Source organism: Solanum dulcamara, chromosome 4 (genome assembly GCF_947179165.1).
Source record: "Solanum dulcamara chromosome 4, daSolDulc1.2, whole genome shotgun sequence".
NCBI classification, from domain to species: Eukaryota; Viridiplantae; Streptophyta; class Magnoliopsida; order Solanales; family Solanaceae; genus Solanum; species Solanum dulcamara.
This window is the reverse complement of record NC_077240.1, coordinates 27,212,486-27,284,574: the sequence shown is the minus strand read 5'-3', so window position 1 is coordinate 27,284,574 and position 72,089 is coordinate 27,212,486. Positions and strand designations below refer to the sequence as shown.

Genomic DNA, 72,089 nt, shown 5'->3' with positions numbered 1-72,089 from the left:
AATGAAATCGTGTCTACTGGGTAAAAACCCAGGTTTCGTATTGATAACCGTTCTGGTACCATATATTACTGGTACTTACAGGGTCAATCAGTACCAATTGAACTGTAGTTCGGACCAGAATCGGAACCAGTTCGGACCGAAGAAAATCCGATCCGCTGCTTGCCTTAGTCCATATCATACTATGTCTGTAACCAAAAATAACCAATTGAGCTTTGTACCGATTAAAAGTCCCATTAGAATGAAGTTTAATTGAATAGACCTATTTACATCCGATTGGGCAGACACGTGAAGGACATGAAATAATTTCCTATGTGTTATTTTCTTTAAGAGCCAAAAATTCTTGCTCCATTACTTTCTACCAACATTCATGCTTGAAAGCTTGTGAATAACAAGTAGGAACAGAAATGTTGGATTAAGAAGAGGAAAAGTCATACCAATTGAGATTACGAGATATTCTGGTAGATCGCCGAGTAGGCTTAAGAGGATCAGATCGTGAAAAAATCTCAAATTCCAGTTGTGGTGCGTTTCAAGTGGCGGATCAGTTTCAAAATGGGGTAAAGTTGGTCGACGTCATTCATACACAAATTTAGGTTTGAATCGTTTAAAAAATATGATAAATCCTTTAAAGCCGGAAGAAAAGGAAAAATAGAAGATGACTCAACATGAATAGAAAAGAAATACCAACTGTCAAAGAAAACAACATTTCTAGAAACACAAAATTTGTTAGAACATGAATCATAGCAAATAATTTTTTTCTTTGAAGTACTATAACCCATAAAAGAATAATTAACTAATTGTACAAAAAGTTTATTGCGCTGAGAAGGAGGCAGATGCACAAAACAAACAAAACCAAATGTATGAAAATTATTATAGTTAGGATTTTAGTTATAAAGACAAAAATATAGAAACTCAAGATTTAGGTTTTTAGATGATAGTCTATTAATTAAATAGACAATAGTAGACAAGGCTTCCACCCAATATTTAGATGGGATAGATGACTCAATCAATAAAGTATGGGTGACATCTAGAAGATGGTGATTTTTATGCTTAACAACTCTATTTTATTGTGGTGTGTATGAGAAAGAGCGTTGTGAGATAATTTCTTTATCTTGCAATAAATTTTTGGATTCATAAGACATATTCTCCACTAGGATCAGATCTTAATAATTTGATACACGTAAAAAATTGAGTCTCAATATAAATTAAAAATGTCTTGAACATGAAAAATACCTCAGATTTGGATCAAGAGAAATACACCTATGTAAACTGGTTATAATCCTCTATGAATGTCACAAAGTATTTGAAATGAGTAAGAAAAAATTAGTGAAATGCCCCAAACATCACTATGACATCAAAACACCTTGTAGCATGACTACCAAAATTAGGAAAAGGAAGAGTTCTACTTCTGCCTAGTTTACAAGTAGAACAATCAATGTAAGCAATTGAAAATTGATTTTTATTTTTTAATAAATCGGAGTTTGATAAATGAGACAACACAATAAAATTTGGATGTACTAGACGCTTATGCCAAGCCTCACTCTTACTAGACGTAGAGGTACGAGCAAACGATAGAACAGGAGGAATGTAAAATGCATATGAAACAATCGTCCAACTTTAGGCCCCTTCACGCTTATCGTCCCCGATACCTGATCCTGCACAAGACAACCATGATGAAAAAAATTCATATTACAATTGTTATCTACCTATTGTTCAACTGAAATAAGACTAATTGAGAGCTTTGGTGAAAGAAAAACATTCTTGAAAGTTGGAGTAATGTCCTCAACCTTGGTAATGGATAAATTACTACCATTGGTAATCTGTATTTGTGATGGACCTTGATAATTACGAATATTTTTTAGTATGCTTGTTGAGTTGGTCATACAATTGGAAGCACCTGTAATCCAAAAATTAGATGTAATATCATTATCTTGTAATTCCAATGCTGAAAAGTCTGACACGATCATTTATTGTATCATTTCAGGAGTAAGAACTTTTTCGAAAGATGAGTTATCAATTGTGGAACCATTTATTCCAGCTTGAAAATCATTGACTCTACGATTTTGAGAATGCGTGGGACACTCTTTGATAATGTGTCCTTGCTATTTACAATAATTACAAAACTTTTCCATAATTTCTAGCAATATGACCATATTCCTTGCAATTGTAGCATTGAGTTCCTGTCATATCCTTGTCTTTTTCTTTACCTTGAGCAGCAAATGCAACACTGACATCATTTTCTCTTTTGAAAGCATTTTATGTGAAAAGACATTGCTCTTCACGAAGTAATTCCCTAAAAAACATCCAAAGAGGGAGATGGATCACCGTTCATCAAGTTATAAAGAATACGCTCAAAGTCAGAGTGTAATTTCATCAAATATTGGTCTCGCTTTCTTTGCTCATGAACTGCCTCAATCACAGAGAGAGATTCGACTGATATTTTTTCATAGACAATATCTATAAATTCAGCTCATAAGTTCTAAAATCCAGAATAATAATTCTGAATGGAGAGACCTTATTGAGAATAATTAGCAATTTCACACTCTAACTGAAAGCGTCCTTCTCTATTATCTTATTTGTAAACCTCTTGTAAATAATTCCACATGGCCTTAGTTGTCTTGTATGGCCTGAGATTAAGAGTAACAAGAGGGTCAACTGACCCTACAATCCATGTCATCACCTGAGCATCTTTAATCTTCCATTCACCTAGCTTTGTAGAATTAGTAGGAGCAGGATCGCTTCCATTTATATGTCGCTATAGTAAAAATAATTGAAATTGAAAGTCCCAAAAAGAATAATTTTTTCTAGTGAAACGAACACTGTATGATTCAAAGTGATGTGAATTCATGCTTTTGAACATATATGAAAAATACAAGGACTCAAGAAAACAACTAGAATGACCAAGAACAAAAGTCCTAGGTGTCAAGACTTATTGTTGACGACCACTAAAAAAATCAAGATTTTCATTTTTTTAAGGAACCACAAATGGACTTTATAAAACAAGACAACCAAGAGAAGGCTCTAATACCATGTCATTTTTTCTCCTTTTTTGGTTGAATGCCTCTCTAAGTGAGAGTCTTTCCATTAAATAGAAAATATAAAGATTACACATCCCTAAAGATCCGTCATTCCTATCCCTAAAAATCAGCTATTCAGTCAGTCTCTCTCTCTCTCTCTCTATATATATATATATATATATATATATATATATATATATATATATATATATATATATTACTTTTTATTATTATTCTAAACAATTCTCTATAATTATATTTATCTACGGCACTATATAATTGCGTAAATATACAATATCATTCACTATTAGCTCATGATTTATTAGTTGTCCTTTATGCTAACATGAAATAATTTTTTAAATTATTTTCTCAAATAGCGGTAACGACAACTAGTCCTAGTACATTATTATTGGTGGTGGTTAACTGGATTTACCTTTTGAACTGAAATATAAAAAAGCCCTTCCACCATTCTTGTTTATAAGGATATTTTAAAAGGGTTATAATCATTTACAAACCCCAATTTTAATTTAAAAATCAAATTGTCCTTCAACTTTTAGAAATACTTATTCTCCCCTTTTTAATAGACTTTTTAAATAACTATTCTATCCTTAAATCATATAACAAATCTATTATAAAAAATATTAATTCATCCAAAAAAATGAGAAATATTGATTGAGCATATAAGCTAAGGTCATTTTATATTAAAACAAATGAACATAATAAAAAGATAATTTTATTAATTTTAATGGAATATATAATGTAATAACCTCATAAACACATTCGGATGCAAGTAATACAAAAATAATTAATAAAAATAAATATTTATTTCATATCAAATTTTTAAAAGATTATCTATTTATATTGCAAATAAATTTTAAACTATAATTTAGAGATTATTTCATTGATGACAATCAATCAAGCTAATTACCAGATCAACCATTGCAATAGAGGCTAATCAAGTTGCTATGGTCTAGCTAAAATGGAGTAGGTCTAGATTACCTAAGGCTTTTCACCGATTTCAGAAGTTTGCCTATGAAAATTAAAGGTGACTATCACTTGGATGGTTGTCAGCTTCCTAGCATCAGATTGAAATATGACAAAGCTAATTCCTTTGTCATTAATTTTTGTATTGGCTTTATAGTTGTAAGGGATAATATATTTTATGTAGTTTAATATTTCTTAAATTGTCCAAAGGTCAGGTTTAGCCCCCCTCTCGTTTGTTTATTCTTAACCGAATATATATACCCAAGAACATAGACCCTTTTTGGAAAAAAATCATTTATCTATATAAATAATAGAACATAAGCGATAGGCATAAAACATAAGTGTGCTTTTTAACATAGATTCATCTGACATCTATATCGTCCTTCAACTTTTGATGTACAAATATAATGACTTGAAATGTCATTGCTAGAAAAGGCACCGCGTGCAGAGTCTCAAATTTTTTTGAATTACGTTCTCAATTTAAGTTGGGATGGCCTAATAAAAATTCCAGAAATTGAACCTTGTCCAGACCGATGTCACCCCACCATAGTGGAAATATTTCTGCTATGACAGCACCATTATAGAGATAGGCCAACCATAATAGTGGGGTCAGCAAGACAGAAACCAAAAAATGCGAATTCTTTAAATTTTCTGCTCCTCTTTAGTGGTAAAATATATGGGGTCTGCTCCTAAAACCCTCAAAAAGTTGCTCTAATCTTGGAAATAAAGGGAGGAGAGATTCTCGTGCAAGAAGGTCAAAACCATGGATTTCAGGCCAACGTCTGTTATGATTCGTCCCCATGAAGTCAAAAACTCGTGAAACCTGAATTCTACAATAGTTACTTGGCATAAAGGTATAATAAACTTAAATGAGTAGTTTTACCCACATCTAATTCATAATATTTTTATAAATTGGCTGAAGGCTTCATGCCTAGGCCTTCAGGCACAAAATTGAAATGGTTACGAGTGTTATTTAATGTTGGTGAACTTATTGGGTAGATAAGGTTGTTAATATAATGGGTGACAACCTGTGGGTAATTGAATGAAGGAAAGTGAATTATCTGAAACATGTGTTATTTTATGAGAATAGGGAAAGGTAATTCCTAGGAATGAATATATGCATATGGTAGGGATCAAATATGGGGTTATTAACTTATTTGTAATCATGTGGGATATGCTTGATGTGTTTATTAAGTCAAGAATTATGAGTGAGAGTCTAATTGTTGTGATGACTTGTGATAAACATGATTGTGATTGTGTATACCACACTTGGTACATAATAACTTTGATTGGCAGAAATACTACGCCTCAAACATGATATCCCTTGGTTAACTCGGGTACCATGCCTGCTACATATTATTGATTGATTTGGGTGCCACATGTGGTATGAAATATCATCAGTTGACTCGGGTGCCACACCTAGTATAAGCTATCATTATGTATGGGTTCTTTAAGTGAATGAGGTTGTTCTTATGTAATACTGGTCCATGAGTGGCTAGATTGTGTGTTTAAGCATTGTGATGGTTCTTATGGGATCAGAATTGTAGGTTAAACATAATAAACTACATCTTAAGAAATCTTTAGTGGTCTGGATTACTTGAATGCTGAATAGAATTGAATATGGGGGAGCGTGTTGGCCTATTAATGTTCATGTGGTAGTTAGGTCAGGTTGATGAATGGAGTTCTTATTCTTCGCTGGTTACTTAAACTATGTATGTCTATAAAAGTGGTGTGGAATTTATCTGATGAATATGGCTTGGGAAGTTTAGGTTGTCTTTGTGTGTATAAAATGTTAGGCCTGAGGAGCCTTTGTGTGTATAAAGTGTTAGTCTTGAGAAGGCTTGTTGTAATATAAAAGGATTGTCTTGAAAAAGCTTTGGCATGATAAGAGAATGGAAAGATAAATGGTAGAGTTGGCAGTGGAAGAAGGTAGGAAGCTGGGATAAAAGTATACAAAATATGGCTCGGGCATCTTGGATAGTAGGGATATGGTAAGCTGGTTTGGAATTGGAAGATTTCGTATTGCATGTTTCCTTCGGACTATTTATATGATATTATGTGGTAGATTCGAATTGCAGATGATGCCTACCAGTATGTGTATTTTGTACTGATACTACTTTTACTATACCACTTGGCATAGTCTAATTGCAGAGTTAGTGATGTTTCTTATGTAAAAATGACGATCTCCAACAACTTTTACTTTTATCTGCCTATTGTGAAATTTATGTCTACTTTGTTTATATTTTTTTTTACTCTTAGAAGATCTTATACCTCTATAGACTTGTTCCTTGGGAGGCTATCTTGATATTTTAAAAGGATTTTAATTATAATTTTCGAGGTTAAAATAAGGTTAAAGCTGGAACCTCTTTCTTTATTGGTTGTAAAGGTGAATCATGATGTTTTTAATTATTCTACATGATTTGTTTTAAATTGGGTGGTAAGGGTTCTCCGATATAGGTATTAGAGTAGGTTCCCGCATGGCTTGGTGGATTGAATCGTGATAATTTAGTATCAGAGCCTAGGTTATCGGTCTTCTAATATAAAAAAATATAAAATAGAATTATGCAGATTAGTGTGTTAACATCCACAACTAATCTTCGCGAATCTGAGAAGTATTCTAGTAAGTCGTTCCACTTCTGTCACTCCTTTCACGTAGTCTGTCATTTGTAATATAGGGTGAGTCCAAATGGTATCTCAAAAAAGTAAAATGAATGTCGTTGTCACTTCTGAAAGGCCACAAACAAAGAAAATTTGAGTTGAGAAGGTTTCAATTGGTATCTGGCCTAAGAGGATGTGTAAGGGCATGAATGATCGGCTAATGATCATCCACGAGGCAAAACAAGTTATTAAATTTTGATTTGCTTGTGTGATGTAGCTTGAAATTGTTATTATGCGCATGGTGTTGCCTAAATCACTGTCCGTGTCTAAAGTATATTAGTCTAAATAACATGATGTGATTATGTGCAATGGTCTAGGGATAAACCACTATGTGATCTAATGAACAATTTTTTTATGTGTTACAATGATAAGTTTTATGTTGAGAGGATGCAACTTTTGATTTGTATGATTTCTGGGTTCAATTTTGGGATGTGCTTTATTTAATTTGGTTTTGGGATTATGTTCGGATATTTGTGCTATTATAAAGTTAAAATTAATAATAGGGATTGGAGAAAGAGAGAACTTTGTAGTAAAATCTAATTTCCAAGACTAGCCTTGTCAGGGACACCATAGCGGGACTAGCCCTCTACAATGCTTTTGCTATGATGGAGATTTTTCTGCTATAGCGACATGATGACCGCAATAATGGGCAGGACGGATAGAATCCATGTCCTATTTTCCCTTGTTTTGTTGTTCATGTTTAGGATATCTAAAATTGCTATTCCCAGTTCATACCAAGGTGGGAACAACATGAATGTATCAAAACAACCATAACATTTATATATTAGGATTAAAAGTAGATAAATCAAGCATCTACGTGCTAACAAAAATAAAAGAAAGATGAAAAGATTTCTTCATGTCCAAACGGAGCAAAACCAAAGCAAGTAACAACTTTATCCATCACCTTATTTACTTTATAGTTCGTATATCCATGAAGACGTCCACCTTAGAATACAGATGGTGGGGTTGAGGAAATCCTAAAGAAGAGTATGAAAGATTGCGTAAAATTTTCTTACCCACTTGACCTGGAGCTGATTGTAGAAAGCACCAAAGTCCCCAACCAAACTCCTGGAGCCGATTATAGAAAGCATTGGTTTTCTCTACTACTCTCCTCATTTTAAAGGCCCTCTTAAGACAAAAATCCATCCTCCGAATATCACAAAAAATCTCCTTACTAGCATTGTTGGGAAATCTTTTGGAAGGTTAGTTTAGTGTGGCGTTAACAACTATTTTGATAGTAGAACCTACTGCACGCTAGCTACTATCAAGGAGTAGAGTCCTCGACCTCGACCTCGCTCATGAATGGGAAATTCCGCAGGTCCTCTGGCTCCAACTAGGGAAGTGCATGCTCTAGGGAGACGTAGTTGAACATGATCTTAATGGTCTTCTACATGCGAGCGAGCAAGTGATCCTAGAAATGCCCTCTCTTCCTCTCGACATTAAGCTCCCCACGGAGCACTATTATGTCCTGGGCAGAAGTAGGCAGGGCTGAGGTCTTAGTAGGAGAAGTTTCCATGTACCTCCCAATTGCAGTCAAATCTTCCTCCAAACGCCTGCTAGATATTGGGGGCTGGAGCTGGGTTGGAGGGGTAGGAATATCCTTATCATCATCAAAATCTATTACAGCCTGGCTGCTCTCCGCCTCGCCTACCTTTCTTTTCTTCTATACTCTGAATGGCCTCTTCCTCACCAATAGGGTTTTGAAAGGATCATCATTCTCCACCTCAAAATTTGTGTCATAGCCAGGTACGCCCACCCGTCTGCAAAGTGAAGACACCAGGCTAAGAAAGTAAGGATATTTCTTGCTACCTCTATAGAAGTCTTTTCACTTAGCCACAATCTGCGGCCTCATGTTTATCTAGATCTTTTGAATAGTGCAGGCCACCACCAGTTCTCAAGGATAATCACACAAGTAAGATTTCCTAATGTACGATCCTTTAGCCTATCAGTGTTAGCCACTTTTGGGCTTCATGCCAGAAGAAGTGTCTAGTGATGCCTTCTGTAGTAGGATAGTAGACCTCGCCACTGTACTCCTCGCCAACCATTGAGTCTTTCAGCCACATCATGTTCATCTCCCTCATCTTGGCATCATAGGTCATATTTGAGACTTTCGGTACTTTCATCACCTTATTTACTTTATAGTTCGTATATCCATGAAGACGTCCACCTTAGAATACAGATGGTGGGGTTGAGAAAATCCTAAAGAAGAGTATGAAAGATTGCGTAAAATTTTCTTATCCACTTGACCTGGAGCCGATTGTAGAAAGCACCAAAGTCCCCAACCAAACTCCTGGAGCCAATTATAGAAAGCATTGGTTTTCTCTGCTACTCTCCTCATTTTAAAGGCCCTCCTAAGACAAAAATCCATCCTCCGGATATCACAAAAAATCTCCTTACTAGCATTGTTGGGAAATCTTTTTGAAGGGTAGTTTAGTGTGGCGTTAACAACCATTTTGATAGTAGAACCTACCGTCATAATTAGAGTAGGTTAGAAATCATCACATGTAAAGAAACCAATTCTAAGAAAATAGTTTATCCTTTGGACCGACTAGGGGGCTACTGCCTGCAGGCTCCCGCTATAGTGACGTGCACTCTGCTATCGCAAGGCCGCCATAGCAGGAATTGTTTTGCTACAACATCTTTTGCTATAGCGGAGCAAGGCCAATTGAGCATCCTTCATCATTTCGGAACTCCAAAAGGTGGTTCTATTACATCTCTTGATCCAACACTTCATTTTAGTGAAATTAATTATAGATTAGTGTTTCTAAAGTGTCCTACTATCGTAATATGAAATAATCCAAGCATTAAAACTTCATTTTGTTATCCGAATCTAAGTTCTCAACCAAGAACAACTATTTATCTTTCTCATACCATTTTGTACCCTTTTTGGCTATGAAGGTCGTAATCCTTATATTTAGAACATTGTAGTGACGTTGTAAATGTAAGGAAAGTATCCATGCTATAAATTTTCAGAAAAATCAAGTCAAAAATTTCCAAAATTCAATCCTCCCCCCAAATGCCTGAGCTACTCAACCAATTCCTAGTATGTGATAATCATTATGCATAGAATGAAGTAACAAAAGTAGGGAATATGATAGTTACCTTAGTTTGGACGTATGAAAAGATTGATCAGAGAGAAAATATGAGTTTTGGAGAGTGGAAAAAAAGAGAAAGGGAAGAGACCCAATTCTCTTTCACTATAATTCTGCTCCAGTCACCCGACTAACCGTATTTTACCCACAATACCAATGTTCAGGCCCATGGATGGAGGAAAAAGTTTGTTATTTTGCTAATCGTCCTGACCTTGCCTACCAGCAAGACCCAAATATTCTTAAGCACTTGGAAGGTGGAAATTTTATAAGTACGTATGGCGATGACCCTCTTCTCACTCTTTCAAGTAGGGAGGCAGTATCTCATTATCAGTTTTGCACAAGTTTTTGACTAGCTCTGTCTTCCTCTCATTTTATTCATTTAAAGATGAACAATAGGTAAATTAGTATCTATTGTAATAATTTAAACCGTCGTTACTAGAAAAGTCAACTCGTGCGGAGTCTAATTTTTTTTTGAATTATGTTGGAAAATCAAATTTGGATGACTTGATGAAAATTTCAGAAATTGAACCTTGTCCGGGCTTACGTTGTCCCACCAAAATGGGAATATTTCTGCTATGGTGGTATCACTATAGCGATAGGCCAACCTCTATAGCGTGCTTAGCGAGGTACACACCTAGAAACACGAATTCTTTTAATTTCCTTCTCCTCTTCAGTGATAAAATAGACGGGTCTGCTTCTAAAATCCTCAAGAAGCTTCTCTAAGCTTGTGAATAAAGAAGAGGAGGGATTCTGATGCAAGAAGGTCAAATTCACAATTTTCAGGTCTACGTCCGTCAAGATTCGCCTCCATGGAGTCAGAAAATCAGGAAACTAAAATTTTGCAACAGGTGTTTGACGTCCTGGTAGGCTAGACTTAACTAAGTTGTTTTACTCGAATCTAATTCATAATAATTTTTTAAATTGACAAGAGACTTCATGCCTAGGCCTTCAAGTGCAAAATCAGAATGGTTGTGAATGTTATTTAATGTTGGTTGGGTTGAGAACTTATCGGGTAGATAAGGTTGTTAATATAGCAGTTGCTAGGTGTAGATTCCATGAGGGACAACCTGTGGGTAATTAAATTAAGAAAAGAAAATTGTCTGAAAAATATTTTAATTTATGAAAATAGGGGAGGTAATTCTTGGAAACAAACATATGCATACATTGGGGGTCTAATATGGGATTATTGACATAAATGTGCAACTATGTATTTTATTTGTGATCACATGGGACATGCTTCATGTGTTTGTTAAGTCAAGAATTGCGACTGAGAGTCTAATTGTTATTGATAACTTGTGATATATGTGTTTGTGTTTGTGATTGTGTATATTATTTATAATTGCTGGTTAGATTGAATACCAAGCTTAGTACGGGATAACCTCGGTTGGCACGGATACCACGCTTGGTACATGATATATCTTGATTGACTCATATACAATGCCTGATACATATTATTGATTGATCGGATATCAGGCCTGGTACAAAATACCATCGATTGGCTCGAGTACCTAGTACTGGTTATCATTATGTATGGGTTCCTTCAGTGAATCATAGTATTCTTGTGAGATGTTTGTTCATGAGTAGATGGATTATGTGTTTAAATATTGGGTTGGTTCTTGTAGGGATAAAAAAATTACACGTTAAATACTATAGACTGTCTTAAATAACCTTGTCTGGTTTGAGTTACTTGAAGGGTGAGCGGGACTCAAATATGGGGGAGCGTGTTGGCTTTTTCATGTTCATGTGGTGGTTAGGTCAGGTTGATGATCGAAGTTCTTTTTTTAGCTGGTTACTTGGATTGTGTATGTTTGTTAAAGTGGTCTGTGATTTAACTGACAAATGTGGCTTGGGAAGCTTAGGTTGCCTTAGTGTGTATAAAGTGTTAGGCTTCGGGCGCCTTAGTGCGTATAAAATGTTAGCCTTGAAAAGTCTTGATTTCATATAAAAGGGTAGGCTTGAAAGAGCTTTGGTATGGTAAGAGAATGTAATGATAAATGGTAGAGTTGGTTGTGGAAGAAGGTATGAAGCTGGGATCAAAGTGTATAAGTTATGGCTAGTGTCACTGGGATTGTAGAGGCATGGTGAGCTGGGTTAGAAATGGAAGATTTTCGTATTGCATGTTTTTTCTGACCATTTACATGATATTATGTAGTGGATAAGGATTGTTGATAATACCTATGAGTATGTGTCATTTGTACTGATACTACTCTTACTATGCCAATTGACATAGTCTGGTTGCATGGTTAGTAATATTTCTTAAGTGAAAATGACGATGATCTCCAACAGATTTTACTTTTATCTAGCTATGGTGAAAGTTGTGTCTACTTTATTTATATTTATTTCTTATTATTAAAAGCTCTTGTACACATTTAGACTAGTTATGGCTAGTGTCACCGAGATAGTAGAGGCATGGTGAGTTAGGTTAGAAATGGAAGATTTTCGTATTGCATGTTTTTCTGATTATTTACATGATATTATGTAGTGGATAAGGATTGTTGATAATACATATGAGTATGTGTCATTTGTATTGATACTACTCTTACTATGCCAATTGGCATAGTCTGATTGCATGGTCAGTGATGTTTCTTAAGTAAAAATGACGATGATCTACAACAAATTTTACTTTTATCTAGCTATGGTGAAAGTTGTGTCTACTTTATTTATATTTATTTCTTATTCTTAAAAGCTCTTGTACACATTTAGACTAGTTCGTTGATAGGGTTATATTGATATTTTAAAAGGATTTTATTTGTATTTTTCGAGGTTGAAACAAGGTTAAATCTGGAAACTCCTTCTTTATTGGTTGTAAAGGTGGATCATGATGTTTTTACTTAGTCTGTATGATCCATTTTAAAATGGGTGGTAAGGCTTCTACTATTTATGTGTTAGAGTAGGTGCTCGCACGACTTAGTGGATTGGGTCGGACAAAAAAATAAATGCTTAAACTTGTATAAATTAAGTTGAACAAGTTGGCATACATGTATACATGAAAATTCGCATGAGATAGACTCAAACCGACTTGTATTATGTCATGTATAGGATGTATGTATCTACTTGTTTGACTTTATAAAAATTTAAGTGTCTACTTGTGCAAACTCAAAGTTGAAGGGCATAAATGTTAACTGAGCCCAAATTAAAAAAAATACGTTAATATATTATACCTAGAAAGGAAAAAGGCATAAATTCCCTCTGAAGTTGTACCAAAAAGTCAATTACACACTTAAACATAATGGTGACCTATTACACACCTAAACTATCTAAAAGTGAATTTATTACCGAACTAAAACTGACGTGGCAAAAAAAATAAAATATAAAAAAAGAGCGTGTCAGATTAAAATTAAAGTAAATTTTTTTTTAAAAAAAATAAAATCACCCCACCCTACATACCCTCTTCTTCACACCCACCTACCTCTTCTTCTTCACACCTACCTCCATTTACTCCCCATTTTGAATTTTGATTTTTTTTTCTTTCGAAACCCATTAAGAAGAAGTTCTTCACACCCACCTCCATTTACTCCCCATTTTGAATCTTGAATTTTTTCTTTCAAAACCCATTAAGAAGAAGAAGAATTCTAGCTAAAAACCTATAAGTCAAACTTCTTTTTTATTCCACTTTAGATATGAAATAGAAATTATCTTTCACTCAAATTGTTCAAATTCAAGCAAATTAAATTTATAGGCAAGAACATTTAATATATTTTGACTAGAAAAAATAGAGCGTGCTTGGGTATGGCTGAGAAGATGAAGGAGGGTGAATTTGATTTTGATAGAGAAGACGATTGGGGTGGGGGTTGGGGGGGGGGGGGGGCGGATGGGTGGTTAATAATAAATTATGAGTTAATTAGTATAAAATATAGTTAATAAAAGAAAAGTTAATTAATAAAGAAAAGAAAAAAAAACATATAAAAAAATTATAATTTCTAACATGGCACTGATGTGGCAGCAAGTGTAATTCACCACATACTGTGATAGTGGTGTTATACGTTTCAAGAGGGTAATAAATTATCTTTTAGATAGTTTAGGTGTGTAATATGTCATCATGATAGTTTAAGTATGTAAATGACTTTTCGATACAACTTAAGGGGGGAACTTATGCATTTTTCCTACATAAAAATTAAACTTAAATATGCATGCATATTATACATACATAAATATTTAATGTACATAATATTAAAATAACAATCATAAAAAATATTAGATTTTGCAACAAACTTCTAAAAGGATTAATCTACCTATAATGTTAATAAACTTAAATAAAAATATATAAATACATAGATTAAAAAATAATATATTATGTATAATATAAAATATGTAACATAAATGAAGGATTAAAAATGACAACAGTAAAATAGACTTTACATCGAATAAAAAGGGAAAGAATGATTATTTTTCAAACTAGATGGAGAGTTTAATTTTTAAATCAATATTGGAAGTTGTAAATGATTTTTACCCTGTTAAAAAATGACATAACTCCCACATGGTGGCTAATGAGATGTGTGGACTCCTTATAAGGCTTAGACAATTCTCCTCCCTTTGAGCTAGCTTTTTGGGGTGTGAGTTAGGCCTAAGACCTAACTTTTCAATGTGTTATAGCAGGACTCATCTCATCAATATTTGGACCCCTAAAATTAAAATTGTCCATGCACCAGATGCTAAGCAGTGGGCGTGAGGTGGGATATTAAAGAATGACAAAATTAAAATTTTACATTAATGATTAATGAGATGAGTGAATTTTTATAAGGCTTGAACAATCATCTTCTCTTTGAGCTAACTTTTAAGACGTGAGTTAGACCCAAGACCTAATTAAGTATAAGCTTTGAAGCCGTAATAACACAAATGCGATGAATAGATAATTAATATTCAACGTATTAAATTAATGTTTGAAAGTTGAGATAAGATGTAATCATCACGAATCTCAAACACGCGTTTAAATTTGTTTGCTAGTCAACTTGGCCATGTGCAGATATAAGATAACTCCATGCTGACTAGATTTAATTCAAAGTCAAAGTTGTGATGATACTTTCCTGTCCATTTTATCGTGTTCTGCTCGCAGATAACATTGATTTTCTAGCCTGGTTTCTATTTTGAATTGATTATTTTTAATAAACACGGTATCTAAAATGAATCGGAGAGAGTAAGATAGAGCTTCACTAATGTCAACGGAAATAAGCAAATGAAAAGAATTCAAACACATTGTCCATATAGCCTCTAGTTGTCTATGCTTCTCTTACTATAAATTTACAACTCTCTACGTAGAATTTCTCATTGGTCTAATTATACCATTTGCTTTCTTTCTTTTTCTAGTATGGTGACATTCAAACTTTCTTTGTCTATTCTCTTATTTCTTCTATTCAATATTTTTCTATGCTCAGCTGAAGTACTATACATTCCAGTCACTAAAGACGCATCAACCCTACAATACATTATTGAAGTAAGTCAAAGAACTCCTTTAATCCCCATAAAACTCTTAATCAATCTTGGTGGTAGAAGCTTATTATTGGATTGTGACAAAGGTTACAAAAGTTCAACATATAAACCAGCTGTATGTAATTCCACACAATGCACCCTTGCCAAGTCTCATGCCTGTGGAGATTGCATATTCAAACCTCAACTGCAGCCTGGATGCAACAACAATACTTGTTACATTTGGGGTGAAAATCCACTGATCAATTCATTTCATGACCGCGCAGAAATTGCTGAGGATGTATTGGCCATTGGTTCTACTCCTGGTGTTCGTGTCACTTGGCCTCGATTCATTTTCAGCTGCCTTCTTGATCCCAGTATGATGAGACTCCTCGCGAATGGAGTCACAGGTATTGGATTATACTGTGTGAACACCTCATTTTAAAATTTAAAATTGTCACATATATATTTTTAATTAATTGTTAAATTAAATTTATATGTATGTACTTCAAAATTTTTTTTAGTTAGATTGCACATTATTGTCAAATCTGTCTTTGTATCTTGCTTTTCAAATATTCCATATAAAAATATGTGGAAGAACTTGTAGAGTTAATTTCATCAAGGTTTATGACTCATCATAGGTTTATGACTCTTCTTGATCCGCCAATTAATGAACAAATTTGTATGTATGTATGAATGTGCGTCATTTCATGTGTGGGTCCGACTAAAAAAGATTTAAGTTTTTCTTTTTGGGTTTCCCACAAGTTCAATATTAGTGTCACCACTACATCACAATTCATGTTGGTCATTTAAGTTGTTTTTAATTTAAAGCTATTTAGAAAAGTCATGTATCCACTTGATACTTCACACATGACTTAATATCCCCTTATTTATATTTTATATGGTATTAATACTCCCTTGAAAATGCAATTTTGTGACACGCGGTATTATTATTTCTTACCAGGAATTGCAGGTTTTGGACGGGAAAGTCCAGTTTCCATTCCCAATCAACTTGCTTTAGACCCTAGATTCACCAGGAAGTTTGGTATATGTTTGAGCTCATCTACAGGATCTCGTGGGGTTATATTCATCGGTTCTGGCCCATATTATGTTTACAATCCTAAGAAGATCGATATCTCCAAGGATATTATCTACACCAAACTAATTGCAAATAAACAGGGTGGATTTGTAACATCTGAAGAGTACTATATCCAAGTTTCATCCATTCGAATTGAAGGGAAAGAAGTTCCACTAAATAAAACACTGTTATCTATTAATAAGAAAAATGGAGTTGGTGGGACGAGAATAAGCACAGCAACACCTTTCACAATTTTGCACACTAGCATATACGATGCTTTTAAAATTGCTTTCATCAAGGCGCTTCCGAAGAATGTGACACTTGTAGAGCCTCCTCCTACGAGTCAATTTGGACTTTGCTTTAGTTCTAAACACATTAAAAGCACCAACGTTGGACCATATGTTCCTGTAATTGATATTGTCTTGCACAAGCCGAGTGCATTTTGGAGGATTTATGGGTCAAATTCAGTAGTACAAGTTAGTAAGGACGTTATGTGTTTAGCATTTGTGGGACAAGATCAAACATGGGAGCCATCGATTGTGATAGGAGGGCATCAATTGGAAGAGAACCTCTTGATATTTGACCTTCTAGGAAGGAACATAGGTTTTAGCTCATCACTCAAGCTTCAACAAGCATCATGCTCTAAGTACGATAATACCATTCTAGGCTAAGTACCGTTCTTGTCTTGTCCCCTCTAATTTATGTAACTTCCTATTTCAATAATAAAGTTATGACTTGTATCGTTTTTTGTATTTTTTTGTACGTCTTCAAGATCATCAAAAAGGTTCAATGTACTTGTTTCAATAAGAAGTAATATTATCAAATTAATTTAATATTCACAAGATGTCAACGGAAGTAATATTGTCAGGTCGATCTAGTATTCACAACATATTGATATTCAGTCAAAAGGCATATATTAGTTATTATTTATCTCATATTTTATTATTTTTATCATTTTTGGAGTATTAATCATATTACTTCGTGTTTAATATCGTATTTTTCTTGTGAAGGATAAAATGGTGTTAAGAGGAAGAATATGGGATAAAAATTGAATGAAAAGTGTGCAAATTGGAAAGTTAAAAAAAAAAGAACAAAGTTTGAGATGTTGAATTAAATTTTAAAGGAATAAACTTCCTGTTGGCCTAATGATTGGTGTGAAAATACAGAGCCAATGGATCAATTTTTTTAAGTATTATTTTAAGAATAAGAGCTTTTTATAGGTGTACAACTAAATCTATCTGAGTGTCAAGATCCAACCCATCGAACCGTGCGGGCACCCACTCTATGACCTAAGTAGGAGAACCCTTAATCCCTTAAATGAAAAGCATTGCAGAATTTATAACAAACTTATGTATTTAAAGCCAGAAATTTCTATTACAACAACAATAGGTCACTTCTAATAGTTTTAATACAAAACTCAGACTAAAAACTCCCAAGGATATTAGTCTAAAACAGGTACAAGAGCTTCTAAGAGAATAATATATAAATAAAATAAATGACACAACTCCCACCAATAAGGAAGGATTAAGGATAGATGCTGTTGGAGAATCGTCTTCATCTTCACCTAAAAGACATCACTGACTCTGGAACCAGACTATTCCAAATGGTATAGCTAGAGTAGTATTCGTACAAGCAATACGTACTGGTAGGCATCACTGATCAATCTGATACCCACTGCATAATATATGAACAGGAAAATAAGAGAGATCATAATAACTAAACTTTATAAGCATGTCTACCCAAACCTGCTAGTAAACTCCTTACTCTCACTCTTATAGTCTTCACCATTCTACTAACCATGGTTCACTACCAACTCTGATTTACGAATTTGAGACCCGTGTATTATGGCCCTACCATACCACTACTTATTTCACCCTAACAATTACCAGACAACAACCTTAGCCACTCAATGGCTCCACACAACTATCACTAGTTTTGTTCCAATTGTCTTACAACAACAGGTCCTAGCCATCCCATAACCACACATCTCATAACTAATCCAAACTCTAGGTAACCACTACTACTACCACTATTTCCAATTGCAACTCCTATGAGAACGACTCCCTGCCAACAGGCAACCTCCACCCCTAAACGTGAACACATAGAATATCACATATATCACATCGAGGCCTAACAAGGTCCACCATCTTACCCCCGAATAGGTTTATACAGACTCACAGTTCTGTAGTAATAACATACCACAATCAACAGAGTTCTCTTATAAGTCTTACTTCATAACTCATTAACAGCTACCCTCACAATTACATAGTTTATGGATATCATCGGATTCTCTCATGAGATCATCTCCACATACACTTGGCCCTCTCAAGGGACCCTACTCAGTCATATATGTGTCAGAACGTGACACCCGACTCAAGATTTGTGTCAAAACATGACATCCGATCTAAAAATATGTCGGAATATGACATCCAATCCAAGAATGTGTTGGAATGTGACACCCGATCTAATTATATATCAAAACATGACACCCGATCTAATTATGCAAATCAACCACAAATTATCAACAATAGTCCACATTATATCACAAAGATCAGATTCATCACAAAACAGGCTAGTAAGTGATTATCTCACCTATTCAACAATATACTTCCCTATCAATTCACACACGTGCATACAATGAAGCAAGTTAATAAGTACATGAAACACATACAGGAATAAAATAATCACCTAGGTTGCTAACCTCTAAGGTTTATCACAAATATCTATGTATTTAATATCAATGAACATACAACTAAGACATTTACAATTTCACCTGTCTAAATGCAATAATATCACAATTAATTTCTCTCAAAATCATTACACAACTTTCTTACCTAGGTCACTTTGAGTTAGACCACCCAAATTTTTGCCCATGACCCGTGACTCATAGCTTAGTTATACAATTTCTCATTAAATTCCCTTATATACTACGCAATGGTATATATTTAACTACTCAGATAAGAGAGGCCTAGCCTACCTAGGCGCCAAAAAGAAATGCAGATATAACCCGACTCCAATTACTTAGTATCGAATATCTGATGGGCAATATAGGCCTAAATTTTGTCGGTGGGAACCTTTCCAGTGATGAGATTCCTTCCCTTTTCTTCTCAAGTTAGGAGCAGCCTTTGGAGAGTTTTTTGCAGTAACTCTCGCCTCTAACTTGTTGTAATGACCCTGAAGGTCATTTTTGAAATTTTTGTAAAATAACCATTTTACCCCTCCCTTTAGATACCCCGAGTCATTTCTGATTGGTACCGGATGTCGATTTTTAGAAAATCCTATGAAAAGTTAATTTTTTTGGAAATTTTGAATTTCATAAGCTTTAAGTATTAAAAAGTGGTATTTGGGGTCAATCGGAGCTACGAGTCTCGGAATGGAATTCTGTCAATTCCAGCAACTCCTAAATGTCTAGATTGGATTAAAAGACTTTACGAAATCAGTTTTGGAGTTGTAACGAGGATTTGGGGTCTTGAGTTGAGAATTTTGGGAACTTTAAGCCAAGGTTTGACTTTGGTCAACTTTTGGAGTTTCGATGCTCAAAATAGAATTCTGATGACTCAGTTGAATTCGGGAGATGGTTTTTGGTCTAGAAGAAGTGTTGTTTGAATTTTTAGAGGTCCTGAGTCCGTTTTGATATTTTAAAGGCCTAAGTTGGTTTAGTTGCGACTTTTTGAGTTTTGGGTCAACGAGATCTCGAATTCAAATTCTGATGGTTCCATTGCTCCTAATGACCAAATTAGGCTAGTAGCACTATTGGAATAACTATCGAGGCAATCGATACGAGTTTGAAGTCATTTGGCGCTTTTGACTTTGAAAGTTAGCCTATGGTTGACTTTGGTCAACACTCTTGGAAGATGCGCTCAAATGAAAATTCTAACAGTGCTGTTAGTTTTGAAATGTCAATTTTGGTCTAGAACGACCCTTCGTTCTCTTTCTGAGGCTTCCGGACTAATATCAAGGCCCGTTGTGAAATGTGGCTTAAAATGACTCTTGGATGTAGAACCCACTTTTTATTAAAATGATCTTGTATGGGAATTTTGAATGCACCATTGAGTCCGGAACGTCGAATTTAGTGGGGTAGCATATCTGGTTTATTTTTATCGAATTCTGGACGAATCCCGAGCACGTCGTCGAAGATTTTGGATTTTTCCAAAATCTGCAAAAAAAACTTCAGCACCTTTACCCTTTTTTTGGGGTTTTATCTCAACTTTAAAACTCTTTATCCTAGGCTATAGAGAGGCAAACTTGTGAGATTTTTTGTGAAAAATGCATTAAAGAGATTGAAAACTGATTTGGAGCATTCTATTCAGGTAAAAATCGTGGTTTTATTTGCAGTAGTGTCCATTTTCGGATTGAGTTTTTGAAGAACTTTGAGAAATTATTTCTTGACCTATATAAATCTGATTTTGGTGATTCAAAGGTCTAAATTCAAGAGAATTTCGTGAAGAATCTCGTGGTGATCTCAGAAATGTGAGGAAAAGTTTTCTTTGAGGTAAAAATGCATTTTTAATTATTGATTTAGTCTTTTTCAGAATAAAATTTTGTTGAGTTTTGGAAGATTGTATCTTGGTCAATATAACTTCATTTTGAGTGATTCTTGAGGGTAGATTGTGGAGTTTTTCACAAGGATTATCATAGTGCAATTTGTTTGGGTTGAAAGAGTGTCGTTTGTTTAGAATTTTCTGATTTTGATGCTGTCATTTTTGGTCCTTTAATCGGAATTTATGAGATTTGGTTGCATGATCGTTCCGCTTAGTTTCCCACCCTGAATTATGTTATAAATCTAATTTGTGAGCTCGGAATGACATTTGGAACCTATTTTAGGGGGTCAAATCTGGAAATCCGTATATGAGTCCCACAATTTCCATTTTAGACCCCGAAATTGGTCTGTCTCCAAAAATTATGAAATTACTGTCTAAACGACCGTATCAATGTTGTGGTTCTATTTTTGATAACTTGACAATGTTCCGAGGCTGTTCGAAAGGAAAAAGCTCCAACATAGTAATTTAAAGCTCTCGTGTTTAGCCTACAGGTAGGCTACGGTTTAACCTTTCTTTAGATTTAGCTGGAATATGTGAAAGCATGTTTTTTTTTTGGGGGGGGGAACAGACCCTACACGAGGCTCCCACCTCTCGTGCACAGTCAGGGGTTGAACAACACCCCCAAGCCTTAACATAAATAAATAAAGTAAAAATACATGGAGGAGGACATAAACCTTACCTCCGATCCTATGTTGGTTCATAAGTCGGCTAACCTACTAAGGTTGGCTAACTCATTCCCATTACAAAATAAAGGCTAACTAAAAACTAGAAAGCATTAAACCTATGGGAGGACTCCTTCCGATACAAGTCGATTAAGTAAGCATAAATGAGGGAGACTCTCCCCTTCCATGAGAAAAACAAGAAAGTAACCTACACTAGTCCTATTCAACTACGCGACAAATCACATAGTTAAATTGAAACAGAACAAGTATACGAAACTTCTATCTCGCATGGGATGAGAAAGTTCTATTCATCTTGCCCTTTTTAGTCTTGTCATACCAAGTAAGTCCAAATGGAGAGATGCATCAACTTTAATATCATGATTATAGCAGCTATGGAGGATGAAAAATGGAAGGAAGTGTATCAGTCAGCCGCTTTGGAGCTGTATTAGTCAGCATGTTTGGAGATGTTGTGGATTGGGGATCCAGCTGCAATCTTGTAGTAGGTTTAAGGGAGGCTTCAACTTCCTGTTGCCTTTCTAAACTGTAGTATCCTGCAGTAGAATTGCACATTAAGAGGTGCAATTCTGCTGATTCATGCTGCAGTTCTGCAAGCTTCTTGGATGCTGCATGTTGCTGGAGATGTTGTGTATTGAGGCTTGTATCCCCAAATGTTCTCCAGCTACCTGCAACTGCATAACACCAAGCCAACAAGACCAAAAACAAACTGTTGTGGATGGACCAATTGCTGTGGATGTAGCTCCTCATGTTGTTATTGTTGTTGAAACAGTTGTACCTGTTGTACCATGGTTTTGCTATTGTATATTGTAACCTGTAGGAGAAATAGCCTTGGTTTGAGTGTTTAACTGATGGAGCCTTGCCTTTTGGAAGGTTCCATTGCTGCTGTATTATGTGTCTGCACTCCAATAAATAATCAAACAAGGAGTTCCAAGTAGCTTAGATGTAATGGTGTTGATGCAGGTAATAAAGGATGGAATCTGGCATGGTTGGATTGTTGGTAAAGGCTAGTGATGCTCCTGCATCTCTAGAATTTGTCTCCCTTTGTTTGGATCTCTGTATACCTGCACAAACAAGTAGCCAAAGAAACAAGGGAATATGGGGGGGGGGGGGTATAGTCTGCTGCAAACCTGTAGCCAGCTTCCTGGTGCCTCCATAGTGGATAAGCTCAGTTGTTTATTGTTGCAAGTTACCTTCAGGAGAAGACCTTTCCTCATGATCAGTTCCTTAGAACACCTGCACATACAAACAAACATAAAGCATTGAAAGTAACAGACCTCAAAGAGTGCTTTGGAGCTTGTTAGCTTTAAATCGGCTAACTTTTTCAAGGCCGCTCGACTAACGTCTCCAATTATCCGATTGAGGTGAAACTTCTTGGGCTTTGCAATTACTATATTTGCTGTATTCCTACAATATTTGGGGGTCTTTTTTACAAGATGGAGACTCCAAGTTGTGAAGTGCATCAGTTGAAGACTTAAGTCGACTAACTTTTTCAAGGTCGCTCGACTAACATCTCTAATTATCCGTTGGAGGTGAAACTTCTTAAGATTTGCAAATACTGTATTTTCTGTATTCTTGCAATATTTGGAGGTCATTTGGATAGGCTGGAGGCTCCAAGTTGTGAAAAGCTCTATTTTGGGACTTAAGTCTGATAACCTTTTCAAGGTCGCTCGACTAATGTCTCCAATTATCCATTTGAGTTGAAACTCCATGGGATCTTCAGGAAGTGTATTTGCAGTAATCCTGCACAATATGGAGGCATTTTGGTGATGCCTGATGTATTTGTTAAGTACTGCTGGTTGCTTTTGGTCTCTTGTGCTGCTATTAGAAAGCTGCTGTTGTTTATCAATTGGAGCCACTGCTACTTCTGTAATGTGGCTTGTGCAAAGTCTGCTAACATTTGAATTCCTATACCTATTAAGCCAAGAAGGAAGAGAAGACAAAATACAAACTATTCTACTTCTTACCTCTAAGGTTAGACTGGTTATTCTAAGAAAATAATAAAGATAGTAATAAGGAAGGGAGATTTTCCTTTTGCCAGGAGTTCTAACTGTGAGATCTTCAAGGTATTTATAGCTATGCATAGATAAAAGCATGTTAAAGTTTGAGTTAGAACCAAAAATGGAATGAGTTAGGGAGGTTTCTTTAGTCTCCTGAGTTTCTTTCTTCTGAAAGAAGGCATTTCCAGCTTGTCCATCTCAAGGTATGCCTTAGCTTGTTTGGGGAGATCATGCACAATGAAATAGAGTTTAGGAGATTTGCATTTGTGGCTGTGTTTGGATAAGATATCAGCTGTGTAATTTGCTTCTCTAAGGATGTGTTTACAACTGAAAGTTTGGAATTGGTTGATGATGTTGTTTAAATTGTCCAGCAGCTCCTTTATTGACCAAGGGGGTTTTGCTTCTTATTGTAACCACCTGATTAGTAGTTGAGAATCTACCTCTAACTCTACCTGTAAATAACCAAGATGAATACACTAAGATAGACCAAAGATAGCAGCCTTGATTTCTGCTTGGTTGTTAGTTCCTTCCCCCAATGGAACTGCATAGGCAAAGATAAGGTCACTATGAGTATTTCTAAGTATTCCTCCTCCACCAATATTGCCTGGGTTGTTTAGGGCACTACCATCTGTATTTAGCTTTACCATGTGATCAGCTGGTTTGATCCAGCATACAGGGGTAATTTTGGTGTCATGGTAGCATTGTTCCACTGAAATGACTAGGTCCTTCCAGTTATTTGGCCATTCAATATAAGGAAAAGCTGTGATGAGCAGGTTAGAGATGCCTTTGTACACAGAAAATTTGACTCTTGAAAGGTTAGATTTCTTCCCACCATATTTGGAAGCATATCTATTCTTCCATAAGTTCCAATAAATGAAGATAGGGATTGCTTGTAACAGGAGTTTATGTGCTGCATTCTTGTGTTTAGATGTCCACCATCTCATAAGCATATTTATAAGAGGTGTGTAATCCTTTTTTATGCCCAAAGAATCAGCAAACACCCTCCAAATATTCTTGGAAAAGGTTCCTGCAACAAAAGTGTGATCAATGGTGTCTTGGCCAGGGCTTTCACAACAATGGCACTGAGAGGGGGGTTTGCCAAAGCTGGTTATTTTCTCATTGGTAGGTAATTTCCTTCTAAGAGCTCTCTAAACCAGAAAGGAGCATTTGAAAGGTATTAGTTGGTGACAAATACATGCATTCAATATAGTATTTGTCCTCTTGACTCTAATGAGCTCCCAGGCAGAAGAACAACTGAACTCCCCATTGGTAGTAGGAATCCAGTATGGATGGTCCTGTTTGAGGGGTTGGTAGCTGAATTGAGTTGCTAAAATGTTAGGAACAAACTGAGGATGGGCTTTTTGGATAATGAGATCAACATTCCATTGGCCATTAGTTAGAAAAGCTGAAACTTGGGTGTGGTTAAACCTACAGCTGTTAGCAGAAAAATGAGCTAAAGGGCCAACACCCAGCCAATTATCCCACCAAAAAAGACAAGAGCCAAACTTAATTTGCCACTGAATGTGAGGCTCAATGTTGTGTTTGTTGTTCATAAGGTGCTTCCAAATTAAGGACTGACCAGTGTCCCACTTTTTGTAATAATATTGTCCCTCTGACAGTATTTGGATTTAAGGAATTCTCCCCACAAGGTGTTCTTGGTTCTAAGGGTCCACCACTGCTTATATTGAAAAGATTTGACCACATCAGTGATTTGTCTAAACCCTATGCCCCCTTCATCATAAGGATAGCTAAGGTTCTTCCATGAGGACCAGTGGTACTTTCTCTTGTCATTTTTCCATCCCCAGAAGAAGTTAGCAGTGATGCTCTGAATCTGCTTAATGATGGTTGAGGGAGGGATACTGGCTGAAAGCAAATGTATTGGCATGGCTTGAATAACATGCTTCACAAGAATAGCTCTACCCCCATAGCTCAGGATTTTAGCATGCCAACCAGTTATTCTGCTTACAACTTTTGCAACAAGATCAGAGTAGTAAATAACTCTTTGCCTACCAATATAAATAGGACATCCCAGGTATGTTATAGGACTACTCTTTTGGTTGAAACCAGTGATACTCTTGATTCTCAGTACAGTAGACTTGAAAGCATTGGAGGGAACCATGAAATGACTTTTTTGCTTGTTAATCAATTGTCCAGAAACTCTTTCATAGGTAGTTAATGTTTCCATAATGAGATCTAAGGTGTGCCTTCTTCCAGAAGTAAAGATGATGATATCATCTGCAAAACTCAGATGATTGATCTGAGGTCCCTTTTTGCCATAAAGAAGCCATGGAATTGGGGGTGATGATAAAGATTATTCAGTAGTCTGGACAGCACTTCAGCACCTAAGACAAATAAAGTAGGGGAGAGAGGATCACCTTGTTTGAGACCCCTTGTGGAGTGAAAGAAACCATGTCTTGATCCATTGACTATAACAGAGTACCAGTTTTTAGTCATGATTCTCCAAACCATGTCAATGAAGGTTTCTTTAAATCCCATTCTTCTCATCACAAGACAAGTGTAATTCCAAGAGACCCTATCATAAGCCTTGGTCATGTCAAGTTTTATCACAACATTGCCTCCAACATTTGGTTTTTTGATCTAGTGGATTATTTCCTGGTCAAGCATTATATTTTCAGAGATGTTTCTATTCTTGACAAAGCCAAATTGGTTCAAGGAAATAAGGTTGGGAAGAATAGGAGCAAGTCTTAGGTAGAGGAGTTTGGAAATAATTTTGTTTGTAAAGTTGCTAAGGCTTATGGGTCTGAACTCAGAGATTTTTGTAGGATGGTTTACTTTTGGGAGTAGAACCAAACAAGTATGGGTGAAATATTTAGGCATAGTTTGTCCACAAAAGAAGGATATGATCACTTTAAGGAGGTCTTCTTTGATGATGTCCCAGCACACCTGAAAGAAATTTCCATTCATCCCATCAGGGCCAGCAGCAGAGTGAGGATTCATAGTAAAAACAACAGTTTTCACTTCTTCCATAGTAGGCATGGCTTGTAGCTCATCATTGTCTTTGTCAGTCACCATTGTAGGGATGCATTGGAGTGTCTGCTGTTGGATGTGCTCCTCCTGTCCAGTAAAAATTTGTTGGAAATATTCACAAGCAGCATCAGCTATCTCTTTATCACCTTGCACCCAAGAGCCTTCTTTATTTTGGATTCTGTGGATGTGGAGCTTTCTTCTCTTGCCTCTGATGAGAGCATGAAAGTAGCTAGAGTTCTTGTCACCTTCTTTGAACCAGTGAAGTTGAGACTTTTGTCTGAGGATAGAATCCTCTATCTTCATGTATCTAATGTACTCAGCATTGATAGCATGCAGTTGAGACCTATTTTCATTGGTGTTCAGACTGATCAGATTCTCTTCAGCTTGTCTAGCCTTCTCCTCATATTCTTTAACTTTAGCATAGATGTCTCTAAATTGATTTCTTGACCAGCTGCTAAGAGTAGCAGTAAGTCTTTTTATTTTCTGATGAAAACTCCACATTGGATTTCCATTAGAAGGTCTGCTCCAGTAATTCTTGACAGTATCCATGAAGGAAGGTTGCTCAGGCCAGCAGTTCAGAAATTTGAAATACTTGATGGGGTTGTGTTGTTGGTCAATCATTTCTAAGAGCAAGGGGCAGTGATCAGAACCTACTGAAGGAAGATGAGTAATGCTGGTATGGGGCATGGTTTCTAGCCAGTTGTCATTAACCATCCCTCTATCAAGTCTCTTCCAAATTCTAAAGTTGATACCCCTCAGATTGGACCAGGTGTATTTCTGACCTGAGAAACCAAGGTCTTGAAAACCTGAAGCCTTAATAATGCTAATGAACTCAAAACTTTTTCTTATATTATAGGGGACACCCCCTAATTTTTCTTCAGGGTCTACAATAACATTAAAGTCTCCTATAGTGCACCATGGATTGGATGTAGTAGACTGCTGTAGAAGGTTGTCCCATAAAGGTCTTCTGAGATGATCTTTACATTTAGCATAGACAAAGGTAGTGATGAATTGATTTGGGATCAAAACATGATTGAGTTCACAAGTGATTAGTTGCTCATCATTCTCCAAAATTTTGCAATTTACATCTTTGGTCCAGAAAATCCAAATCTTACCGTTGGGATTGTGGATGGCATGGTCCATATTGAGCTGGTTTCTGAAGTATTGTAACTGAGAGTTATCAGAAAAAGGTTCTATTAGAGCTATAAGAGAAATTTGATGGATATTTGTGAGGATTTTTATTCTATCCATGGCTCCTTGGGTATTTATACCCCTTACATTCCAGCTAAGGGTACTAATCATTGAGAAATTCTTGAAGTATGGGACCTGGTACTTGGTCTGCCTGTGGGGGCAGTTTTTGTAGAAATTTTTGCCTTGTTGCTGAATCTGGTCCTATGTATCCCTCTAGGAGATAGACCCTGTGAACTAGCCACCCGTTGGATATCTTCCTCATATATATTCTCAGAAGAGGGGTTGATGTTTTTGATTAAGTGCTCACTTATAATATCATCCTCCTCTTGATCATGCAAGGGTTGATAATTATTATCTTCTTCATTTTCTGAATCACATACATCATACTCATCAATAGGGTCCTGTATGTTGGTGTTGCAGGTGAAGTGATCTGTAGCTACCTCTGGATTTTGAAGAGGGATGATATCTATACCCACCTGGTCATCAGCAAGTACAAATTGTTGACATCCCTGTTCACTTTGTTGCATTCCAACACTGTCAGTTAAAAGAGTTTGGTAGTTCTCAGAAAGGTTTGATTTCTTTTTGATGGCCTCTCTCCTTTTTTTGCTTAACTTGTTCTTTTTTGCATTAGAGTCTTTGCCACTACTGCTTGCAAAGGATCCCAAATCCTTGTCCATAGAGCCTAAGATGTTTTGCATGGTAGAATCATCAGTAGGGGGATCTCTTCTGATGGATTCAGTATTTGGTATGTCATTTTGAGCCTTGTGTGTAGGGGTAGCAGGGGCTGTAAGGGCACTCCTAAGGTCAGTGATATTCTCATGCAGAACATGAGACAAAATCCCTCCCCTTTTGGGTTCCCCATCCTGCAGATTAGTGGGGTTCTCCATTACTCCTCCAACCTTTCCTCCATCAACTACACAGCCAACAGTAGCAGAAGTATGATGTGGGGGTGTAAGGGGTATGGGGAGTAATAAGTCAATACCTGCATTCATTGGTACATTGCTCCCTTGAGTAGTACTTTGTTGTTGAATTATGGTGTTTTCCTGCATTTTTGCTGAATTCTTCAAAGTGGAATTCCTTTGGTTACTTGGTTCTCCTGCATCTTGGTTATTGGTTTGATCCTGGGTAACAAGATCAATATAATTATTGAGAGTATAAATAGAAGTAGAGGACTTACCTGGACCTGTGATGTTTTGTTGAGGTTTATCAACTCCCCTGTTCTGCTGTGGTTGAAAAGAACTGATCACATTTGTTTGTTGGGGCTTATTTTGTCCCTTAGATTGTTTCTTTCTCTGAACTTGCCACAACAGTTCTTTTGCATTGTCAAGTGTTTGTTGTGGCTGGGCAGGAGAATCTTTTACAGATGTATTGATATTTGTGTCATCATGATCCTTGGTTAGCATGCCTTCCTTGTTTTTGTTCAATTTTGCTGTTTCTTCTTCTTTTTTTTTGTTCTTCATCCCTTCTTTGAATATTACAAACATCTATCAAGTGACCCTGATGTTTGCAGTACATGCAATAATCAGGTACATTTTCATATAAAATAGCTTGCCACCTCTCTAGAGTTTTATCAGTTTTTTCATATCCCAGCCAAATATGGGGAGGTCTTTTATTGGTGAGATTCACTTGAAGTCTCACCTTGGCTATGCTTCCCCTTGTTTTTTGTATGGAAGCAGTGTCTAGATAAAGTACCTTCCCTACAGAGGCTAGTAGGGCAGTGGTGAACTCCATGTTATAGCAATGCCAAGGTAGTTCTAGTAAGGCTACCCAGATTGGCACTATTGGGGTTTCTTCATCCGGTTTAAAAGTAGGTGTCCATGTCTGAATCCTCATGAGTTGGTCCTCTATTGTCATTCTTTGTTTGGTCCAGACAGTATTGTAATCCAACTCATTATCCAAGTCAATGTAGACATGTCTAGCATTGAAATGAGCAATTTTTACACCTCCTGAGAGCTGAGTTTGAATGATAAAACTCCTTCTTATCAACTCTATCTTTGGCATGGTGTGGGTAAATTTGCCAACCAAGGTGTATTTGCATCTTTGAGCTAGTTTGTGCATAAAGTCTTCTTTTTCAAAAAACACAGCAGGCAGGCCCTGTTTGGTTGTGTATTCAGGGGTGGCTAATTCAATAGGAGCCTCATTTTTTGCTTGATTATTTCTAAGCTTGGCAGCAAAGGTCTGAACTACAGTGTAAGGGGCAGGCTGAAGGACCTGGTCCTTTAAATTGGGAAATTTATTTTTCTGGGGGTTTTCGTTAGTGGAATTTGGTTGAGGTTGGGTATTGACTGATTTAGGTCCAACATGTCTAGGAACAATATTTGCATAGCTGATGGGCACCTTAGGTTGGTTAGTTTGAACCTGGATGTCAAAATTACTAGACACCTTAGGGAAACTATTGTGGGTGGTGGTAGGCTGTTGAGTGTGTAGCTGGTTGCTAGTTTGAGGAATAGAATTGTTAGGCATTTTGGCAGGAATTTCAGGGCTGCTTTTAGAAGTGACTTTGGTATAATCAGTGCCCTGCAGGGAGTTACCTACAGCATTACTAGGAATTACATTTGCATTAGGTTGCAAAGGAACTCCACTGGGTATCAAGTTGGCAGTCTCAGAGTATATCAAGTTGGAAGGATTGGTCTTATCTTGGGGGTCTGTAACATTGGCACTGTTACATTGCTGTGAAGTTCCTGAGGCATGTTTATCATTTTTGGAAAAAGGATGCATCAACTTTGCATTATCAATTGTTTGCATATTATCCTTTAGTTGATTGAATTGACCATATTGTTGATATTGGTCTTGAACAATGTGTGTTCATCAGCTTGACTATCAGTGAAAATGTGCATATCACTTCGACGAGTGTCTCGATGACTTTTTGAATTTGAATTTGTTATGGCTGATTCGAGACACCTCTTGTGGATGGGAAGTTGCGCATTGCCCTTAGGGGCATTTTGGATTTGATCTTGTGACAAATGGTTCGCCGGAGCTCCGACGCCGGCACTCTGACAGCGATCCTATAGATTTGGCAAATTCGAGCTAATTTGAGAGGATTTGAGTCCTTCTCTAGTGTTTGTGAGTTGCTGGTGGGGTGTTTTCCATTGGTTTCCACCTGAAAATGTCGCCTGAGCTCCAACAACCTCGCCGGTACCATCGTCCCCAACAATTTCACCATCCATTTGGGTTGAAATTTTGGTGGTAGGAGCGCCATGAGTTGGGGAACAAACCCCAGGGGGTCCGCCGTCTCGAAAGTCACCGGAGCCCCTTCGAATATGAAGGCGCAACTCCGGTGACTCTGCAATGTTTCTCTCAGGCGTCGCCTGATCACTGCTCTCAAATAGTGCGGCGGTTTAATCTAATTTTTGGACTGTATGTAGTCCAAAAGATAAGGAATCATCTACCATGGTTCTTGATACTCGAATCAAACCATGTTTTTGAAAATTGATGATCTTGTGTGCAATTCTCAGCTCCTCTTCAGAGACAGTGATTGCCGATTGTTGTTGATTCAAACCAGCTTCACTTGAAATTGCAGTGTTATTTTGTAGATTCAGAGTGACAGTAGCTGGCGTTGTTTGTTGCTCTATATTCGGAGGCCACAGGAGCTTCAGCGGCGGCGGTGAAGCCATTTAGAACTGACCGGAGATGAACAGTGTGAGATAGGAGATGCCCGTTAGAGATGAGAGCATTTTTTCGATCTTATTTTTGTATGTTGCAGTACTATTGTGAAAGCATGTTGAAATAGTTGGAATTTGGGTTTGGTAGTTTGATTGTATATTTTAGTTGTTAGAAATCATGTTTTAGGCTTGTTATCAGGTTTTTCAAATATTTAAAAGCATGTGTATCTTATAGTTATTTGTTAGTATTTTAAGGAGAGTTGAATAAGCATGTTATTGATATTGTGGAGTATGTTGTCCTTAGTATGAGATGTAAACTTGCTTTAGATGCTCAAGCGTCGCTTCGGTGGACTTAGATCCTTATAGAATAGTGTAGCGGGCTACAGTCCGGTAGTTTGGCCTTTGATAGATGTTACCCTTGCTCTTAAAAATATCCTCATCCATAAATTAGTATAATCTTGACATTCATGATGCGTTGTCCACACTAGATTTCGTGATCGTTGACTTTGGCTTCGATTTCAATTTTGGCGGTATATCGGTTGACTCATTTGGGAAATGATTTTTGGTACTATTGTATTCTAGTTGGGAAGTAGAATGTTTGGCATCATGGAATAAATTATCTGAGAGCATCCGGGTACCAAATCCCGGCCTCCGTTTTAAATTATCAGGAAGCATCCGGATACTCAGCCTCGACCTTTACCGGCTTGCTAGTATGACGAGCATTCGAGTATCCAGTCTCGGCCTCGATCATACTGATGTATTACGGCGAGCATATGGGTACCCAATCCCGACCTCGATTGTACTTATATATTATGGCAAGCATTCGGGTACCCAGTCCCGGCCTTGGCCACTTTAAATATTTGGGTGAGCATCTGGGGCCCAATCCCGGCCTTGACCCCTAAGTCACCACTAGATTGATTGACTTTAGGAGATCCTGGGTTTGGAAGTGATATAGTAATTCGGCTCCTAATATTGCAGATTCTTGGTTTCTAGCCTTGGTAGTTGTAGCTATTCTGTGTACTCGGCGGGCTTATGAGGTTCATTCGGAGTTTTATTTAACTTACGCACGAGTATCTCGGCTGGGCTTATAGGGGCCCAATTGGGTATAATTAGCTGTAGTTCTTATAGGTAGTAATCTTTCCCCTTTTTGATGCTTATGCTGACTCTTATTTAGGCTATTCCTCTTTTTCATATTATTTTTACCTTTTCTGCTCAGTCGGCCTATGATTCCTACTGGGTATCTATTGTCTTGGTACTTATACTACACTCAGCATCTACTTTTGTGATGCAGGACCGAGCACCATCTACCGCCATAAATAGATTGAGCTTGTTGCAGTCATCTTCGAAGACTAGGGTGAGCACTTGACATTTTTGGATCATTCCTGTATCCTTCAGTATGGATGGCCCGTCTTTTGCCTTTTGAGACTGGTTAGTTGTTATATATAGTTTTGGTCCACTTTCGGGACTTGTACTCATCTTTTATTTGGTAACAACTTTGTACTTGTGACTTCCAAGTTTTGGGAGGGATCTTTAGTTGTTTATATCATGTTTTGGTTTACTTCCGCTTATTCTTTCTTCCTATCTTTATAATTCATCACTTTTGTTTAGTTTCTACCCTCAAACTCATTACTAGAAGTTTCGGGTTGACGGGTTGGCTTACCTACTGGAGGGTTATAGTAGGTGTCATCATGACCTATGAAATTGGGTCGTGATACTTACCCTCTGGAAGAAGTGAGGAAATAAAAAAATCACAACTTAAGTTCTGTCCCACTTCCTCCCGCTCTGGCGGTCGGTATCCCACTGGAGCTGCGCCGCCGTGGCGGGACCATCCTATTTGATGGGATTAGGGGACCTAGTTCAGTTAGTCTTCTTGCAATTTCTTCTAATCTTAATTACTGATGGTTTGGTTCATTACAATAGATACCAATTTACTCTTCATTCATCCCTGAACGATACATGAGAAAAAGGCACAAACTTGCAGGGGCACACTTGAAAGAACGACGACTATCCAAGGCCTAGGGGAAAGTTTGAGTACTCTGAACTATGCCTTGAGATTACCTTGAATATACACTTGATGAGAATTACAAGGGAAGCTCGACACAATAATTCGACACTACTGTCCGCACCATCTCGCTCTTGTGGGACCCCTCTTGCTGGAGAGGCGCCGCAAGGGGGTGCTGACCACTCTGGCGGGATTTCTCGCATAGTATAGGGAAAGAGAAGAATGGTTCTCCCCATTCTTCTTACTCTTTCACTCAAACTTCCCCAAAAACACTCTCAAACCCGTCGCTCTGAACGTCTACTTTAGGATAAAAATCTTGTCTAGAACTTCAAATTTACTCTACTGTTTACATTCTAGCGATAATATGTTAAGAATCAGTAGAATAAAAGGCTCATGGGGTAGTTTTTCAACTTTTGAAATACTAGTTTGCATTGATAGATTAATGTAGCATGCACCCTCCCCTTACGTTCATAATGTCTTTACGACGTCTTGGGCGTAAGGGTAGTAACGAATTTCACCCGAATTGGGTTAGAATACGGGAGTGGATGTTGAAAGTGTTTTCTTGGGCAACCTTTGATTACTCTAAGTATTTGACGTTTTTGAATCAAACTTCTTTAATAAAGGGTGGTAGGTTACTTAGGAGCACTAATGTATAAACATTTTGGAGGAAATAAGATATTTAGGGTAGGGAGGTGCCATGAACACGTTGGTATTTTTAACATATGAATCCTTGTCTAGCGGGCTTCATCCCTCTCCAATGGGGTTGCTCTAGCGGGATCCTGCCGCTTTGGCGGGATTTTTCAAGGTAGTGGCCTCGCTTTAGGGCCTTTTCCTCCTACTTTTCCTTTTAACCCCAACTTTTATACCTATATTTATGATTTCTAACTTATTTCTTGAATTTTATAGGTACAATATTATGTCACACAACGACGACGCCAACCTCCCTTTTGTCTGTTTTCCCGATGCCGCCACTAGGGAGAGGCATCACGATTATTAGAACAACAAGTTCCTACCTGAGAGAGATTTCCATATGCTTGGAGTGGCTAACAAGATACCTACCTTCCATGCTCGGCTTGAGGAGTTCAGGTGGGGACCCTTGACTGAAACCCCTCCCTCTTCTCTCACAGGCTGGGTGAGAGAGTTCTATTCCATACTCCCTATGGTACGCTGGGACAACTCACCCTGCCATCTGTATTTGAGGGGTGGACATCCCACTAAGTCCTCACTATATCAATATTGTGATCGAGGTACCTGACGCCTCCAATGCTGACTATGAGTCCAAGTTGAGGGAGATGGATCTGGAGTAGTTACGGGACACTCTAATGGCCCAGAGCATCGAAACAAGGTCTATTAGCCCAGCACAGAGGGCATCACCAGCACTGACTGGTCAAATGAGGCCAAGAGATAGCTACATCCGATAGCCAGAAGGATTTGCCATTTCGGCAAACACACCGATGTGACCTTTTCATGGGCTCTAATGGTGGCTTGCACTGTTTAAGGGATAGACCTGAATGTGGAAGCCCTGATCGTGTCAGAGTGGAAGATGTTATATTGGAGAAACAAGAAGGCGTTCTTCCTACCGGTTCTGATCTCTTCCATGTGCAAGATGGTCGGGGTGCCACTTCTAAATTATAATAAGGTACTACTTATGCATCCCCTTTTTCACCTCTTACTTATTAGGGAAGCCTATTCCTGAGGATAGAAAAAGCGGAGGACATATGGGGTCGAGAGTAGCCGGGGCAGCAGCAACAATGGATGACGAGGAAGAGGATGAGTGTAACACCCTAAATTTTTTTCCGCTAAGATTCGAACCATTCTTCATATGCATATAGGATCAAACTCAATGACTTGTAATTTTAGACACGAGTTAGAATAAATCCCTAAGTATTTGAAGGGTATTAGATGTGGTTTAAGTTCATGAGGGATCTCTAACACCAAGCCAAATCCAAAGAATTTCTATCGGCTAAGTTTTCGGATGAGTTCGTATAAGGGTCAACTTTAAATGACCATAACTTTCAGAATATTAAGATTTAGGTGGCTCACGACCTACCACATTAAGGAATTTTCAATCCTCTTTCAAAATTCACCACATTTACCTCATTAAGAGTTTGGAGTAAATAGTTATGACCCTTTTACTAAAGACTGTCAAATCAGAAATATTACAACCCATAGGAAATATTACAACTTTAGAGTTACGACCTGTCGGAACATGTTACGAACCATAGAAATGTTTACGGGTCATAAACATTGGTCGTAAATAAAGATTAGAGGCTCATTTTTTAGCCTTTTCCAAGAGTTGACAGGACGAATTGGGTCTATGACCCTAAACATTTTGATGACCCATAAGAGTGATTCGTAGGGTTTTTTGATCAAATTTATGAGGGATAGATTGATCTTTCTCCATTATTTTCAAATCAAAACTTCTACATTTTAGGACTATTTTGAGTCCCTTATCAGTACCCTATACGAATATACCCTCATTTAACACTTAGAACTTTTGAGAGCAAGAATTGAAGAAGAGGCAGGATTCAAGATCTTCAGGCCATGTCTTTGATTTTTAGTGAGATAATATTCATTCCAGGTATGTAAGGCTACTCATAACGTTGGATTGAGTTCATCCTTGTGCCCTACTTCTTTATTGACTTGAGTTGATTGAGTTTGAGGTTACATGAGTTGAGTTCTTGAGTTATTTATAAATTTCTATCAAGTTTTTTGTATATAAATTCATATGTATTGATGATGTCTTTGAGTTGAGTATTTGAGGTATACATTCATATATTCATTCACATGAACCCAAGATGAGATTTTATTTTTGTCATAATTTATCTTGAGATGATATTGATGGTTTTCATGTATAAATAAAATATTGCTTTTAAAGTGAGATGATGCATATTTTAATGAGTTTGATGAAATTGAACAGAGATAAATGAGGATTTTGGAGCAAGATGTTTGATGATGATGTAAATGATGTTTATTTTTTTTAAAAAAAAGATAAAACTATTGATGAAGAAGTAATGTTGATGATGATGTATTGAGATGGAGTGGATTGGAGTCTAATGTGACTACATGATATAATTTGCATAATTCGATTTGATTGGAGTCTTATGAGAATTTTGAGTATAAATAATTGTTTGAGAAGGAGTTTTAAAATGATTTGTGAACGTTTTTGCATAAATTATTTATGCACTATTTTGAATTTAAAGAATGATTATTTTCATCTTTGATTTAGAAAGAGTTTAAGCATGAGTTGAGTTTGAGAAGTCTCTTAATTATTATTTTGAGCATGAGTATTTTGAGTATAAACGAGTTGAGTATTTTTACATTAAAACGTCTATTTTAAGATAGAGTTGAGGAGTTAAATTTATATATTATATGTATTTAATATTTACTACATTGATTGAGTTTGAAAGCATGTCTTAAATGAAAGCATTAATGATTGTTGATTTGGAGTCCTAATGAGTCATGACTGAGTCTTAAAAGGATTGCCTAATTGAATGAAGTGATGATTGAAATTGATTGAGTTTTAAAAAGGGTCCAATGAGACCAGATGAGATAATTTGAATATTTTACCAGATAGATATAAGCATATTGAGTCTTGAGAGGAGTATTGAGCACTGAATTGGGTAAGAGTAGGTAATAACTCTAACCCAATAACTAGTCGCCAAATATAAGAGAGGATTGAACTGTTAAAGTCAGATGTTTCCTAAATTACTGTCCTGACATAATAGGACTTGATTGTTTAATGATATATGATTCTTGATTCATTTCTACCCTGACAAGATAAGAATGGACGTGGCAACAACGTCAGTTTATTGTGCACCACTGGATCATATGTGATGGTTGTCGATTAGTGAAACTCCTAAATTGAGTGGATTGTGCATGATATGATTGGTTTGATTGAGATTGTAGATGATTGAGTCGATTTGAAAGAAATTGCTAAATTCTAATTTACATGCCTATTAAGTCGAGTCCTTTGAGTTTATTATTGAGTTGATTGAATATGATGTGATTAGTTTGACTGGTATTGTAGATGATGGAGTCGATTTGTAAAACATTTCTAAATTCTAATTCACATGTCTTTTGAGTTGAGTCATTTGACTTTATTCATTGAGTTTATGATATATGATTGAATTGGATTGGATTGTATATGATTGGATTTGATCGGATTCTTATATGATTGAATTGGATTGAATTATATATGACTGGATTGGATCGAATTGTATATGATTGGACTGGATAGAATGGTATGTGATTGGATTGGATCAGATTGTATATGATTGGACTGGATTGAATGGTATGTGATTGGATCGGATCGGATTGTATATGATTGGTCTCTGTCTAAACTGTATTCTTACTTTAGACTTATGACACCTTGATGGAGTCTCTCTTATCTTTCTGATTTGAGATATATGAACTAATATTATTCTACCTTGATGCATGTTTCATTATGCCATATTACATACTCGTACATTACATGTACTGAAATCCATTCTGACCTACATCATTTCATGATGCAGAGACAGGTTTAAGAGATCATAAATAGGTGTATCGTTGAGGATCTGCTCACACTCAGCTTATTGGTGAGTCCTCCCTTATATTCGGAGGATACCACTTATGTTATTCTTGCATTGAGTTTACTCTTTTCATTCTGATTTGAGGTATCTGTGAATCTGTTATTGGCACCAATTAAATAGTAGTGATAGAGGCTTCATAGACTAGATAGTGATGGGTCGATTGAGTATTTTATTTCCTTAAATTATTCTTGTCAGACTATTTTACTGACATAGTTTAGAGTTTGATTTTTTGGCCCATGACCTTTCTTTCTTGAGCTTGATTGTTGATTCAAACTACCCACCGAATTATATCTTTATTTTAAGTCTTTCGCTAATTGAATGAATGAATGGATGTGTGATCAGGCCAAGTGGTTTGTTTGGGAGTTAGTAATGGTTTTTGAGTACCGGCCACATCTAGGGTACCCTTTTGGGGCGTGACAATGAGGATACTGCCCCTCCCACTTTATTACATCCACCACTCGACCCTCCTTGGAGGATGACCAAGCTGCGGTACGGAGGCTACTAGGGGGCAATTTTTCTTAGACCCCTGCTCCACTGACACTAGCCACTGCTATAGAGGTGGAGATGCTCCTTTTTCAGCTGCGGTGAGAGAGGACGAAGAGCATAGAGAGAGATCTCCTTATAATTCGTATGTGGAAGACGATCAAGGTGATTTTCTCTTATGTCGCTCCCCAGAGAGAGCTTCCCATCCAGGAACCCAAGGACTTCTGCGAGTTCAACTTCCTGAACGAGTCCTGGGTAGGAGAGTACCCTCTAGAGACGTTAGATTCGGATGATGACACTCCCCCTACATCCCATTAGATATTGTATCAGTTGGTTTTCCCTGTTTGGGCATGTAACAAAGAATTTGTTGCTTTCTTTACTGATTTTCCTATTTTTGTAAGCACTCGAATGCTAATATTTTCTTTAACATTGCCATCCATATATATAACTATCGATTTATAGCCTATTCTGCCTTTGTTGGGCACTAAGTTGACCTCAAAGTTAGTCATTTTATGCTTCAATTCGGATTTCATTACAAAAGCAAGGGAAAAACAAGGGAGTTTTGGTTGGGGTCTCTGTCTTGCTCCATCCCGCTCTGACGGGATATTTCTGTTGGGACGAGATTTATCGAGATAGAATCCCAAGACAATTTTCTCCTGGTGTATTTTCTGTCCCATATCCCCTTTAGAAACCTCAGAGTTAAAACTTAGTCCATTTGACTTCTTTTAACAAGAAATTAGCATGGACTATCCCAGAGTTGAATCCAACACTACACGTTAGGATATTACCTCTCCCCATTACCTTAGCATAAACAATGGTGCACACCACAAAAATAAGTTCCTTCACTCATATTGGACCAATAACCTCAGGATAAATAGAAGCAAAGTCTAGAAACAACTTGTAACATTGAGTCCTCGTAAACTTAATTCAACAAATAAAATAATTTATGACAGGTAGGCACACAATTTAGCAACTCATTGTTTTAAACTAGTTATGAAACACGTTATGAAAATCTTTCATAACCACCCTTATGCTAAGGAGCCAAAATAGTTCTTTTTCTCATATGGTTCCCAATCAATTCCGACTATCCCGAAACTAGAGTTTCTCTACAGTCCTATTTTATTCTTTTTCCCTTACCATTTTTATCAACGGTAAGTCTATGCACAATTTACAGGTTGTATTCTCTCACGTGAGTATATAATTTAACATGTCATAAGTTTGTTCCTTAGTCACCTTATGTTTTATCATTAGACTACGGCACATAACCTAATTATGACTCTTTTCCGACAATAAGTTCACAGAAGTACAAGTAGTTATATTTCACATCAATTCAACTACTCAAGCAAGTGTACTTCACAAATTAACAATTAATTAGGAATACTACACATATAATCACAATTTTGGTTACATCACCCAAGAAAGTTCAAAACTATTAACTCTATTCACTTCATGGATGACTATTAGTTGATCATCTAAGCATTTACACAGCCTCGAAGGCAAGATACCAAGTGGAACTTTCTCGGTTCTAATTTCTCCAGCTTGTGTCCTTTCAGTCATGACAACGATATCTAGTTTAATTTGTTGAGATACCAACTGAAATCCAGAGATACCAATTAAACTCAACCCATACCACAAGCAACATGCTTCACGATAAAGAGAGAAGAAATTGAATGATTTACAAGAATGATTTATAGCTTCCTGAAGATTAGATATGGACGTCAACACACTAATCCGCAGGAGTCCATACCACACTTGCTCTTGTATTGGGAGACCGATAACCTAGGCTCTAATACCAACTTGTAATGACCTAAGCTACTAGAATGTGCGGGCACCCACTCTATGACCTAAGTAGGAGAACCCTTAACCCCTTAAATGAAAAGCATTGTGGAATTTATAACAAACTTATGTATTTAAAGCCAGAAATTTCTATTACAACAACAATAAGTCGCTTCTAATAGTTTTAATATAAAACTCCGACTAAAAACCCCCAACGATACTAGTCTAAAACAGGTACAAGAGCTTCTAAGAGAACAACATATAAATAGAATAAATGACACAACTCCCACCAATAAGAAAGGATTAAGGATAGATACTGTAGGAGAATCTTCTTCATCTTCACCTAAGATACATCACTGACCCTGCAATCAGACTATTTCAAATGGTTTAACAAGAGTAGTATTTGTACAAGCAACACATAGTGGTAGGCATCACCGATCAATATGATATCCACTGCGTAATATATGAACAGAAAAATAAGAGAGATCATAACAACTAACTTTATAAACCTATCCACCCAAACCTGCTAGTAAACTCCTTACTCTCACTCTTATAGTCTTCACCATTCTACTAGCCAAGGTTCACTACCAACTCTGGTATGCAAACTTGAGACTTGTGGGTTATGGCCCCAGCATACCACTGCTTATTTCACTCAAACAATTACCATCCCATAACATTAGCCACTCAATAGTTCCACACAACTATCACTAGTTTTGTTCTAATTGTCTTACAACACTAGGTCCTAGCCATCCCATAACCACACACCTTATAACTAACTCCAAAATCTAGGTAACGCCTACTACTACCACTATTTCCAATTGCAACTCCAATGAGAACGACTCCCTACCAATAGGCAACCTCCACCCCTAAACCTGAACACATAGAATATCATATATATCATATCGAGGCCGAACAAGGTTCACCATCTTACCTCCGAATAGGTCTATACGGATTCGCAGTTCTATAGTAATTACATACCACAATCAACAGGGTTCTCTTATAAGTCTTATTCCATAGCTCATTAACAACTACCCTCACAATTACATAGTTTATGGATATCATCGGGTCCTCTCATGAGACCATCTCCACACATACATTTAGACCTCTCAGGGGACCCTACTCAGTCATATATATATATCGGAATATGACAACCAATTTAAGATTTATGTCAGAATATGACAACCGACTCAAGATTAGTGTCGCAATATGACACCCGATCTAAAAATGTGTCAGAACGTGACATTCAATCCAAGAATATGTCGGAACATGACACCCGATCTAATTATGTATCAAAATATGAAACCTGATCCAATTATGCAAATCAACCATAAATTACCAATAATAGTCCATATTATATCACCAAGATCAGATTCATCACAAAACAGACTAGTAAGTGATCATCTCACCTATTCAACAATATGCATCCCTATTCATTCGTACACACGCATACAATGAAGCAAGTTAACAAATTCATGAATCACATACGGAAACAAACTATCACCTAGGTTGCTAACCTCTAAGGTTTATCACAAATATCCACGTATTTAATATCAATGTACAACAACTAAGACATTCATAATTCACCCGACTAAATATCACAATGAATTTCTTCAAAAATCATTACACAACTTTCTTACCCAGATCACTTTAAATTAGACCATTAATGATATCTGAAGTGTTGCCCATGACCCATGACCCATAGCTTAGTTATATGATTTCTCATTAAATTTCCATTTATACTAGCAATAGGTATAGATTTAACTACTCAGATAATAGAAGCCTAGCCTACTTGGGCGCCAAGTAGCAGTGGAGAGATAACATGACTCCAATTCCTTGGTTTCAATTATCTGACAGGCAATATAGGCCTGAATTCTGTCGGTGGAAATACTTCCAGAGATTCCTTCCCCTTCTCTTCTTAAGTCAGGAGAAGCTTTTGGAGGGTTTTTTGTAGTAACCCTCGCCTCTAACTTACCCTCTGGAAGAAGTGGGGGAATAAGAAAATTGTGACTTAAGTTCTGTCCCGCGTCCTCCCACTCCAGTGGCTAGTATCCCGCTGGAGCGTCACTGATGTGGCGAGACCATCTCGCTTTGGCGGGATTGGGGGACACAGTTGTGTTAGTCTTCTTGCGATTTCTTCTAATCTTAATTAACGATGATTCGGTTCGTTACACTAAGGAAATAAAATCAGAAAAGATCCCTCAATATCTCTATAATTATGCTATGAATATTATGAGTAGATATGACTATGCACATTGTGTAACACTCTCCTTCAAGTTGGAGAATAGATATTAATCATGCGCAACTTGTTACAAAAATATTCCACTCGAGTTTCATTCAAAGCCTTCATGAATATATCACCTAATTATTCTCATATGTTCACATAGCCACTAGAGATGGCATTCTCTTGAATCTTCTCACGGATAAAGTGACAATTAACCTCAATATGTTTTGTTCATTCATGATTCACTGGATTTGAGGCAATGTGTAGAGCAGCGTGATTATGAGACCAAATTTTTGCTAGAAAAGAAGGATTCTAACCAACCTCAACTAAAAGGTTTTGTATCTATAGCATTTTACATATGGACTAAACCATAGGTCTATACTTGAATTTTGCACAAGATCGAGATACAACATTTTATTTCTTACTCCTCCAAGATACTAGATTTTCACCAACAAAGATGTAATAGCCTGTACTTAATCTTCTATCAATTCTTTATCCAGTCCAATATGCATCTCCAAAATATTCCACACGATCATATATGTGGTCACTATACAATATACCAAGGCCAGGAGTTTCTTTCAAATAACATAGAATTTGTTCCAAGGCAGCCCAATGTTTGACTGTTGGTACAGATATGTATTGACTGACAATACTGATTGCATAGGCAATATCTGGATGAGTCAAAGTAAGGTAGTTCAATTTCCCAACTAACCTTCTATTTTTTTCAGATCATCAAAAGGGTCAGCATCATCCTTAGTAAGATGTACATTAGGGACCATTCGTGTGCCATACAGTTTCGCTCCCAACTTTTCAGTTTCTGCATGTAGGTCAAGTACATACTTTCTTTGAGATAAGAAAATCTCATTCTTGGTTTTAGATACTTCTACACCCAAGAAGTATTTCAGTAGTCCCAGATCTTTGATATGAAACTTGACATGTAAAAAACTGGTTGTGAGAAGAAATTGCAGTACAATCATCTCCTATAATTACAATATCATTAACATAGACAACTAGAAGAATAATATCAGTCACTGACTGTCTGTAAAAGACTGAGTGGTCACACTTGCTTTTCTTTAATCTAAATTTCTGAACTACATCTCTAAATTTTCCAAACCAGGCACGAGGACTCTGCTTTAGACCATATAGAGATTTTTTCAAAAGACAAACTTTTCCATACACCTCTTCATGGAGATCGTCATGAAGGAAAGCATTCTTGATATCCAACTGACGTAAAGGCCAATGTTGAGAAGAAGCCATGGAAATAAACAAACGAACAGGGGTGAGCTTCGCTACGGGGGAGAAAGTGTATGCATAATCTACCCCATAAGTCTAAGCATAACCTTTATCCACAAGTCCAACCCTCTCTTACTTCGTTCGAGCGGAATTATATCCACCCTCTCATACTTCGTTCGAGCGGAATTATATCCACCCTCTCATGGAAGGCTTCGCAATACGTTGGAGAGCTTTTAGATTCTACGGGCTGTAACTTTGACTCGTAGGAATGGTTCTCACACTTAGAATTATTCGAAGTCTTGTGGTGACCTATGAATAGCCACCTACAACTCGTAGATACTCCTACAGATCTTAGGTACCACTCCTGACTGTGATTCCTTTACCGTTTTCTCACATTTTCTCTGGATTCTCAAAATTGATCTAAGTTAGAATAGTAGGAGGGGGTGTTACAAATTCCATCTGAGATCCATTGGTAATGAATGAATACCAAACACCTTAGATAAGATTCATAATTAAGTTAGTTCATTGATGAGAGAATCCAAATTTATTTAGGACTAAACTAGAAAAGAACCAAGACATGATTTAGCCATGTCCAACTTCATCACTATATAAAGTGAATAATTTCTTGAGCTAATTGAACATTTTCTATAATCAACCTATCATTAACAAAGCTTGACTGATTCTTCGAGATAAGTCTAGGCAACAACGAGTTAAGTCTAATAGCAAAGATTTTAGAAATGATCTTGTTAGTCAAATTAAACAGGCTAATATGTCTATATTGAGTAAAACAGTGGGTGAGCTAGTCTTAGAAATTAATACTATACAAGTATGTGAGAATTTTTGTTTTAAGGTCTTTGCCCCGAAAGAATTCTATGTACTTGCACCATTTTTTTTTATGGAATATATATAATTTCACTATTTTATATTACTCGACTCATGTTAACTTAACACACTCCTTTAGAATTTTTTTTAGGTAGATGTTATTTTACTAAATTCTCCTTATTAATAATATTTTGAAACTTCAAATATGACTATTTATTACTAGTATATGAGCTATTTAATATTAAATGTAGTATATGAAAGAAGTAATAAAAATCTCTTGATTTGCTAAAATGGACAAGTAAAATAAAATATCTATTTTTAGTATAAAGATCAAGTAAAATGAAACGGAGGGAGCATTTGAAATCTTTTTAAAACTGTAGACATCAAAATTTTATTGGATATACAACAAGACTCTAGTTTAATTACCTCTTTAGTTTTTTGATTGTGATGACTCTTTAGATAAATTTATCTAATTTGAATGATTTTATTGATATAAAATAAATATACTTTAAATATGTTAAGGGGATAAATATGTTAAATTTACGTTTTAAAATCGAGAGACTTAAAAGTCCGCCACAATCTCAAACACGCGTATAAATCTGTTTGCTGCTCAACTTGGCCACGTGCATGAGATATCTCCCTATATATGCTGACTAGATTTAATTTAAAGTCAAAGTTGTGACTTGTGATGATATACTTTCCTCCTCTCCATCTTATTTTCTTTTGTGCATATAAAACATTTTAACTAAAAGATAATTTAATTTAATTAATTTTAATATATTTTTTTTGACACGTTAATTTCTTTTTATATTCATTGAGTATAAATAAAATTAAAGACTTATCATCAATTTTATCTTAATTTTTTAAAAATAATAATTATTTTGAATAATCATAATAACTGAAATGGATCGGAGGAAAATTAAGAAATAAGGAACCATTATAGAGTTTCACTAATGTCAACGGGAATAAACAAAGCAAATTCAAACTAAGGTGGGTCATATATTGTCCATATAGACTATAGTCAGGATCGTTTCAACAAGTTTCGAGGTCGAAAATCAAATTTTAAAGAGAGATCTTATAATTTTTAGTTGACATATATAAATTGAATAATTATAATATACTCAACATAATTCTACAAATGAGGTTTGGAGAGGTAGGATATACACGGACATCCTGTAGTAAGAATGTAAACAATGTAAAGTTTCGAAGAAAAATATATACAAAAAAACTGATTAAAAAATTTAAAAAGTTTATATAAATATTGAAATAGCGTTGTACTGTATTTGATAAGTTGGTATAATGATATTAAAACAATGTTGAATTATTGATTAGTTTTAGTGCTTGAAATTTGAAGAAGACACCAAAAATGAATTTGATCTTTTTATAAACACAAAACAATAAATTTTGCATAATGTAGAAGGTTTGACAGTTTGAGAGACTTTAGAATATTCAATAATGAGAGAATAAAAATAGTGAAAGAGGAACAAAAAAGTAAATGTAAGAATAATCTTGACTCATGATAATCGTCAGAATATAAATAAGAGAACAAAAAATATAGCCACATAAGAAAGAATGTTACAATTAACTAAACACTATTTCATTTCTCAATTATTACAACGATTCATATATTAAATGAGGTAAAAAGTTATTATAGTGTATACCCAAAAAAATCTTTTCAAATTTATCAATACATGAGATTTTTTTTAACAATATACATACTGTATACATATATCTTTGGAAGAAGGTGCCCAAAAAAATTGGGACCCCAAGTGAGTACTTTACTGACCTTATGGTCGAGACGCCCTGAGAATAGTTACTTTGAAAAAATAAAAGAAAGGGGGAAGCTACAAACCAGTTATTACTACCTTTCTATTTTCTCTAGCATGGGGACATTCAAATTTCCTTTGTCTATGCTTCTCTTATTTCTTCTACTCAATATTTTTCTATGCTCAGCTGAGGTACTATACCTTCCAGTCACTAAAGATGCATCAACTATGCAATACATTACAGAAGTAAGTCAAAGAACTCCTTTAATCCCCATAAAACTCTTAGTCCATCTTGGTGGTAGAAGCTTATGGGTGGATTGTAACAATAGTACAAGTTACAAAAGTTCAACTTACAAACCAGCTGTATGTAATTCCACACAATGTTCAATTTCCAGATCTCATGGCTGCGGAGATTGCAAATTTAGACCTCAATTGCAGCCTGGATGCAACAATAATACTTGTTACATTTGGGGTGAAAATCCATTGATTAATACTTATATCGATCACGCAGAAGTTGCTGAGGATGTATTGATCATTGGTTCTACTCCTGGCGTTCGTGTCAATTGGCCGAGGTTTATTTTCACTTGCCTTATTGATCCCAGTATGGTCAGACTCCTCGCCGATGGAGTCACAGGTATTGAATTATCTGTGTGAATACTTCATTTTAAATTTTAAAATTTTACTTTATTCATTTTAATTTGTTTATCTAACGTTCCTTTAGCCATTTAAAAAAAATGCCTGTTTACTTTTTTGACAATTGTAATTCTGAATTCTAACTTTCCACATTGACTATATTGTATGTCACGATCCAACCTATCGGATCGTTCGGACACCTAATCTAACACCTAGATAGGAGAATTCTTAAAAAATATCATGCGGAAGTTTAACAATTATCAAAATAAGAGCCTAAAAAGTTAAGAATACACCATAATTAAGTATTAAAATCTAAGGTTTATTACAAAAAAAATTCTAACACCCTCAAGGATACTAGTCTAAATAGGTACAAGAGCTTCTAAAGATACAGAGTATAAGTAAAAACAAGACACAACTCCCACCATAAGGAATGAAGAGTAGAAGTTGTTGGAGACTCATCTTCGTCTTCACTTATGAAACATCACTGACCCTGCAACCAGACTATGCCAAGTGGCATAGCAAGTTTAGTATTAGTACAAACAACACATACTGGTAGGCATCATCGGTCAACTCGATACCCACCACATAATATAAAGAAATCAACAAGAAGAACCATGATCCAAAGGAGATACACTCGGCAACCTTTATGCACAAACTCTTGTCATTCCCATTAAAGTCATTCAAGCCTAACACTCATCCCTTGTAGTTGGTCCATTGCCAACTCTAATCCAGATCAAGGCCTAGCCTTTTTATCACATAGATGAGTTTATGAACTACGTGGCTCATTAACTTTGTCTAACCAGTTTACTACCTTTAGCTTTCACACCAACACCCGGTCCTAGAATAGTTAGCATCTCACTCGAAAGAGGAAAACATTTAGGTGGGCTAAGGCTCATATTCTAAGAGCTCTGGCCCACTGTGGCGGGACCTATTTCGCTCTGACGGCCTCGCCACAGTGGGATTCCTCCCGTCAGAGTGGCCTATGTGGAGGCAGAAGCTCTGAATTCTCTCCAAATCCCCCCTTTAACATATGTGCCCACAGGACATCAGCAATATTTAATTTTAACTCACTAATTTCACTTAACAATGCATTGATCGCTCCACTTATTTACCCACAACATCATACCTATAATGCGAACAAGTCTAGCAACCATAACATAATTCAAATGGGCATATATATGAACACATTAGCAATTTACCATTTCAGAGCAATATACAGTTTTACAATGTAAATCTCAGATACAACAGTCAACATGGTAACATTTGGACCTTCGTTCCTTTCATATCAATTATTACACAAGATGGGCATGCTCAATTATAATCGAGTCAGTTTCTCTATATCACATATAGAGTCAAAATCAATTTACAGATGATAGCCACACAATAGTTCTCTCATGGAACTCATACTCAAACTACTAGTATGTCAGCGTGACCCTCGATTCAATAGTTATTATGTGTTGGAATGTGACAACGGATCTATTATATATGTCGAAATATGCATTTTACTCAGCCATAGATAATTAAACAGGTTCATGGCATGAGATCTATCAATACTAAGTCATTCACATTCACCCTTTTATTTCATGATTTGCCTTACTTAAGTAATTCACAAGAAATAATCAAAATAAACACACACAATTATCGGTGTAATCACATCCCTTTATATATATCAATAACTCATAACACAGAGGTCTCAAGATCTCCTAACAACCCAGCAATAGTCTATATTAATCCCGCAAAGGTTATTGGACTTCTAAACAGTTTCACCAAGGTTAACATTCAAAGATTGGACCTTTATCACTATTCACATAATAATCAGGAACCAAAGCATACATTCCAACTCTAACAATAATTGATAATCATTTAACCATTTAGACTCCGTGTCCGAAGGCCTAGGCATGAAATCTCCCATCAATCTACATTATATTAAGCAATGGGAATAAATTTATAACTACTCAATTGAGAAAAAATGTCAAGCAATTGTAGAAGGATTATAGCATGGTCCCTGACTTTCGTAGGGAGAAACTATGGAGACGGACCTAAAATCCATGGGTTGTAGCCTTTCTTGTGCTAGGAATTTCTTTTTCCCTTCTCTTCAAGTCTAGAACAGCCTCTTGGGGGTTTCTAGGGTAACACTCATCTATTTTGGCACTTAGAAGAAGAATGAGACAATAAAAATACGCCATTTATAACTTCTGTCCCATCGAATCCTCTTTGGCGGCCGAATCCCACTTCAGGGCCCCAGCACGGACAATACTCAGTAAAATAGGCATAACTTTTTACTCTGAAGTTCGAATGAGACAAATTTGGTGGCGTTGGAAAAAAGATTCATAGACCTTTAATTTAATCTGTGATGGACCACCTAATGCATTATAGGCTGAGAGATATGGTAATTTGAAGTTGACCCTAGTTTAAACTCAAGTTCAAAACTAAATAGGTAAGACACTTTTAACTCAAACTTGAGATAAAAGCATAGTACGATCTTAATTCCCAAATAATGTACTCACATACCAAGGAATTGATCCTAGTTTTATGATGAAAGAGATTTGTATACCTTTGTCACAGATATTTTTAATAACGACAGGCTAGGTCATTACAATAGATACCAATTTATCCCTCGTTCGTCCCTGAATGACAACACGGAGGAGAGGGCATGAGCCGATCTAATAGTTTTTCAAAAATAATGATGAGACACCATTAAAACTTAGGAGAATCACATCCAGACTAACTCCTTTTACGTCAACTCTATATTTGGAGTTCTACTAATCCGAATTTCATTTTAAAATTTTCTATAGGATACTATGTCCCTCAAATATCATGATACCACCTTAATCTTCTCAAACTCTATACCTCAAGACACCAAATACCTCTAAACCACACAATTTATAAAGTTCACTAGAATCTATTCTAACTGAAATCTTGTCGACTCTCATACTAGGGGGAACTTTACTTGGGCACTTACAGCCTAACAAATGTTGTAACGAGCACACCCTTCCCACTCAAAGAGCAATAACCACAAATTGTGTCGAAATCAAACATAAGAGTCAAAACACCCCAAATAAGTATGCAAGGATGCTTATTCAAAATCAATAATCGAGCATCAGTCACATTCACCGACAATAACCTCGGCATCACACTCTCACCGGAAATGACATCGGCATCACACTCTTATTGAAAATGAACTCGACAGCACACTTTTCATCTCATAACAGTGTTCAGAAATAAAATGTAATTCGGCATATTCAGATAATAATGTTGAAATGACAAGTTCAAGTAATTCACAATCACAATGGGACTATCAAGGCATATCACAAGATTCACATCAATGTCAATATCAAGTATTTTCATACAAGGGTCCTCTCATGGGACCTACAAGCACTTAGAATATGTCGGAACGTGACATCTGGTCCAAGGTTTGTGTCAAAATATGACACACAATTCAAATGTGTGTCGAAATATGACACCCGATCCAAGCATACAATTCAGCCAAAATCACAATGTATAGTCACATTTATATATCTACCAAGAACAGGTTCATCACATGTCATGGCCAACAAGTAGTCATTTCACATAGATCATTTCATTCTTCCCTATTCATATACACATATACATACATAGGAGTAATTTAGCAGGTACATGAATCACATACAGGAAACTAACCATCACCTTAACCCGACAACGTTACTTATTTCAAATTAATAACCTTTATGCCCATTACTAAATAGGTTCTAAAAATACTAGACAACTATGATCAATCACACAATTAAAAAATCTTTCCCATTAACCTAGCATTAACAAACATGCACACTACATGAATCTGCTCATCACCCACCTTAAACCAATAACATCATGATAACTAGAAACACCATTTTAGAAACAACTAAAACATTGAGTTCCCATAAACTCAATCCAATAGTCAAAATAATTATGACAAATAGACATACAATTTAGAAATAATTAAATTATCGAGTCCTCATAAACTCAATCCAATAGTTAAAACAATCATGATCACAAGTACAATATATCCTGAACTCTAGTCTCAAGTCTTAGCTTATTAAACACATGAAATTGTATTAATGCATTTAACATAGTTTTAAGACCAAACCAAGCAATGCATAGTCAAGAACTCAATATCAGATTATTGAAAACTAGTTATGAGATACGTTTAGAAAATCTTTCATAACCACAATTCCACTATTATGCAATAATAACCTTTTTTGTCCTTCTCACATGGTTCCCAACCAATCTCGACTATCCTAAAATTAGAGTTTCTCCACAGTTATAAATCATTCTTTTTCCTTACGATTTTCATTATCTGTAAGTTCATACACAATTAAGAGTTGTATTCTCTCACATGAGTATATCATTTAACACGTCATAAATTCGTTCATTAATCACCTTGTGGTTTATCATTAGACCATTGCACATAGCTAATTTATGACTCTCTTTCTGACCACAACTGTCATAAACCTAAGCAACCATATCCCACATAATTTCAATCATTCAGGCAAGTACACTTCACACACCGACAAGTATTTTAGGCAACACTTTGCACATAATCACATCATATCATTCAAGTGACTACACTTCACACTCTAACGGTTATACAGACAACACTATGCATATAATCACAATTCCAAGCAATACTTCACAAACAAGTCGAAGTTATTAACTTAATTCTCCTCATTGCTGACCACTAATTGATCATCCATGCATTTACTCAGCCTCTAAGGCTAGATACCAATTGAAACCCTCTCAATTAAATTTTTTCTCTTGCTTGTGTCCCTTCAGCCGCAACAATGGCATCAAGTTTACTTCATTGAGATACTAATTAGAATCTGGAGATACCAATTGAACTCAACCCACACCACACGCGACAAACCACATGAAAGAAGAGAAGAAATGGAATGACTTCCTAGAATACTTTATAGCTTCCTGAAGATTAGATGTAGACATCAACACACCAATCCACATGAGTCTATTCCACACTTACGCTTATACTGGAGATTGGTAATCTGGGCTCTAATACCAACTTGTTACGATCCAACCCACTAGGTCGTGTGGGCACCTACTCTAATACCTAGATAGGAGAACCCTTACAAAATATCATGTGGAAGTTTAATAATTATCAAAATAATAGCCTGAAATGTCAAGAATACACCATAATTAAGTATTAAACTAAGGTTTATTACAAAAAAAATTCTTACACCCCCAAGGATTCTATTCTAAACAGGTACAAGAGCTTTTAAAGATACAGAATATAAATAAAAATAAGATACAGCTCCAACCATAAGGAATGAAGAGTAGAAGCTGTTGAAGATTCATCTTCGTCTTTATCTATGAAATATCACTGACCTTGTAACCAGACTATGTCAAGTGGCATAGAAAAAATAGTATCATTACAAATAATATGTACTGGTATGCATTATCGATCAAATCGATACCCAACGCATAATATAAAGAAATCCACAAGAAAAGGCATGCTCCTAAGAAAATACATTCAGCAACCTTTTTGCACAAACTCTTGTCATTCCCATTAACCTCATTAAAGTCGTTCAAGCTTAACTCTCATTCCTTCTAGTTGGTTTGTTGTCAACTCTAATTCAGATCAAAGCCTAGACCTTCTATTACATAGATGAGTTTCTAAACTACAGGGCTCATTAACTTTGTCTAACCAGTCTACTACCTTTACCTTTTACACCAACACCTAGCCCTAAAATAATTAACATCTCACTCGAAAGAGGGAAACATTTAAGTAGTCTAAGGCTCGTATTTTAACTACACTAGCCCACTGTGGAGTGACCTATCCCGCTCTGACGGCCTCTCCAGAGAAGGATTTCTCCCACCAGAGAGACCGATCCGGAGGTAAAAGCTCTGAATTCTCTTCAAATTCTTCCTTTAACATATGTGCCCACAGGAGATCAATAATATCTGACTTTAAATCACTAATTTCTCTTAACAATGCATCAATTTCTCTCCACTTATTTACCCACGACCTCATGCCTATGATACAGACAAGTTTAGCAACCACAACATAATCCAAATGGGAATTACATGGATAGATTATCAATTTACCATTTTAGATCAATATATAATTTCACAATGTAAATCTCAGATACAACAGTCAACTTGATAACACTTAGACCTTCGGTTCTTTCATATCAATTATTACACAAGATCAACATGCTCAATTATAATCGAGTCGGTTTCTTTATCATCACATATATAGTCAAGATCAATTCACAGATGATAGCCACACAATGGTTCTCTCATGGAACCCATACTCAAACTGCTAGTGTGTCAGTGTTACACTCGATTTAATAGTTATTATGTGTCGGAATATGACACCCAATCCATTATATATGTTAAAACTCAATACTCAATCCAATATATATGTCGAAACGTGACACTCAATCCAATATATGTGTCGGAATGCGACACTCGATCCAATATCATAATTACAATACACAATCATAGTCCACAACGAATAGTTCTCATACTTGCACAATCAACTAATCAGGCTCATTGCATGTAATTGTTCATAAATAATCATTTCATTAGTTTCATTCTATCTTTTTCTTCATTAATAATATTTTATCAAGCCTTCTTTATTTAAGGCATCAGTTTTGGGTTGAACAAGTTCAAGATTATGGATTTCACAGTCTTGAGAAAACCCATCACAACAATATATCAATCATCCAACCACAATAATTAAATACATGGTAAACATCACAACATTACTGAGTCATTATTAAGGGTCTCTCTATGATATAGACTAAATTATAATCTACATCCATATGTAATCAAATAGATTCATGGCATGAGATCTATCAATACTAAGTCATTCACATTCACCCTTTTATTTCATGATTTGTATTACTTAAGTAATTCATAAGAAATAATCAACATAAACACACACAATTATCGGTATAATCAAATCCCTTTATATACATCAATACTCATAACCCACAGGTCTCAAGATCTCCTAACAACCCAACAATACTCTACATTTAATCCCGCAAAGGTCATTACCCTTCTAAACAGTTTTACCACGGTTAACATTCAGAGATTGAACCTTTATCACTATTCACATAATAATCACGAACCACAGCATACATTCTCACTCTAACAATAATTGACAATCATTTAGCCATTCAGACTCTGTGCCCGAAGACCTAGGCATGAAATCTCCCATCAATCTACATTATATTAAGCGATGAGAACAAATTTATAACTACTCAATTGAGAAAACCTAGTTTACCTGAGCGCCAAGAAATTGTAGAAGAATTATAGCACGACACCTGACTTTCGTAGGGAGAAACTATGGAGACGGGCCTGAAATCCATGGGTTGTAGCCTTTCTTGCACTAGAAATCTCTTTTTCCCTTCTCTCCAAGTCTAGAAAAGCCTCTTGGGGGTTTCTAGGGTAACACTCATCTATTTTGGCACTTAGGAGAAGAATGAGATAATAAAAATACGCCCTTTATAACTTCTGTCCTATCGAATCCTGCTGTGGCGGCCAAATATCGCTCCAGCGGCCCAGCACGGACAGTGCTCAGTAAAATAGGCATAATTTTTTACTCCGAACTCCGAATGAGACAAATTTAGTGGCGTTGAAAAGAAGACTCATAGAAATTTAATTTAATTAGTGATGGGCTACCTAATGAATTATAGACTGAGAGATATGGTCGTTTAAAGTTCACCCTAATTTGAACTCAAGTTTAAAACTAAATCGGAAAGACACTTTTAACTCAACTTTGAGCTAGGAGCATAGTACGATATTAATTCACAACTAATGCACTCGTATACCAACGAATTAATCCTAGTCTTATGATGAAAGAAATTTGTATATCTTTACCATATATATTTTTAGTAACGATAGGCTTGGTCGTTATATTGTTTCACTCTCCAAAACACCTCATGATCTTCGCCCCTAACCCCACACCTCTTCCCCACCCTCACCTCCCCATAGTATTTGTCTTCACCCTTGTTGTGTCACAAAATCTTATTTGCTTTCTCTTTTCTCCTCTAAAAACTCCTCCCCAAAATTCAAGAAAAACTTAGTTGTTATTGATGGAGGAAGCTGTCCCTGGTGGAATTAGGGAAGAATGATAAAAGAAATTATAGAATGGAGGAGTATATGGGCCAAACATGTGGAGATATTTTTTGGTTTACTAGTGACAACGAGATTTGAACACATGACCTCTTATTTAAAAGGTTGACGAATTTGAGCAAGGACATCTTTTGATCCCTTATTTAAAAGATTAACCAATTCAAGCAAGGACATCTTTTGATTTCAATTATGTTATGTCTCAACAGGAGCCGCAGGTTTTGGGCACGAAAGTCTAATTTCCATTCCCAATCAACTTGCTTTAGACCCGAGATTTACCAGGAAGTTTGGTATGTGTTTGAGCTCATCTACAAGTTCTCGTGGGGTTATCTTCATCGGTTCTGGCCCATATTATGCTTACAATCCTAAGAAGATCGACATCTCCAAGGATCTTGTCTACACCAAACTAATTACAAATAAGAGGGCATTTCTACTATCTGACGAATATTATTTCCAAATTTCATCCATTCGAATCGCAGGGCAAGATGTGCCACTAAATAAAACATTGCTATCGATTAATAATAAACAAAATGGAATTGGTGGGACAAAAATCAGCACAGCTATACCTTTCACAATTTTGCACTCTACCTTTTACGATGCTGTTAGAACTGCTTTCATCAAGGCGCTTCCGAAGAATGTGACACTTGTAGAGCCTCCTCCTATGAGCCAATTTCGAACTTGCTTTAGTTCTGAAAACATTAAAAGCACCAATGTTGGACCAGATGTTCCTGCAATAGATATTGTTTTGTACAAGACGAGTGCGTTTTGGAGGATTTATGGGACAAATTCAATGGTACAAGTTAGTAAGGAAGTTATGTGTTTAGCGTTTGTGGGACAAGACCAAACATGGGGATCATCGATTGTAATAGGAGGGCATCAATTGGAAGAGAACCTCTTGGTATTTGACCTTCCAGGAAAGAAAATAGGTTTCAGCTCCTCACTCAAGCTTCAACAAACATCATGTTCGAAGTACGATGATACCATTATGGATTAAGTACCATTCTAGTTTAGCCCCTCTGTTCTATGTAATTTCCTATTTCTTGAACTAATAACATAAATATTATTAGGGGTTAACCAAATCTAATCGATAACCGCATCAAATCGCCAATCGAGTCAAATCGAAAGAAAAAAAAATCTTAATTTTGATTTGGTTTGACTTGGCTTGTTGTTGGAAAAAACCCTGATTATTCTTGAGTTGGGTTTGGTTTTAACTAAAAAATCAACCAAAACCAAACCAACTCGACATTATATATATAATTTTTAAAATTTATTTTATACATAAAAGTATTTAGTTTGATATAATTTATAAATACTTCTTTTACTTTTTCATAGTTTTTATCTTTTAATATATTATTTCAAGTTTGAGACTTAGAATTTTGAATAGTCCAATAAAAGTTATAGACCATATATATGAGTAACTCTAATAAAGCTCAAATAAAAATCAAATCAATATTAATGCTAACAAAAAAAAAATCAATTCAACACTAAGAATAACAATAATGCTGGATATTTGTTCTTTAGTTTTACATTGGTTTGGACAATTAAAATACATAACCTAATTTTAGTTTTTCTTTTCATGTTTAGTCATGTAATTAGTACTTATTAGACTTATTTTAGTATGATTTAGTACTTTTAAATTATGATTATTTTCATTATGACTTATTAATTTACAATATTTGTTTTATTCGATTTCAATTTTACTTTTTGTTGAATATTTTAGTGTCATGATTTGTATTATTTTCTTAAGAAACACCTGTATTTTAGTAGGACTAAAGAAATATTTGAAGCACAAGTTAACTATATATTTGTATGAATACTTTACCAAAAAAATCTGAAAAACCCAAATATCCTAAATACTCGAAAAACTTCGAGGTTGAAAAATCCAAATTTTATTAATTTGGTTTGACTTATAAATTTAAAAATGCGACACAAATAATTTGATTTGATATTTAAAAAATTCGGACCAATCTGATCCAGGTACACTCCTACCTATTATGTTATGTTTGCACAAGTGCTCCAATTTTCTCAACTATTGCAACTCAATTGTTAGATTTAAAATGATTAGTTTTGATATATGCACGTGCAACACACGTGAATGTCAAATCCATCATATTTATTTAACTCTAAATTAGTAGAAAATATTTTTTTTTGTGATACTCCATTGGTATATTGATACCATATCGGTATCATATAGGACTAAACTTAATTCTCTGTGATACTCCGTCGATATATTGATACCTCATCGGTATCATATAGGGTGGACACTGACGTCAGCACGCTTTGGAGGCATCTTGAAAATTCCATAACATCTTGGAAGATTCACAAGGAGTCGCGAATTTTAAAATAAATTTATGTCATTTTAAAATAAAAAGAGGGTATGGAAGTAATGGAGCATTTAAGGGTAAATACTTTTCCTTTATGGGGTATAAGTGTTCTTTTCCCTTGTTATTATTAGTAGTAACTAGTTTAGTGTATGAGTGTTTTGCATGTGTGTATTGCACTAATTTATAAAAATATATATAAATTGAACAAATTACTATGTGTGTAACTCATATCATTGAGTACATAATTTTGAAAAAATTATAACTTTATCCTTACCCTGTGAAGATAGAGAAGTTGTTTCAATTAGACTCTCCACTCAAGTAAAACATATCAAAAATAATAGCAAAAGGAAATAAGTAGTAAAGAAATCTCATAGAAAATAATATAGAAAGAAACAACAACAACAATCAAATAATACGACAACCAAAGCAATGAAGCATACACCGTACAACAACTTCAAACATGAAAATTTTGGTTAAATCAAAGAATCAAACTTCTAAAATCGATAATTGAATTGAATATCAAATTTTCTTTAAAATTTCAAAATCAAATCAAATTAATTCTATTCGGATTAATTTGATTTTCAATTCTTCGATTTTTATGTCCCCCTTATTACAAGATCCCCTTCCCCACCTCCCAATGACACCACAACCCAAATTAAACAATTGACCATCCTATACGTGACCCCTTTCACCCATTCTATTTTCATAGTGTTTTTCCATAGGCATAATATATAAACATGCTCTTTAACTTGATTTTAGCTAACATTTATGTCTCTAACTTTGGATGTACTTAAATAAACACTTAGATTTATATAAAGTTAAATAAATAGACACACGTATCACCAAAATAGATTCATATAGACAATTGTTTATGCAAAATCAAAAGCGAATCATACCATATTTTGTAGTAACGGAAAACATGGCAATAACCATTGTTGAAGGGAAAAAATCAATTGTCACAGCCAATATATATATTTATATATATAGATTGTATCCCCTATTAGAATTTATTAAAAATTAGAATACCTCTTAGCGGTGGTGATTTACCATAATTTAGAATTTGGAATGGACAAAAATGGTTAATTTGAAAGTTTCTAGCTATTATCTTGCCAAAAATAGGAATCATAGTAGTGTTAAGAATAAGATCGACTCTTATATGGTAGTGTTAAGACTCCTCATATTGTTTACTTTGTTAAAAATAGTGCCACTAAGTGTTAGGATTCTACTGTTGTTTACTTTATCAACATAGTTAATTTTAAATTATTAAGGATAAAATATATTTATTGACACCAAATACTCTCTAATCATCATGATTAGTGTTTAACTAAAATAAAAGTTGGGGATCAATTAATAAAAGTGCAAATCACGTTATGTGATCTATTCAATACTTAATATTTTTCTCTTACCGTATTTTTTTTGATATATTTTATTGCTATCATATATTTTAGAATTCCTTAAATACTAATTCTTCTAATACTACTTACCATATATTCTTTTTACCATATATATTATGAATCTTTAATTTTAAATATTATAAAAGTTAAAATAATAATAATTTGAAAAAAAAAGAAGGAAAAAAGGATATTATCTAAAGATTCATAATATATATGGTAAAAAGAAACTATATGGTAAAAAGAAGGAAAAAAGGATATGATCTAAAGAATAGTCTTTTAATATATGACAAAAAGTTCAATCAACATTTTTCTTTTAATATAATATAGGCATAGATTAGCCAATTTGTGTGCAAGGACATGTGCACACAAATTTTATTCATGAGATGTATCATAAAATATCTCTTTTATTTTTGCCTCTAGTACATATTGGAGTCTATCAACGAAAAATCACTATCTCAATCATGGAACGGATAAATTATTTGGAGTAAATTCCCAATTGTAACTAATAGGCAACGTTACAAAATATTGTTCGAAGTAAGAAATCTTGTGGTGTGAATTCATGTGGTACAATCAATTTTAAGTAAAAATTAATTTTGCATACAAAAGCTCTACATTATTATTAGTTTTGTGATTGAAAAAAATTGATCAAATCGCTGCTAAGTATTAAGATACACGTAATACTACATATACACCAAAACTTTTGAAATTGATACCTATCCCTTCGACTTTTCCTACTACTAATAAATAGGATATCATGGAAACAACTTCTTAACAATTAAGTTATAGAAATTCGATCTTTGCAACAGCCTCATACAAATATTAAATTCGATGACATATAAAACAGGACTTCTTGACTAAATAGGATTTATATCCCAGAGCCTAGCAAATAACATATGGATTGGGAATTTGAATGGATAATTTTATTTAGAAAAGATCTATGACTCCATAACTATTGAAATACTTACACTTTTTGGTACATTAAACATGGTATTAGTCAAGGAAAGAACACACTAAGTAGCTCTCGGAGCAACCCATTCAAGTCTAAGGATGAGGTTGTCATAACCATAACCATTGAACATGTTTATGGCCCTCTCAACATCTTCTCTGTCGACAAAGTTGACAAAATCAAATCTTTGCTCACTTGATCAATCGCAACATACGCTCGTTTGGCATGACCAAAGTGACGGAACAACTCCAACAAATAAGCACATCTTTCACGAAGGAATCCAACAATGGTTTGAACACCCCATTCATTAAACTCATAAAGGCTACGAGCACATTAATCAACCCAACGACATTAATACCAAGAACTCATAATGCCCATATCGAGTTTTGAACGCCGTTTTAGGTACATCCTCAGGTCTAATCTTTAACTGATGATAGCCTGACCTTAGATCAATCTTAGAAAAGTCTGAAGCACCCTGCAACTGGTCAAACAAATCATCTATATGAAGCAACGATATTTCAGATGGTAACCCTGTTCAATCGATAGGGAGGAATAGAAATTGGGTGAGTGCCTAGTTCCAAGTCAATAGAAAAATCTATATCCCTATCCAGAGGCATGCTGGGCAAATCTGTAAGAAACATCTCCTTAAATTATGAAACTATAGGGACAATGGCAGGGACTCTGTATTAACATTCTGAAGATGAGCCAAATAAGCCAAACAACCCTGCCCCACTAGACTTCTAGCTCAAATGAAGGTTATGATCTTTACTGGCTTAGGCTTGTACACCTTTTTCCACTCTAATCTTTCCCTATCCGGGATCACCAGAGTCACAATCATAGCATTATAGTTAAGCAAAACATAATAGGGGTACAACCAAGTAATTCCTAAGATCACATCAAAATCCACGATATCCAATATGATCAGATCCACCCAAGTATAGAAACCAAAAAATAAAATAGAGCACAAATGGTACACATGGGTAACAACTATAGACTCTCCAAGTGGGGTAGAAACATAAACATGAGCATCAATAATTTCACATATCAAGTAAAGACTCAAAGTAAACTTAATAGATATATGTACGAATAAGTAGAACCCAGATCAAATAAGACAGTAGCCATCCAATCACAGACAAGAATAATACTTGTGATTAATGCATCCGATGCATCAACCTCATTCCTATCTCAGAAAGCGTAGCACTATGCTTTATCATCATTACGGGCAACCCCTCTATCCGATTATACCGCTCCTCTACCTGGATTACCGTTTTCTTGGCCTCCATGGATTCTAAAAAAATTTCCTCACCTACCTTGTGGACATCTTTTATCATTATTACCTTCGTCCGCCGATATCACTGCCTTTGTCTGATGTTGTGCCTGATCAACTGTCCACAAGATGAGGGAATTCCCTTCTGAAGTGTCCCTGCTCTCCACAATTAAAACATGCACGGTCAAGAGATGGTGTGCTAGCTGACGAGTAAGAGGTTCCTGAGCCATCCTGAGTCAATATTTGTTGCGAAACACCTGAATAACCACCCATAGAAGCGGGTATGACTGACTAGATCGGGCGAGATGAATATACCTGTTGATTCGAACCTCAGAGTGAGAAACACTATAATTACCCGCATTCTTGGCTTCTTAGTCAAAGCCTTGGCCTGCCTATCCTGTTAAACTCCTTTGATCCTCTTAACATAAACTGAAACCTTATTAAAACTCTTGTCTGCAGAAGTCAGATGCACAGATAATATATGTAAGTCAATGTTTAGTCCTTTGATATACAAACGGATCCTCTCCTCCTCAGTGTTCACAATTCGAATAGGAAAATGGAATAAGTCATGGAACTTAGCTTCATAGGATGCGACAATCATACTCAAAACTGATGGACGATACTCTACATAAGCTCTCCACCATTGTTTAGCCTCTCTCTCCGGCTAAAATGTCACAAAGTCAACCTCATGCCGCTGTACGATGCCCAACTTGTGCAGTCTCTAATAAAAATCCAAGATGAACTCAAAAGCTCCTCGTTCTCTAATCCGTGAAATATTGGTGGCTTGAACATCAAAAACTTGGTCAGCATCTCATGCTCAGTGCCAGTCATCACTATTATCATGCCCCGGGAGGGTACATTAGACGTGACCGGCACTTGAAAGCCATTTCTGACCTTCAAGCGAACCACCTAACTCAATCATTCTGTCATTCAGTCATATATGCTCAAAGAAAGGCTCAATTATAACATGCTATTTACAATATGGGGGCCGAAGGCCAAACATGTTTAACTCAAAAAAATAATAGTCCAACCTCCCCACACTCTAGTCTATGAAGCCTCTATCAAAGTCTGGAAGGTGCCAATGACCAGCCCATGCCTACCAATAATCAAAATACAGAGATAAAACGAAACTATACAAGGAGCTCAAGATCCTCCAAGAACTAGGAGGACTCACCAATGAGCTGGGAGTGTATGTGGATCTTCAACGGAGCGCCGGTCGATGATCTCTAATACCTGTCTCTGCATCATAAAACGATGCAGGCCAATGGCATCAGTACATGGAATGTACGAGTATGTAAAATGGCCAGATGAAACAAACATCAAGAAGATATCAATATCAACTCAGGACCTCAACTCATATATATATACACAGGATAACTCACTCAAATATCCTAAGTCTAATATGAATAGTTTAGACAGGACTAACTCATAAACCACTCGACTCGACTGACTCAGAGCACTATCAAGACCTAAATGGGAGTTTCTCTTATTCGACAACCATCACCTATGAGCCGGTGATAGTACAACAATCAGACATTATTGCCACGTCCGTCTATACCTTGCCAGAGCATGAACGCCTCCCTAATCATGGATACCATCGATTAGTCAAGTCTTATAATTTTAAGATAATAAAATGGGAAACATCTGACTTTAATAGTTCGATCCCATGGGAAGCATCCGAATTTAATGATTCCATCCCTACCTACATTGGTGGCGTAGTTTCTGGGGTTCGAGTACGGACTATACTCTTACCCGCTTCGGTGCTCGATACTCCTCTCATGACTCCATGCTCATAAAACTTCCTCCAATCATCTCAAACAAGCCCTCACGGCTAGTTTCATGTGGGACATTTCCAACTCATCAACTCTGTTCTTATTTTAACTTAATTAAGTTATAATGGCAAGCCCCATTTAGGACCTCGTCCACTCATCAATTCTATCCTCCAATTAACTCAACCAAGCCTCATTTAGGTAAGCATTTTTGACATCTCCTCAAGACTCATCACAATTCTATGACTTTAGCTCAACAATTTAAGTAGAATAACACATTTAAGGAAAATGACTTAAGCAACCTAATCACATGGCTAAAGAGATCAACAAAACGTAATAACAAGTCATCTCTATCAACTCATTTTAACATGAAGGTTTTAGGAACTTCTTAGCTCAACACATCAACACATATAGCATCAAATAAATAGGGGGCAAAACTCATTCAAACATGAACCATACCAAGAAACTCCATTTTCATGGACATCTAACCTCAAAGCAAGAGTAGGGCACATAGGTGGACTCAACCCATATTTTGGATAGCCTTACATACCTTAGAATAGATGCTTGAAAAAACCTTGTTGTTGGGTCTTCAATGGAAGCTTGAGGTCTTGAAGCTCTTGGAACAATTCCTTGTTGGAAATAGAGAAGAAGAAAAAGAAGAAGAAAGAGAGAGAGAGAGAGATTTCTAGGGCTTTTAGAGAGAGAGAGTAAGGGCTGAAAATGTGTTCCCAAATTGGTCAAGAATGATACATATATAATTTGGGTGAATTTCCAAATTGCCCCTCCTCAAAAGTTCTGAAAAATAGGCTGAAAATGCTCCTGGCGCGATAGTGGCGCGTCGCGCCATTGCAGCGCCAGGCCGATTACACCTAAAACTTGAACACCTCGTAGTGGCGCACCGCGCCAGAGACCAAACTACTGAGGCATGTTTCTGGCGCGATAGTGGCGCGTCGCGCCCTTACAGCGCCAAGGCCATATTTTCTGGGTTCTGGAAATTTGGCCTGAAAAACCCTGCATAACTTTTAGTGGCGTGTCGTGCCAAGGACCAAACTACTGAGGCATGTTTCTGGCGCGATAGTGGCGCGTCGTGCCCTTACAGCGCCAAGGCCATTTCCCCAGCAGTTGCAACCCAGGCAAAAAATGAAATTCCTGCCGTGCTAGTTCGTCTTAGGATCGTCATATCTTTTGACTCCGCACTCCAAAATTACATTCTTGGTGGCATTGGAAAGAAGACTCGATGAACTTTAATTTAATAGATCATGGGCCACCCAGACTGTCGTTTTTCAAAAGATAGGGTTGTTGGAAGTCGGCCCCTCGTACAAACTCATCCTAAAGCTTAGCCACGACGAACCTTTTTGGACTTAGCTTGGTCCTAGGGGTCCTCTATGACCCCACATCACCTCCAACACTCTTCAATTACTTGGGAACTCATCTTAACTCAAGCACATACTTCAAAATAATTGAGTTAGACCCTACACGAATATAAGAAGGGTCCGAATCTTACGAATTTTTTTTTTGAGGGGTGTTACATTATCTCCCTCTTGGGATCATTCGTCCTCGAATGACGAGTGACCAAGAATGGACTCGGAGTACAAATCACAATCAAAATTTCAATCATTCAACCAATCAAACTCTCAAACAATTACCAATCAAACTCAAAATGCAAAATCGAATTCAAGCCAAGGGAACGGGCATTACCTTCAATATTCTCATCAGTAGGCACGAATAGGTGTGGATATTTAGATTTCATGGCTTCCTCTGCTTCCCATATGGCTTTCTCAACAAGTTGGTTTCTCCACAGGACTTTGACTGAGGCGATCTCTTTGTTCCTCAACTTACAAATTTGGCGATCGAGAATTTGGACCAGAACCTCTTCATAGGATAACCTATCCTCAACTCCAATACTATCAATGGGGACTACCAATGAAGGATCGCCTAAGCACTTCTTTAACATCAAAACGTAGAATACTGGATAAATAGAAGTTAACTCCGAGGGTAACTCCAACTCATAAGCAACACTCCCAATACGCCTCAAAATCTAGTAAGGACCAATATATCGAGGACTAAGCTTCTCCTTCTTTCCAAACCTCATGACGCCCTTCATGGGTGACACTTTCAAGTATACCCAATCACCTACCACAAACTCTAAGTCTCTCCTCCTCACATCGGTGTAAGATTTTTGGCGACTTTGGGCTGTCTTTAGCCTCTCTTAAATAACTCGCACCTTATCCATGGCTTGATGAACAAAATCAGGCCCAATCAACTCGGCTTCACCAACCTCAAACCATCCAATTGGTGATCTACACCTCCTCCCATACAGAGCTTCATAAGAAGACATTTGAATGCTTGCATGATAGCTATTGTTATATGCAAACTCTATGAGAGGCAAGTGATCATCCCAATTTCCTTTAAAGTCAAGCACACATGCCCTCAACATATCTTTCAATATCTGAATGGTGCGCTCTGCTTGGCTATCTGTCTGGGTATGGAAGGCCGTACTCAAATTCACCTTCGAACCTAATCCCCTCTAAAAGGATTTCCAAAATTGGGAAGTGAATTGAGCTCCTCTGTCTGAGATGATAGACAAAGGGACCCCATGCGATCTGACGATCTCCTGTATGTATAACTTTGCATAATCCTCTGCGATGTCAGTAGTCTTAATAGCCAAAAAGTGAGCCAATTTTGTCATTCTATCCACAATCACCCAAATCGAATCATGTTGCTTTCGAGACCTCGGTAGACCTGTAATAAAGTCTATGTTGATCATTTCTTACTTTTATTTCGAAATTTCTATATTTTGATCTAAACCATATGGCCTTTGATGCTCAACCTTCACCTGTTGACAATTCGGGCACTTGGAAACGAATTCCGCAATATCTCTCTTCATCCCACTCCACCAATAGATTTCCCTCAAGTCATGATACATTTTTGTAGAGCCCGGATGAATAGAGTATCTAGAACTATGCGCTTCGGCCATAATCCACTCTCGAACATCATCGACATCCGGCACACACAATCTATTTTGGTACCTCAACACACCATCTCCCCCTTTGGTAAAAACCATTACCTCTTGTTTGTGAACAACTCCCTTCAATTGGAGAAGGACAGGATCTTGGTCTTGCTTCTCCTTTACCTCTACCACAAGTGAGGATGTAGACCCATCCTGAACAGTAACTCCGCCTTCATTGTTCTCTTCTAGATGAACTCTCAATCGGGCTAATCTGTGTACCTTCTTCGCCAATTCTCTCTTTTCTTCCTCCACGTGGGCAGTGCTACCCATAGACAACCTGCTAAGAGCATCAGCAACAACATTAGCTTTATCTGGATGGTAGAGGATGCTCATATCATAGTACTTGAGTAGCTCAAGTTATCTCATTTGCCTCAGTTTGAGTTCCTTCTAGTTAAAGACGTATTGCAAGCTCTTGTGATCGGTGAATACATCAATATGCACTCCATACAAGTAGTGGCACCAAATTTTAAGCGCAAACACCACAGCTGCTAGCTCAAGGTCATGAGTTGGGTAATTCCTCTCATAAACCTTAAGTTGTCTTGAAGCATAGGCTATCACCTTCTCCCTTTGCATCAACACACAGCCCAACCCAATTCTGGATGCATCACAGTAGACCACAAAGCCCTCTGTTCCATTGGGTAGAGTCAAGATAGGAGCGGTGGTTAGCTTGGCCTATAGTTTCTAGAAACTCTCCTCACAAGCATCGGACCATTGGAACTTAGCCTTCTTTTGGGTCAGCTTAGTCAATGGTGATGATATGGATGAGAATCCCTCTATAAACCTTCAATAATAGCCGGCCAAACCCAAGAAGCTCTTTATCTCTGTCGGGGATGTAGGTCTGGGCTAATTCTTCACAGCTTCAATCTTTTGAGCGTCAACCTGAATACCATCTCCAGATACGATGTGGCCTAAGAAAGCCACTGACGCAAGCCAAAATTCACATTTTGAGAATTTTTCATACAATACCTGCTCTCTCAAAGTTTGTAAGATGATTCTAAGATGATGGGTGTGCTCCTCTTCATTCTTGGAGTAGACCAGAATACTATCTATGAATATAATCACAAACATATCAAGATATGATTTAAACACTCAGTTCATAAGATCCATAAAAGTTGCGGGGGCATTAGTTAACCCAAAGGACATGACCAAAAATTCAAAGTGGCCATAACGAGTCCGAAAAGCGGTCTTTGGAATATTACACTCCCTCACCTTCAACTGATGGTAGCCGGATCTCAGATCTATCTTTGAGAAGTAAGTGGCACCCTAAAGTTGGTTGAATAAGTCATCTATTCTGGGGAGAGGGAACTTATTCTTTATGGTGACCTTGTTCAGCTGCTTGTAGTCAATACACATTCTAAGGGACCCATCTTTCTTTCGCACAAATAGGACCGGAGCACCCCATGGTGAGACACTCGGCCTAATGAACACCTTATCCAACAAGTCCTTCAACTGTTCCTTCAACTCTTTCAACTCAGCTGGGGCCATTCTATATGGAGGAATTGAGATAGGCTGGGTATCAGGAAAAATATCAATCTCGAAGTTGATCTCCCTATCAGAAGGGACTCCAGGTAGATATTCAAGAAAGACATCGGGAAACTCATTGACAATCGGGACTGACTCGAGGGATGGAGACTCAATATTGTCATCTTTCACTCAAACAATATGATAGATACACCCTTTTAAGATTAGCTTCCTGGCCCTAAGGTAAGAAATAAACTTACCCTTAGGCATAACAGGACTACCCTTCCACTCTATGACAGCTTCATTCGGGAATTTGAACTTAATAATCTGAGTCCTACAATCGATAGAGTCATAATAGACATAAAGTCAGTCCATACCAAGGATCACATCAAAATCGACCATGTCCAACTCGATTAAGTCGGCCAAGGTGTCCCTGTGATGAATTGACACAGTGCAATCTCTATAGACTCTCTTAGCTAAGACAGAATCACCGACAGGAGTAGCTATACTGAAAGGCTCAAGAAGACATTCAGGAATTCTATTAAATTTACTAGTCACGTAAGGAGTCACAAAAGATAGGGTGGCACCCGGATCCATCAATACATAGCAATCAAGAGAAGAGACTTGTATTATACTCGTTACGACGTTTGAAGAGTTCTCCTGATCTTGACGACTATCCATGGCATATAGACAGTTTGTACCTCCACTCGTACCTGAAGTAGTACCCCTCTGATTAACTCTAGACGATGGTGCGGTGGCAGAATGTTGGACCCTGTTCCCTCTTGTTGGACACTCTCTCTGAAAATGGTCTATTTGGCCGCATTTATAACAACCAACTTTTCTCGCTCTGCATTCTCCTAAGTGGAGCCTACCACACTTGTCGCATGGTGGCTTCCCCCTCAAACCTTGACTTACACTGGCCTGGGATTGAGAATCTTGGGGTCTGAAATTCTGGCGACTCTGACCCTGCCGATCATACCTGTTCTGCGACATAGGTGCACTGGCGGTAGATGAGGCATAGTTGGAAGGCCTCTTCTGGAAGAAGGACCTGTTGCCCTTGTTTTGCCTCTGCTCTCTCTCATGGCCCGTTGATTTTACCTTCTTGCTCATGTGCTCTTCTCTGTCTTTTCTTTTCTCATTCTCCACCTATTGAGCATACACCATTAATCTGGAAATATCCATATCTGAGATCAACAATGCTGTTTTGCACTCCTTCTTCACATGTCTCCCCAATCCGGAGACGAACTTCCTCATCTTTGACCTCACATCTGGGATCATTTCTGGAGCATACCTGGACAGCTGGATGAACTTCAGGCCATACTTCTTAACTGTCATACCCTCTTGTTTCAGATTCACAAATTCCTCCACTTTCGCTTCCCTTAATTCTCGGGGAAAGAAGTAGTCAATAAAGGCTCCCTCAAATTCATCCCACCTAGCAGGTTCAGCATCCTCACCCCTACCTTGCTTCCATTGGTTATACCAGATGTTTACCATATCCTTGAGTTGATAAGAAACCAACTCAACCCTCTCAATCTTCGTAGCATGCATAGCTTTCAAAATTTTCCACATCTCATCAATAAAATTTTAGGGATCTTCATCAACCTTAGAACCCGTGAATGCCGGCGGATTCATTCTCAGAATGTCTCAAATTCTGGCTGCAGCAAATGGCTCTTGGGAACTAGAGCTGGAAGTTGGCGAACTCTGGCTATTATTTCGGGTAGCCATTAATTGAGTGAGCATCGTAATCGCCCCTCTAAATTCTGCCTCTGACGTGGGTGCAGATGGAGTAGCAGGCACTTAAGGTGCCTTCGCATATCTCGCAGGTCGGCCTCTAGCCCTTGCTGGGCGTACCTCTGACTGTGGCATCCCTGCATTATCAACATTCCTCTGGCTAGCGGTACGTTTAGGAGGCATTATCTGTAACGTATAAACGCACGAATTAGAAAAGAGTTTTATAGAGTTTAACTCTATCGCACGACCAGAGTATGAAAGAAGTGAAACAATTCCTAATGTCTTATAGCCTCCTGATTATAAGTGTGGTGCACAACACACTCATAAGCAAGACTCTATTAGACACAGCTTTGTAGACTCCCTAGGACACTTGAATTCAATGCTCTGATACCATGTTTTTTACGCCCCGTGAGGGTACCCTAGACGTGACCGACACTTGAAAGCCATTTTTGACCTTCAAGCGAACCAGCTAACTCAATCATTCCGTCATTCAGTCATATATGCTCAAAGGAAGGCTCAATTATAACATGCTATTTACAATATGGGGGCCGAAGGCCAAACATGTTGAACTCAACAAAATAATAGTCCAACTTCCCCACACTCTAGTCTATGAAGCCTCTATCAAAGTCTGGAAGGTGCCAATGACAAGCCCATGGCTACCAATAATCAAAATACAGAGACAAAACGGAACTATGCAAGGAGCTCAAGATCCTCTGGGAACTAGGAGGACTCACCAACGAGCTGGGAGTGTATGTGGATCTTCAATGGAGCGCCGGTCGATGATCTTTAGTACCTGTCTCTGCATCATAAAACGATGCAGGCCAAATGGCGTCAGTACATGGAATGTACGAGTATGTAAAATGGCCGAATGAAAAAAATATCAAGAAGACATCAATATCAACTCAGGACCTCAACTCATATATATATATATATATATATATATATATATATATATATATATATATATATATATATACACAGGATAACTCACTCAAATGTCCTAAGTCTAATATGAATAGTTTAGACAGGACTAACTCATAAACCACTCGACTCGACTGACTCAGAGCACTATCAAGACCTAAATGGGAGTTTCTCTTATTCAACAACCATCACCTATGAGCCGGTGATAGTACAACAATCAGACGTTATTGCCACGTCCATTCATACCTTGCCAGGGCATGAACGCCTCCCTAATCATGGATACCATCGATTAGTCAAGTCCTATCATTTCAGGATAATAAAATGGGAAACATCCGACTTTAACGGTTCGATCCCATGGGAAGCATCCGACTTTAACGGTTCCATCCCTACCTATGCTGGCAGCATAGTTTCTGGGGTTCGAGTACGGACTATACTCTTACCCGCTTCGGTGCTCGATACTCCTCCCATGACTCCATGCTCATAAGACTCCCTCCAATATTCAAAAACAAGCCCTCACGGCTAGTTTCATGTGAGACATTGCCAACTCATCAATTCTGTTCTCATTTCAACTCAATTAAGTCATAATGGCAAGCCCCATTTAGGACCTCGTCCACTCGTCAATTCTATCCTCTAATTAACTCAATCAAGCCTCATTTAGGTAAGCATTTTTGACATATCCTCAAGACTCATCACAATTCTATGACTTTAGCTCAACAATTTAAGTAGAATAACACATTTAAGGAAAATGACTTAAGCAACCTAATCACATGGCTAAAGAGATCAACAAAGGGTAATAACAAGTCATCTCCATCAACTCATTTTAACATGAAGGTTTTAGGAACTTCTTAGCTCAACACATCAACATATATAGCATCAAATAAATAGGGGGCAAAACTCATTCAAACATGAACCATACCAAGAAACTCCATTTTCATGGACATCTAACCTCAAAGCAAGAGTAGGGCACATGGGTGGACTCAACCCATGTTTTGGATAGCCTTACATACCTTAGAATATATGCTTGAAGAAACCTTGTTGTTGGGTCTTCAATGGAAGCTTGAGGTCTTAAAGCTCTTGGAACAATTCCTTGTTGGAAATAAAGAAGAAGAAGAAGAAGAAGAGAAAGTGAGAGAGATTTCTAGGGCTTTTAGAGAGAGAGTGAAGGTTGAAAATGTGTTCCCAAATTGGTCAAGGATGATACATATATAATTTGGGTGAATTCCCAAATTGCCCCTCCTTAAAAGTTCTGAAAAATAGGCTGAAAATGCTCCTAGCGCGATAGTGGCGCATTGCGCCATTGTAGCTCCAGGCCGATTACGCCTAAAACCTGCACACCTCGTAGTGGAGCGCCATGCTAAAGACCAAATTATTGAGGCATATTTCTGGTGCGATAGTGGCGCGTCGCGACCTTACAGCGCCAAGGCCATATTTTCTGGGTTCTGGAAATTTGGCCTGAAAAACCCTGCACAACTTTTAGTGGCACCTCGCGCCAAGGACCAAACTACTGAGGTATGTTTCTGGCGCAATAGTGGCGCGCCGCGCCCTTACAGCGCCAAGGCCATTTCCCCAGCAGTTGTAACCCAGGCCAAAAATAAAATTCCTGCCGTGCTAGTTCAACTTAGGATCGTCATATCTTTCGACTCCGAACTCCAAAATTTACATTCTTGGTGGCATTGGAAAGAAGACTCGACGACCTTTAATTTAATAGATCATGGACCACCCAGACTGTTGTATTTCAAAATATAGGGTCGTTAGAAGTCGACCCCTCGTACAAACTCATCCTAAAGCTTAGCCACGGCGAACCTTTTTGGACTTAGCTTGGTCCTAGGGGTCCTCTATGACCCCACATCACCTCCAACACTCTTCAATTACTCGGGGAATCATCTTAACTCAAGCACATACTTCAAAATAATTGAGTTAGACCCTACACGAATACAAGAAGGATCCGAATCTTAGGAATTTTTTTTTTGAGGGGTGTTACAACTATGCCCATTAAAGGATGAAAGAAAGAATTAATATCTAAAGTTTCCCCTACCCTGTCTATAGTAGTAAATTGTTGAGTACTTTGAGCTTGAGGAATAAAAATAGAGTATGTGGTTGTCATGACCCAAGTTTAGGGCCTAGACGTGACACGGCGAATGAGACACCCGGAGGTACCTCACCAAAGCCTCTTAGCATTCATTAAGTATTTCATTGGTAATGGTAAATAATAATAGGCAGAAATACAAAATATATTTTCTATTTTGTGTCCAAACATACCTCTACTAAGTGACTTGACGGAGGCTAATATATGTCCCTAGCTCACCCTCAAATTAAGTGTCAAGAAATACTTTAATAGAAGTCTTATTGTTCTACATAATATAAGCTTAGAATAAAAAGGATGTTGTTCCCGAAAATATGGGAACTCACCACATTTAAT

At 36.7% G+C, this 72,089-nt stretch overlaps 2 protein-coding genes across 2 annotated transcripts; both read left to right on the top strand.

Annotated features, from left to right (window-relative positions):
- The first annotated feature begins 14,940 nt into the window (after window positions 1-14,940).
- LOC129887159 (probable aspartic proteinase GIP2) lies at window positions 14,941-17,071 on the top strand. The gene is made up of 2 exons (XM_055962131.1): window positions 14,941-15,561; window positions 16,116-17,071. The coding sequence occupies exons 1-2, from the start codon at window positions 15,054-15,056 to the stop codon at window positions 16,898-16,900; spliced, it is 1,293 nt and encodes a 430-aa protein (XP_055818106.1). The 5' UTR covers window positions 14,941-15,053; the 3' UTR covers window positions 16,901-17,071.
- A 29,139-nt stretch (window positions 17,072-46,210) lies between these two features.
- On the top strand, window positions 46,211-55,855 carry LOC129884915 (probable aspartic proteinase GIP2). The gene is made up of 2 exons (XM_055959181.1): window positions 46,211-46,739; window positions 55,057-55,855. Exons 1-2 carry the CDS (start codon window positions 46,223-46,225, stop codon window positions 55,839-55,841), a joined length of 1,302 nt encoding a protein of 433 aa, XP_055815156.1. The 5' UTR covers window positions 46,211-46,222; the 3' UTR covers window positions 55,842-55,855.
- The last annotated feature ends 16,234 nt before the right edge of the window (window positions 55,856-72,089 follow it).

Excerpts from the sequence above, each read along its gene's own strand:
- LOC129887159 (XM_055962131.1), top strand. The coding sequence starts at position 15,054 with ATGGTGACATTCAAACTTTCTTTGTCTATTCTCTTATTTCTTCTATTC. Across the intron at positions 15,562-16,115 it reads CCTCGCGAATGGAGTCACAG|GAATTGCAGGTTTTGGACGG; the intron begins GTATTGGATTAT and ends ATTTCTTACCAG.
- LOC129884915 (XM_055959181.1), top strand. The coding sequence starts at position 46,223 with ATGGGGACATTCAAATTTCCTTTGTCTATGCTTCTCTTATTTCTTCTA. Across the intron at positions 46,740-55,056 it reads CCTCGCCGATGGAGTCACAG|GAGCCGCAGGTTTTGGGCAC; the intron begins GTATTGAATTAT and ends ATGTCTCAACAG.